The 50,587-nt window shown below is 34.7% G+C and overlaps 6 protein-coding genes, 2 long non-coding RNA genes and 1 other non-coding gene across 9 annotated transcripts; 6 read left to right on the top strand and 3 right to left on the bottom strand.

Moving 5' to 3' along the window:
* Positions 1-8,550: 8,550 nt before the first annotated feature.
* LOC110700823 (hevamine-A-like) lies at positions 8,551-9,840 on the top strand. The gene is made up of 2 exons (XM_021878409.1): positions 8,551-9,008; positions 9,353-9,840. Exons 1-2 carry the CDS (start codon positions 8,551-8,553, stop codon positions 9,777-9,779), a joined length of 885 nt encoding a protein of 294 aa, XP_021734101.1. The 3' UTR covers positions 9,780-9,840.
* Positions 9,841-14,296: 4,456 nt separating this feature from the next.
* Positions 14,297-14,699, top strand: LOC110700822. The gene is made up of 3 exons (XR_002507284.1): positions 14,297-14,357; positions 14,456-14,579; positions 14,681-14,699. It is a non-coding gene; the product is annotated as an uncharacterized LOC110700822 (long non-coding RNA).
* Positions 14,700-14,789: 90 nt separating this feature from the next.
* LOC110700764 lies at positions 14,790-16,944 on the top strand. Its single transcript, XM_021878363.1, has 3 exons — positions 14,790-14,974; positions 15,063-15,179; positions 16,744-16,944. Exons 1-3 carry the CDS (start codon positions 14,807-14,809, stop codon positions 16,942-16,944), a joined length of 486 nt encoding a protein of 161 aa, XP_021734055.1. The 5' UTR covers positions 14,790-14,806.
* A 2,223-nt stretch (positions 16,945-19,167) lies between these two features.
* Positions 19,168-23,123, top strand: LOC110700713 (F-box/kelch-repeat protein At3g23880-like). The gene is made up of 3 exons (XM_021878304.1): positions 19,168-20,791; positions 22,154-22,200; positions 22,310-23,123. The coding sequence occupies exons 1-3, from the start codon at positions 19,556-19,558 to the stop codon at positions 22,611-22,613; spliced, it is 1,587 nt and encodes a 528-aa protein (XP_021733996.1). The 5' UTR covers positions 19,168-19,555; the 3' UTR covers positions 22,614-23,123.
* Positions 23,124-24,497: 1,374 nt separating this feature from the next.
* LOC110700712 (B3 domain-containing protein Os12g0592300-like) lies at positions 24,498-27,310 on the bottom strand. The gene is made up of 5 exons (XM_021878303.1): positions 26,874-27,310; positions 26,073-26,191; positions 25,519-25,984; positions 25,203-25,385; positions 24,498-25,120 (listed from the first exon to the last, which is right to left on the bottom strand). Exons 2-5 carry the CDS (start codon positions 26,187-26,189, stop codon positions 24,933-24,935), a joined length of 954 nt encoding a protein of 317 aa, XP_021733995.1. The 5' UTR covers positions 26,190-26,191; positions 26,874-27,310; the 3' UTR covers positions 24,498-24,932.
* Positions 27,311-28,071: 761 nt separating this feature from the next.
* On the top strand, positions 28,072-28,144 carry TRNAK-CUU. Its single transcript has one exon. It is a non-coding gene; the product is annotated as a tRNA-Lys (tRNA).
* A 631-nt stretch (positions 28,145-28,775) lies between these two features.
* Positions 28,776-33,180, bottom strand: LOC110700711 (replication protein A 70 kDa DNA-binding subunit B-like). Its single transcript, XM_021878302.1, has 11 exons — positions 32,509-33,180; positions 31,683-31,829; positions 31,369-31,587; positions 30,981-31,158; positions 30,623-30,893; positions 30,424-30,526; positions 30,221-30,345; positions 29,905-30,128; positions 29,656-29,816; positions 29,425-29,545; positions 28,776-29,317 (listed from the first exon to the last, which is right to left on the bottom strand). The coding sequence occupies exons 1-11, from the start codon at positions 32,637-32,639 to the stop codon at positions 29,117-29,119; spliced, it is 1,881 nt and encodes a 626-aa protein (XP_021733994.1). The 5' UTR covers positions 32,640-33,180; the 3' UTR covers positions 28,776-29,116.
* Positions 33,181-44,277: 11,097 nt separating this feature from the next.
* On the bottom strand, positions 44,278-48,208 carry LOC110700710. Its single transcript, XR_002507259.1, has 3 exons — positions 48,025-48,208; positions 44,812-44,813; positions 44,278-44,353 (listed from the first exon to the last, which is right to left on the bottom strand). It is a non-coding gene; the product is annotated as an uncharacterized LOC110700710 (long non-coding RNA).
* LOC110700709 lies at positions 44,326-46,360 on the top strand. Its single transcript, XM_021878301.1, has one exon. It carries the CDS (start codon positions 45,307-45,309, stop codon positions 46,108-46,110), a length of 804 nt encoding a protein of 267 aa, XP_021733993.1. The 5' UTR covers positions 44,326-45,306; the 3' UTR covers positions 46,111-46,360.
* Positions 48,209-50,587: the final 2,379 nt, after the last annotated feature.

Genomic DNA, 50,587 nt, shown 5'->3' with positions numbered 1-50,587 from the left:
GTCTTGTTTTAAGGTGAAATGTCAAAAAAAAAAAGAAAAAAATAGTGGTTGGGAAGGTTATAGTAGCAAAAGCCATTGGAATTTTTATTTTATACATTGGAAAAATCCGTTTTGTTATTGATAGACCAGGAGAAAAAAGAATAACTCAAAGAAAGAAAATTAATAAGTTATTCATCAAAGTTACATTTATTCAATGACTAGAGTTAAACGAGGATATATAGCTCGAAGACGCAGAAACAAAATTCGTCTTTTTGGATCAAGCTTTCGAGGGGCTCATTCAAGACTTACTCGAACTATTGCTCAACAGAAAATAAGAGCTTTGGTTTCGTCTCATCGGGATAGAGATAGACAAAAGAGAGATTTTCGCCGTTTGTGGATCACTCGGATAAATGCAGCAATTCGCGAAAGAGGGGTATACTATAATTATAGTAAATTTATACATGATCTGTACAACAGACAGTTGCTTCTTAATCGTAAAATACTTGCACAAATAGCTATATTCAATCCAAATTGTATTTCTATTATTTACAATGAGATCATAAAAAAAGAAAATTGCAAAAAATACCTCGAAATGATTTAAATGAAGTTCCCCGGAGTTTATTCTCCGGGAGTATTAAAGTAGGAATTAGTCTGATAAAGTACGATAAATAAATAAAAATCAACAAATCCATTCAAAAAAAATTCCCAATTTTTATATTATCTTACGACGTGACAATCAAATTTCGATTTTTCTAGATTATCCGATTTTTTTAGAATAAAACCCCAATTTGCGCTTGAGTTCAGATTCAAATTTTGATTCAATTCCATTATCAATTAAATAAGGAATAAGTCTATTTTTTATTTATTTTTGGTTCTAAAACTCGCAGTTCTAGTAGTCGACTCGGTTCTTTCAAACTGTTTTTCATTATTAAGAAAAGGTAACAAAGATAAAATACGAGCTTGTTTTATAGCACTAGTAATTAATCGTTGTTGTTTCAAGGTCAATCTATTCACCCGCCTAGATAAAATTTTTCCTTGTTCACTAATAAATCGACTAATTAAACTCATGTTTCTATAATCAATTCGATCCCCCGATTGAATCGGGGGCAAACGCCTACGAAAAGATCGCTTGGATTTAATAAGGGGTCGCTTAGATTTATCCATAGTTTGTTTAGTTTATTACTTATACCAAAAATCCTATTTCTTAATTCGAATTTTTTTTTAGGTCCAGCCAAAATAGGATTTTCTTTGTTTATTTCTATTTTATATATTATATATAATAATTATGAAATATTGAATATGAAAATATATTTTCTAGTAAAAAAAAGAGTAAATAATATATATATTTCTTATATAATGAAAAATGAAAATTGTGCCTTTAATTTTGGAATTTTTAGACTTTTTTTCGCCCGGAAATAATAATTGTTGAAATGTTTACCATGGTCCCTAATACCATTCGTGAAATTAGGTGGGTGGAACCATCCAATTTGCCTTTAAACGACCTATTTATCGGTTAATAACTTGCACCGATTTCATTAACTCAAGCCTACCACGAATATTTGTGACAACAAATAATGATCATATATGGTTCCAAATGGCATTAAATGACTTCGAGATGTATACTCTAAAAATTCAATACTTTTCGACACCAGGCCCCGAATCCTCAAAAATTTCTCAAAAAGCGTGGATATTAAGCTTTCAATTTTGAAATTTTTGACCTTTTTTTTCGCCCGCAAATAAAAATTGCCGAATTTTTTTACCATGATCCCTAATATCGTCCATGAGTCTCATTGGTTGGGTGGAACCATCCAATTTGCCTTTAACGACCAATTTACCGGTTTACAACGTAAAATGGATCGATTTCATTAACTCAAGCCTACCACGAACATTTATGACAACAAATAGTGATCATATATGCATGGTTCCAAACATCATTATATGACCCCAAGATGTATCCCTTAAAATTTCAAGACTTTTCGACACTGGGCCCGAAACCTCCAAAATTTTTCAAAAAGCGTGGATATTAGTCTTCAATTTTAGAATTTTTTGACTTTTTTCCCCCGGAAATATAAATTGCCGAAATGTTTACCATGGTCCCTAATACCCTCCGGGAGTTCAATTAGGTTGGTGGAACCATCTAATTTGTCTTTAAACAGCCAATTTAATTACCGGTTTACAACTTACGCGGATTTCATTAACTCAAGCCTACTACGAACATTTATGACAACATATAATGATCATATATGGTTCAAAACGACACTATACCATAAAATATTATTACTTTTCTACACTGGGCCTCGAAATCTCCAAAATTTCACAAGAAGCGTTGATATTAGCCTTTAATTTTGATTTTTTTATTTTATTTTTTCGCCCGAAAATAAAAATTGCCGAAATTTTTACCATGGTCCCTAATACCCTCCGGGAGTTCAATTGGGTGGGTGGAATTATCTAATTTGCCTTTAAACGACCAATTTACCGGTTTACAACTTGCACCGATTTCATTAATTCAAGCTACCACGAACATTTTATGACAACAACTAATGATCATAAGTGGTTCCAAATGACATTATATGATCCCGATATGTATCCCATAGAATTTCAAGACTTTTCGACACCGGGTCCCGAAACCTCCAAAATCTGTCAAAAAAGCGTAGATATTAACCTTCATTTTTGGAATTTTTTGACTTTTTTTTTCGTCCGGAAATAAAAATTGCCGAAATGTTTACCATGGTCCCTAATACCCTCTGGAAGTCCAATTGGGTGTGTGGAACAATTCAATTTGCTTTTAAACGGTAATTTTACCGGTTTACATCTTGCACCGATTTACCGATTTACATCGGCCAATTTAATTAACTTGCTACGAACTCGACTTGAATCGAAATTGACTCAAACCTGTTTTAACTCGTCAAAACCCGAATTTAACCCGACTTGTTACTAACCTGACTTGAATTCAATCCGACCCGAATTTAACCCAACCTGTTACAAACCCGACCCGAAATCAACCCGACTTGTTATTGACCTGACCCAAATTAACCTGACTTGTTATTGACCCGACCCGAATTTTACCATACCTATTATTTACCCAGCCCAAAAATTCAACCCGATCTGTTACTAACCCGACTCAAAATTAACACGACTTGTTATTGACCCGACCTAAATTCAACCCAATTTGTTCCTGACCCGATTTCAAATCTCCTTAAATGCAAATTAGACCACATTATTATATATTGTTGATCAAAGAATTTTGTCTTGGGAGACCAAGTCGGTCCAGGCCAGCAAAAGAAAGGAGCATCATCCTCAAATTTAAGAGTTAAATATAGTATATATTTGTTGTATGGTCAAAGGAGATAATTTTCTTCCTAAATTATAGACTATAGTTCCCTAATATATTGCCATATATATTATAGTCAAAGGAAATAATTAGCTTGATAAAAATGATAATTATCTATTTATAGTTAGTTGAACCCGAATATGATGACCTGACTTGGAAATGACCCAACCTGATTGTAACCTGCAAATTATTGACTTGAACATAACCCGACTTGAATCCACTACTAGAAAACAGCCAAATTACGACGGAAATTTTTCGTCGGAAACACCTCATTTTCCGTCGGAACTGGTTGTCGCAATATACTTTGTCGGAAAAACGCACTTTTTCGACGGAATTTCCGACGGAAACCAGTCTGTCTGAAGAGGTTTTCGGACCTGGAAAATTTCGACGGAAATTCCGTCGGAAAATTCTCTAAAAAAACAAACAAAAAAAAAAGCCTACCCCCACTACCATTCACCACCGCACAACACCAGCCCCACACCAACCCACCTAACCCGTACCACCGCACAGCACCAACCCCACACCAGCCCACTGAAACCTCCACCAGAACCCTAAAAGATCCGACTAGAAATGGCAACGGATCGGATTCAGGTCGGATGTGGCTAAATCCGAATCCGATCCATATAGTAAACGGACCCTGGACTTGGATCCGAATCCGAGTCCGAATCCGAAAAATCCGAGTCCGAATCCGATCCGACTCGTAATTTTCGGATCCGAATCCGGTCCGTTATTCGGACCTCCGAAATGGTCCGAATATTTTTTTTTAGTTTTATTTTTTGTAATGTCATATACCTATAATTGCTTGTATTGTCATACCAATTAAAGTATAAACATAACATATTTAAATTATAAACTAAGTTACATAACAAATTTTTGCTACAAAACAAGCAAATAATTGTCCCAAGTTATAGAGCATATGCTTATACTCTCGGATTCGGACTCGGATCGGACTCTGTCGGACTTTGCATAGGGTCCAAGTCCGATCCACCTCCTATTCGGATTCGGATCTATTTTATCGGATTCGAACTAATTTTAAACGGATTCGAATCGGATTTTTTCCTTCGGATCGGATCGGATTCGAATCGAACTCGGATTAAACTGTCATCCCTAGATCCGACTCCTCACCTAACCCAAGCCCACCCAAACCAAACCCAGATCTACAACCCTAACCCTTACAAATTCGGCCAAACCCCCCAACCTAAGCAAACCACCCCACCACCCACCTAAAAACCACCACTGTCGTGGCTACTGAAAACCACCGTCACCACCAAAAATTAACAAAAAAAATTAAAGAAAAAAATTGATATCCCTAATCATTACCCACAAAACTCAAACTCCAACAACAACCACCTTCCACCACCAGAAATTTTAAAAAAAAAATCCAATAAAATAACAAAAAAAAAAATCAAAATTGAAAAAAAAAGATACATACCTTAATTCGACCACACATAACCTTCGAATTTGACCCGGAAACCTTTGTTTTAAGCATGAAGAGAGAGAATAAGGGCGAAAAGGATGAATATTGTTGTTGATGTTAATGTCGGTGATGGTGTTGTTGATGTCGGTGTTGCTGGTGTTGTTCGTTGTTGATGTCGGTGCAGTGGTTAGTGTTGGCTATGGTGGGAGATTTAAGGGGAAAGTAGAGTAGAGGAGAGATAGAGAAGGAAAACGAGATCGAAAGAAGAAGGAAAACGAGCAGGAGATTCAGAGAGGGGAGTGAAATTCAGAGAGAGGAGTGAGAACGAAAGAGAAGGGAAGGAGAGAGAAGAGGAAAGATAAGGAGACAGGGAGAAGAGGCGGAAATTGAACATGAGTGTTAGGGTTTCTAGGGGTTTATTTTAAAAAAATAATAAAAAAATATATTCCGACTGAAAATTTCGTCGGAAATTTCCGACAGACTAAAAATCCGTCGGAAAAAGTAATTTCCTACAGAAATATCCGTCGGAAATCACATATATTTCGACGGATTTTTATTCCGTCGGAAATTTCCGACGGATTTGTAGAATTCGTCGGAAATATCCGACGGAATTAAAATCCGTCGGAAAATTCGATTTTTCCGACGAAATATTTGGTCCGTTGGAAGTAGTCCGTCGCTATTTCCCTGTTTTCTAGTAGTGATCCGAGAATGACCCGACTTGGAAATGACCCAACCTGATTATAACCCGCAAATTATTGACTTGAACTGAACCCGACTTGAACCCGAGAATGATCCGACTTGAAAATGACCCAACCTGATTATAATCTGCAAATTATTGACTTGAATCGAACCCGCCTCAAACCCGAGAATGACCCGACCTGATTCTAACCCGCAAATTATTGACTTAAACCGAACCCGAGAATTACCCTAACCCATTTTAACCCGTGAAAACCCGAATTAAACCCGACCTATTGTTCACCCGATCTGAATGTAAACGACCTGTTATTAACCCGACCTAAACCTGACCAAAACCTGATAAGAAATATGACCCTACGTGACCCGACTCAAGCATGACCCAACCCAAACCCGACCCGCATAGGTTATGGAATTAATCTGAATTGACCCGACCCGAGTTGACTCGCCCACTACTCTTACCTGACCCGTTTACCCGAATTAACAACTCTACATACGAGTACAAAATATTTTATCATTTCTCTATTTTTCATGTTTCCTACTTTAATGATTAAAAGACTCACAATTTCACATACTATCTCTTTTATGATCTGCAATGTATTATTATCAAAATAAATTAATCATCACTTATCCCACTTACACAATATAAAATTAGAGGCTTAGAGCATATAAACACTCCTAAAACTCCATATAAATGCAAGTGATGCATTTAAAAAATGAGGAGGGACTATGTTTAATGATGTCCAAACGTTACCGGTCTTACGACCTCCATTACCAATTTACCATTAACTGCTACCTAAATAAATACCTCATTGAACATTTTTTTGTTTAATACACCATCCGTTTTAAAATGATGTTCCTATTAATCTAATCATCAAGACGAATCAAACTAGATCCCACATGACTATATTTGTTCTTATAAAATTAAGAGAAATTTAGAATAATTTTTTTTAAAAAAAAAAAGTCAAAGATTCCAAACAAAAACATCATTGTATAACGGAGGGAGTAATGCATGTATAAATACTAGAAATTCCTTGCTTTATCTAAGAAAAGGGGGAAACACGTTTATTTTTCTAAAGAATCAAAAAGAATTTCTGCAACTTGAAAAGTTAATTCAGTTGTAGAATGTCTTAGAACGAATTGGAAGATGACAGTCCTAACAATAAGATTAGCTGAGTAAAGGAAGAAGGAAAACATGGAAACCAAAGGAGGTTGAGATTTTGATCTTTGTTTAATGTTAGTGTTTCTTGGTTTTGACACCCCTTGAAAATATGCATTTCACAATTCCATTGAAAATGTTTTACATCAAATCAATAGGATTTTTGTTACACCTTTTGATCTTTAAGCTCTTTACACCTTAAGTTCTTTAATATTGTCAGTTATAAAGAAAACTTGCACGTCAAAGTGGAATCATAATGCAACTGAACCCTGTGGGCTTAAGTACTCCGTATGTGAATCTTTTTTTTTTTTGACAAAACTTATGTGAATCTTTTTAATGCAAATTCATGCAGAGTATTCAATATAAAGTCAACTACCCTTTCAAAATAATACTCCGCGATCCTACGACTAGTTTATTACAAGTGCAAGATTACAACTTTACATTATCAAATCTATGCCCCTACACATTGAATTTAATCTTTTCTACTTACTTTGGTGGAGCCTGGGAGTATGTATTAATTAAGCTAATAAGGGTCTATTCTCATACGTTTATTTTTAATTAAGTTCAATTCACTTCAGCTCTAATAAGTTCAATTCAGTTCAGCTCTAATAAGCTCCTAATTTCCTTCTCTTACAAAATATTCATTTCAGCTCAGTTCAACTCTAATAAATTCAGTTCATCAGTTCAGTTTAGTCAATGAGAACAGACCTAAGTCGTTAGGTATAGCCAACAAAACCCTGCTCTTATACACGTGGTATAATTCAATACGATCTAATGTCATCTTTACTATTTTATTAAAACCTAATTATGCAAGGTAAAAAAACTCTTGTTATAATTGGCCCAACATGTACAACACAATCATCTCCTTTTTAAACACAGTAAACATAAAGATCAAATAAAGTAGATTACTAAAGCTAAATATGAAGTATATACTGTATATTTGGTATTTAAATAAGCTGTAATAGCTACTCCGTACTAGCTAGCTTAGTATTATCAAAAAAAATTAGGGGTGTTCGCGGTGCGGTTTGGATCATAAACCACACCAAACTGCAAAAGTGCAGTTTGTAATTTTTTCAAACCGCACCAAATCGCACTGATAAAAAAAACCGCACCAAACCGTACCGTAAAATGCGGTTTGGTGTGGTGCGGTGCGGTTTGCGGTTTAACCGTATTTTATCAAAATTGTAATTATTCTTTTTAAAACAAAACTTTTATTTTATTTTATAATTATTAGTTTATAATTCTACTATTAAACTCTTTTTATTAACCTCTAATTAACTAATAGTCAAAGATTAGCTCATACATTTTAGTTCTTTTGTATAATTTTAATGAAAATTTAGCATGAAAATCGCAAACCGCATTAAAGTGCGGTTTGGTCTCAATATTTTTGGAAACCGCACCAAATTGCAAACCGCAGTTTGGTCATTTTCAAAAACCGCACCGCAATTTTCAAACCGCAAACCGCACCAAACCGCAAAATTACGGTTTGGTTTGCGGTTTGGTGCAATCTAAACCGGTACAGCCCTAAAAAAATTATTCCTCAGTTTATAGCCTAGCTAATCAATGGCTACTAGCCAATAGCCATTGATTATTGAATTCAAATTTCGGAAAGACATGAATAGTTTAACAATCACAACCAGTTTAATTTGCTGTATTTTGAAAATGCATGGTATTGAAATATCCGCTAAATTCCGTTGAACTTGAGCAATAGATTTCATAAACTGGCCTTTCTCAATCTATGTACATACACAAGTACTAAATTTTACAACATGAAGCCGTGTGTTTTATTATTACAAGCTATAATTGCACGTCGTTTAATATAATGTGTCTTGCTTAGAGTACGTACAAAGCCATGAATTGATCATAATTCTTGAACTCTATAAATATGATCGCTTATTGAGCTTAAAATGTACCAAGACACAGAAATATACACATATATATCTTACTAAAAACAAATTTTACGTACACAAAATGACTACAAAAGTCCTGTTTGTTTCTTTCCTTGTCCTAGTCCTAGCAACTGATGCCGCCTATGGGGGTAGCATTCCGATCTATTGGGGCCAAGGTCGTGAGAGTACTCTCAGCCAAGCATGCTCGACCAAATTATATTCACATGTTAACATAGCCTTTCTTAGTAAGTTTGGCAAAGGAAGAACTCCTATGCTAGATCTTGCTACACATTGCAATCCATCAACAGGTGGTTGCAGATTTCTAAGTAACGAAATCAAGTATTGTCAATCGATTGGGGTAAAGGTCTTACTCTCAATAGGTGGTAATGGCGCGGATTACACCTTGAACTCTCCAATTGAAGCTAAAGACCTAGCAAATTATTTGTGGAACAATTTCTTGGGCGGCTACTCTCGTACACGACCATTTGATAATGTTGTGCTTGATGGGATCGACTTTTATATCCAAAGTGGACCAACAAAGTAAGAATCATATATAGTAACGTGTTATTACTTTTTTTTAATTGATTGAATCAATTACGACTTATTAAAATTATTTCTTGTTTTTTATTTTTTTTTTATTACAACTAAATAATTTATACAATCTATTACATACAGTCATACACTATACATAGAAAGTGAGGGATAGCTAAAGTGATTAGAGCTTCCCTCCTGATCCCAAGAAACCTAGAATCGATTCTCATCACCCGCCCTTTGAGGCTCTCTAAACACCCAAAAAAAAAAAAAAAAACATACATCAAATAATACATATATTACCTTTACCCCTTTAGTCCTTTATTTCTAAAATATAGTTTGTATTGATGCAGATATTATGACCTATTGGCGCGTTATTTGGCTGCCTACAACACAAAATCTCCAAGAAAGGTGTACCTAAGTGCAGCTCCTCAATGCCTCATCCCAGACAAGCATCTAGATGCTGCCCTAAACACGGGCCTTTTCGACTACGTTTGGGTTCGATTCTTTAACAATCCTTCATGTGAGTACACTGCTTGGAATAAGAAAAACTTCTTTAAGACATGGAATTATTGGACATCAATCAAAGCAAGAAATGTGTTCTTAGGGTTGCCTGCATCCCCTAAAGCCGCCGACACCGGGTTTATTCCGGTAGATGTACTAAAGTCACAAGTGCTTCCTGTTATTAAGAAATCTCCTAAGTATGGAGGTGTGATGCTTTGGTCAAGGTATTCGGATCAAATTGAAAAATACAGTCCTTCCATTAAATACTACGTTTGATGAATTTGTGAATACTCACAAATTTATCAAGAAACTTTACGTTACTCATGAATAAGCTAAAAGGATGTGTGTACGTAATTTAATTACGTGCATTTTTATGTAATGTCGTTGTTTTCATTTTATGTATGCATGTAGTTTAACATAAATAAAGAATTAAAGAGGGTGTAATTATAAAATGGGAGGAGAGAATAGAAATACTTCTCAATTTCTCTTCTCTTCTCTTCGTATCAGTTTATATCAACATAAGCTTGGTAAAATAGCCGATATAAAATTATGTATGTATTTCAATTAACATTAATAAAACTTAATAGAAGTATTTCTCTTTTATATGGAGTGCACTTCATGATATACTGTATTAGAGTATACGTTATTGTGTAACTTTCCGTATTTATATCATTACACTTAATTATATTGGCAAATAGCAATAAAACTTTTAGGTCTTAACTAGCATAGTGTCCGTGCGATGCACGGTTTATAAATCAAATTATTAAACCCGTAGGAAAAATAAAAATAAAAACAAAGGTAATTCATTTACTATTAAAGGACTTGTACTAATGGTCAATAAAAAAATTAAAGGAACGTTATTTGAATAGTATTTTATGTTATTTGAATTTCTTTTAATTTTTTATAATGTTATTTTATTAATTGAAAAATAATTGAATAATACTCCACATAGCTATATAAGAAGTGGACTAATTTATTTATATCTCCGGTTGAGAAAAAACTAAAATTTTCTTATCATACCATCCGCATCAGTGGCTACAATCAATCTAATATATACATGTTTTATTTACCCGTTGCACTCATTAAATCTATAGACACAATAATAACCTTATATTTGACCTACCAGAACATATATTTTTCTAAGTTAAGCATTGTGCCAAAAACTATATATTATATAATAGTCATATATATAACCAACAGCTGATTAAATATAGTATACGACACAAATACCATGTATATAGGTATGGATACTGATAGTTTTATATAAATAAAATATTGGGAGTATATATTACTAAGATTTATCCCTAACTTAATTATAAAAAGGTTAACAAAACTCTTATAATAGTGCATGGACATTTATATATCTAAAAATGTTCTTTTTACATATATTTTCCCCCATTTAATTTTAAATTCCTTAAAATTGTCTCTTGAATTCGCTAAATTGATTTAAAAGGTTATGTTTATTTCAATATTTAAAGACATTTACTTTACTTTGTATATAGGTATGGATACTAATAGTTTTATATAAATAAAATATACGGAGTATATATTACTAAGATTTATCTCTAACTTAATTATAAAAAGGTTAACAAAACTCTTATAATAGTGCATGGACATTTATATATCTAAAAATGTTCTTTTTACATATATTTTCCACCATTTAATTTTAAATGCCTTAAAATTGTCTCTTGAATTCGCTAAATTGATTTAAAAGGTTATGTTTATTTCAATATTTAAAGCCATTTACTATTTTCATTTCCTTTTGTTTTAATTTTTCTATTTAGAATTTATTAGACTATTAGGTTTCAAGATCGAAGTCAATATCTTTTTACCGTACAATCACTAAATCAAAGTCGCTCAACTAAAGTTTTGGACATTGCATAGCTACACAACATCCAACACATTTAATGATTACATGCAAATAATTTTAATAAAACTACGCATTCGATATAAGTTATTAAACAATTTAACTATATATACATTTTCATAGGTTTATATCTTTCATATTAACAAAAATTTACAAATGTTATTATCATATTTTGAAAAAAAAAATTAGACTTTGGAGTTTTGTATAAGATAGATAAAGGATAAGTTAATTCCCGTCATATATGCATTGAGTGTTGGATGTTCAATCCGGTTCACCCTTTGGGCTAATCCAGATTTGAGGATCAGTTCTAGGTTATTAGGTTCCACTCCCCTTCCGATTGTTGTTGCAGGGGAGCACACAGGTCCTCCCTACCAAGTGTAGTCTCAATCACCACTACACCAACAACCAATTGGTGTAGTGGTGATTGGGACTACACTTGATATGGAGGACACGTGTTATAAAATATTACATTATATACATATATTATAAAAAATATTATATTATATACGCATACTATTATAGTTAAAAGTATTATTATGTATAAAACAACATAAATTATTGCACGTGATTGTTGTATATCTAGTATAGTACATGAGCAATGCACAATTTTTAAATCAAAATGTAAGTTTTTCTAAAAAAAAATTCATAAGTAATAGCATTGTTAATACGAATATTACAATTTAAAACATGATTAATAGTTATATATAATACATTTTATATCTATCCCTTTTCCGTCAATTGTCTAATTCAATTTAACTTTTATTCTTCTTGTTTAGATTGGTTATTGGTTCAGTTTTTTTTTTTTTTTTTTTTTTTTTTTGCAACAAAAACAAAAGGTCATTGTAAAAAACATTGTATAGAAAATGAAAGGCCGATTAAAATTAAATTTATGTTCAAGATTATGTATTTTTTTCCAAGACAACATTTCGGCTCAGCATTCAGTATTTGTCAAGAAGTACAACAAACGATAAAAGTAATTTTTACACTATTTTGTATCTTTATCAAAAACTTTTGTATTCATCCGATTACTTGAATTGAATTTAGGATAACTTGTAGACTATTCTGGGTAACCTTTATCAGTAAAGCATAAATCACTTTCATTCATTACAGGGTAGCTTTTATAATAGGTGCACAATATTTTATTGTACATCTGATTTTTTTTTTAAATGTTTGTATTGATTTCATAATTGACGTCAAACTAAATATTAAAAAGCAATCGGTTTGAAAATGCGGTAAGAAATGAAATGTCACCCCCAACCCCACGGGGGAGAGTTTTCCCATTATCGATTTTATTTAATTTTCATAAAAAATAATATTAGCCTTTCAAAATACGAAATATTTGTTTTCTTAATTATGCCACTTTAATCATATTGCTTTAAATTAGTTATCATTCTGTAACTTAACTATAAATAAAGATTGGAAAGATTTTATGGATTATTTGTAGTATTGGAAAGTATATATTTATTATAAAAAATTACAGAAGGTTTTGTATAAGTCTGTTTCACGTGAGTCCACCACCACCAGCGAAAGAGCCCAAACCCAGACCTTAATTTTAATTGCGGCATTAAGAGATCGAGAAGCTAAGCAGCAAGCCATTGATGAGTAAAACATTGAAGTTCGCCATTAACCTTCTGTTAATATAGTAAAAGCTCGAATTTCGAGTAAAACCATTAATGAGTAAAACATTGAACTCCGCCATTAACAGCTCGAATTTCGAACTCCGCCATTGAACTCTGCCATTGATGAGTAAAACAATTGAGTAATAGCTTGAATTTCGAGCTCGATTTGCTTTTGATGTAGAAATGTTTCTTGAACTCCGCCATTAACAGCGTCAACCACCTGCTTTTGTCGCTTCCTTCTTCGCTGTCTCTAATCAAAAAAATACTAATCGATTCAAATTACATGATTTCAGCAACTAATAATGTGAGTTGCAGAGAAAGATGATAGAGATGGTGGTTATTGAGGAGAGAGAAAGAGAAGAAGGAAGGAGGGGTTTCAATACCTGACCATTATACTCTAATTTCTAATATATTTAACCTATTTTCTGATATTTACAACATATTTTATGACAATTATAAATTTATAATATGGTATATGATATTTATAATTTAATAACTGACCATTATAATTTAATTTCTGATCATTATAATCTAATATCTGACTATTATTATCTAATTTATGACCTCAATTTATTTTTTTTCTGTTTGTATGACCGGACTCACGTGAGTCCGTTCAAAACAAAACTTTTACAAAAAATTAAATCAATATTTATGTTAGGAAATCATGAAAATCTTATGCATGTATAGAAACTTGCTTTTATTGTTTGTGAAGTTTAACAAAAATAACTATGCTTGAATATGTAAACAGTAATTATATAGATATATTTTATACATAAGATAAGCCAATGAGAGAGTGACATTTGTCATCCTCACATTGAGGCGCTTGTCTTTTAGTATAATATATAGATAAGGCCAAATTAATACTTATTGCTGATCTTAGTGCTGATGGGGAGGACGATTCAACTGAGATTTAGGAGATTGATTGTAACCTTGTTTTGACTTTTTAATTATGTAATCTTAATGGATTTCAATTTATTTTAAAACACCATCCTAGTTTCAATGTGATATACTGGTGTAAATATGTTATTATTTATATTTTGCAAAGCCAAGGTTATGTGTGACAATAGCTTATAGATCGTGATATAACATGGCTATATGATTTTTACCGATGTTCGTAATGTTTTTCTTATTGTAGGTTGTCATGGCCGGTGGTGGTCGTCGGAAGCTGGGACATGCCACCCCGAGAGATTTGTTTCCGTCGACAAGCCATGCAAATACGGAAACTTCTCAGGAAGTTACCCCATCCCCTAAGCCAGGTGTAGGTGGTTCTGGGACGTCTACTCAGGTTCTTGAGACGTACAGTAACTCTCCCATGGGTGAGGTTCCTACCCCCGTTGCGAGAAGGACTTTGCACCCGACGGGGTTATGGTAAGTTACTCATGGTTATCTTAATTTGCATTCCAACTTGAACAATCTTGGTTAGATTTGTATGTAATGACTTCATTTGTTTGCTTATTGGTACAAAGGTTCGATGATAACACCGTGAGCACCTCCATTACAAATATTTTTCAAGCACATTGGCGCGAACCATGGCTTAATTATGAAATGGTTGACAAGGATACTAAGACCCACTGGTGGAACTCGTTTACGGTATTATAAAACCCCCAAGTTTAGTTTACTCATCTAACTTTGTTGTTTTTTGGTTATTTATTACAATAAATTATTATACATTTTATTTTTCTTGTTTGCAGAAACAATACCTTTGGAATGTTGATCTTGATGCCCTCGTGAAGAAGGAGTATGAAAAAAAGGCACATAAGAGGCTGAAAGAGATTACATACAATGTTTCGGTTAGAAACAAGTCAGTTCCCAGATGGATGGGAGAGTGTATGTTTGAGCGAATTATGGAGAAAAGAAAGGATCCGGTATTTCTGGAGAGGTCAGAAAAAGCGAAGAAGAACAGGAGGGGTGGCTCCCTGTCTAATCCAATTGAGCCGTCACACTTCCAAGGTTCTATCTCTGCATCAAAGCATGCAAAGAAAATGGTAATACTTAATGGTATATAATGATACTGATATGTTTTATTAGTAGTTACATACACTAAGCATTTATGGAGTTATTTGATTTGTGCAGGCTCAGAAAGCCGGTGGAGTGCTTCCAACTGCTCCTGAGGTGTTCCTAAAGACACATTTCAAGGAAGTTCCAGGAAAAGGGAAAGTTGCGGCTAACAAGAGGGCACAACAAATCTCGGTAACACATCTAACTTTGGAAACTAATGAAATTATTTTTTAAGGAAGCATGCAAAACATAGGCACTTATACTTGTGATTTGAAATTTGAGGAACCTATAAACTTGTAAATGCTTGAAAATGTCTATGATTAACCAATTTGAACCTATAAACATGTTTACTATCCTAAATATGAGTTGTTTGATTGATAAAATCTTAGAATATAGCATAAACAAAGAAAATGGCTAAGTTAGAATGCCATTTAAGCCATTTTAGCCTAGTCATGAACCTATAGCCATGAATATGGTTCAAAATGTGTGAGTTTTTGCAATTTGAACCTATAAACATGTTTAATATGCTAAATATGAGTTATTTGATTGATAAAATCTTAGAATATAGCATAAACAAAGAAAATGGGTAAGTTAGAAGGTCATTTAAGCCATTTTATCCTACTCATGAACCTATAGCCTTGAATATGCATGAAAATGTGTAAGTTTTTGCAATTTGAACCTATAAACATGTTTACTATGCTAAATACGAGTTGTTTGATTGATAAATTCTTATAATATAGCAAAAACAAAGAAAATGGGTAAGTTAGAAGATCATTTATGCCATTTTAGCCTAGTCATGAACCTATAGCCATGAATATGCTTGAAAATGTGTAAGTTTTTGCAATTTTAACCTATAAACATGTTTAATATGCTAAATACGAGTTGATTGATTGATAAATTCTTATAATATAGCAAAAACAAAGAAAATGGGTAAGTTAGAAGGTCATTTAGGCCATTTTAGCCTAGTCATGAACCAATAGCCATGAATATACATGAAAATGTGTAAGTTTTTGCAATTAGAACCTATAAACATGTTTACTACGCTAAATATGAGTTGTTTGATTGATAAAATCTTAGAATATAGCATAAACAAAGAAAATGGCTAAGTTAGAATGTCATTTAAGCCATTTTAGCCTAGTCATGAACCTATAGCCATGAATATGGTTCAAAATGTGTGAGTTTTTGCAATTTGAACCTATAAACATGTTTAATATGCTAAATATGAGTTATTTGATTGATAAAATCTTAGAACATAGCATAAACAAAGAAAATGGGTAAGTTAGAAGGTCATTTAAGCCATTTTATCCTACTCATGAACCTATAGCCTTGAATATGCATGAAAATGTGTAAGTTTTTGCAATTTGAACCTATAAACATGTTTACTATGCTAAATACGAGTTGTTTGATTGATAAATTCTTATAATATAGAAAAAACAAAGAAAATAGGTAGGTTAGAAGGTCATTTATGCCATTTTAGCCTAGTCATGAACCTATTGTCATGAATATGCATGAAAATGTGTAAGTTTTTGCAATTTGAATCTATAAACATGTTTAATATGCTAAATATGAGTTGTTTGATTGATAAAATCTTAGAATATATCAAAAACAAAGAAAATGGGTAAGTAAGAAGGCCATTTAAGCCATTTTAGCCATGCTGTAAACCTATAGCCTTGTAAATACTTGAAAATGTGTATGTTTTCGCAATTTGAACCTATAAACATGTTTAATATGCATAATTTGTTTTGTTTGATTTCAGGAAGCCTACCAAAAGAAGCTTGACGAGTCTTCCACTCAAGAAGGGTCACAACCGGACCCTAACCAGCTATACTGGGAGGTCGTTGGTGGTAGGAAAAAGGGTGTAGTGAAGGGCCTAGGTGCAAGTGCTAGTTTGTTTTACACCCCCTCTTCCGAGAAAGGCTCGCAATCGTACAATCCTTCTATAGCTTCACAGTTGTAGGAAAGTGTGCAAGCCGAGGTTGTCGAGCGAATAGAGGAGGCAAAAGTGCAAATGCAGGCACAGATGGAGGCACGGTTTGTAACGCAATTGCAGGACGCATTGAAGAAGGAGCGGGAGGAGGCAGCAACTGAGAGTAAGCGAATGATGGAGACAATGTTGCAAAACTTGTTCTCTAACTGTTCAGGTGGTCCTCCATTTCAGTTTCGTAGGGAAGATGACCCGGACATGAGTGGTGGTGGGCTTGGTCACCAGACTCCGGTGTCGTAGTTTTTGTTCATAAAGCTCTTACATTAATATTGTTGATATAGGCCTTAGTATTTTTTGGGGGGAATATAGGCCTTAGGTTTTTTTTTGGGAATATAGGCCTTAGGTTTTTTTTGGGGGGGTTATAGGCCATTTCGTTATTTTTTGGGGAATATAGGCCTGAAATTGGTATTAATTATATTGTTACATGTTGGCCTTATCTATTTTTTGAAGGAACATAGGCCATTACTTATTCATATAGACCTAACTTAGTTTTAAAGTTAAGCTTATAAAACTATTACTAACTAATTACTATTACTATTAACTTGAACATTACTATTGTATGTATTGTTCGAAGTTGGAATTTTTAATTATTAATATTATTATTTTATATTAATTTTGAAATTAAATCACATGATAACAGGTTATAGGTTCAGGTTAGGATGGCATCGATAATGTAAATTGTAATTACTTGAAAATTGCATTATAACAATAAATTGCCCTGTTGCAATTCTATGAGGAATTGCGACCGTTTATCTAACCTGTCGCAGATCCCATGTTTTTGCGACCGTCAGGGCCTGTCGCAGATCACAGGAATTTGCGACCGTCAGGGCATGTCGCAGATCCCATGTTTTTGCGACCGTCAGGGCGTGTCGCAGATCACAGGAAATTGCGACCGTCACAGGCAGTCGTAATTTACTGAAAATTGCGACCGTCACTTCCTGTCGCAGATCTCCGAGTTTTGCGACCGTCTTAGGCGGTCGTAATTTTCAGCAATTGCGATCGCTTTGCCTGTCGCAAATTACAAATTACGTCAGTTTAAAAAACGGTCGTTGAAAATAAGAAAAACGGTCGCAATTTAATCTGCGACCGCCACGTGGCCGCAATTTTTTTTTTTTTGCGACCAGTTAAATAACGACCGTGCAGTTGCGACCGGTGACAGTCGCAATTGTGAATAGCGACCGTTTTCCTCAAAAATTGCGACCGGTGCTGGCGGTCGCAATTCACTGGTTTTTTTGTAGTGATATATATATATATATATATATATATATATATATTTTTTTTTTATATATATATATATATATAGCAACAAAATTACAAAATATTACTGAAAAAAGGTTTGATAAAAGATCGACATCATGTGGCCAGAGAAGGGTTTCTTGCTGGTGGGTGTGGGGTGGTTGGTGGGCGGAGAAAATGTACCCGCATTTAGAATTTTAGATCAACTTCATCAATCAGATAAGTATGTAGTCTTCTTCTTCATTGCATTGTTCATGAGTTAAAATTACTTGGAAAAAAAAATGAAAGCAATCGAATTAAAATTTCTAAAAATCAAGAATAATAAAACTACAACATACTTGGATAAAGAAGGAAGATTGCAAATTAAGAGAGAAAAAGCTTAGCTTGAATCACCGAAAAAACAAAAGGAAGAGAAAGAATGTCGAGGACAGAGAAAAGTAATGTTATAATTTTGGGTGAAAAATTTTTCGCACGTATGAAGGAGTGAAAATTTTCCTCTTTCATACTGTCATACAATAAATAGTGTACACCGGATTTTTTTTAAAACATTTGTGTTAACTTGGAGCATTTGAGGTTTTTTTAGGATATCCAATCTGAAAACAGATATCGGATACCAACTTGGATTTTTTTCGGATATCAAATAATTGAAGTATCCGATACGAAAAAAAATTTATATCATTTAAGGGCCAGTTCACTTCAGCTTAATTTCAGTTCAACTCAGTTCAATTCTATTCAGCTCCTAATTTCCTTCTTTCATAAAATATTCATTTTAGTTCAATTTAGTTCAGCTCCAATCAGTTTAGTTCAGTTCAGTAAGTGTGAACAAACTCTAGGAAACGTTTTTACAACACTTTCTCATAGCACTCAAAACCCCCAATTCTCAATTCTCATACATTCTCTTTTTTTTTTATATATATATATATATATATATATATATATATATATATATATATTTTAGAAAATAACTTCCAAATAACTCTCACAACCCTAAATATTCCAAATAATTCCAACAAGGCAACAACCCTAAATGATTAACTTAACAAAAATAACTTCCTTTAAAAAAAATCTATAAAATTTCCGTTTATGTAACTTTCACTTACACTAATTTTTTTCCTAAACATACATACTCGTATATCTCATGGATTAGCATAGATACATTCTAGTTTCGGCCCAATGGCAATAACTAGGTGACTCACTCAATTCCCGCCTTTTCTCATCAATTCGTGGATTTCGTGTCATTCAGTATGCAAACCAACTGCTCATTTGTTACCTCTCCAATTTCCAAACCAAAAAAAAAAAAAAATCTTTGAATTCCTTCTGAAAAAATCCAATCCAAATTTCGTGAAAAATGTCAAGGAAGATAGCAAAATCAGCAAGCATGTCCTCCGATAATCTCACGAAGAACAACTCCGACGAAACCCTAACTCTCGTAGAACATCTGATTATGGAGGAAATTCTTCCTCGATTACCGGTAAAATCCCTAATTCGCTTCAAATTAGTTTCAAAGAAATGGAATTCTACTATTTCTAGCCTTCAATTTGCTAAATTACACCTTAATTTCTCATCTCAAATCAACCGCTACTTTATCATGCTTCCTTACAATGATCAATTTTGTTCTACACAACAATGCGGCACCTACTGCCTGTTACCTGAGCGTGATAGCAGTGATGTCAAAGACTTAGTGAGTTTCGAGGATGGTGTCTGGGATGTTGGCTGGCATCATATGGTGGACTCCAGTAATGGTCTTGTGTGTCTGTATCAACGAGACGATGATGAGGATGACAGACATTGCTTTTTTACGATATGGAACCTGGCTACGCGTCAGTGCCGGGACATAGATAGCCCCAAGGGCGTCCATGTTTCGGTGGCTCATGGGTTTGGTTATGTGTCGTCGCTTGATGATTATGTCATTGTTGCTTCCTTTGGGTGTGGAACCGTTGATTTTAGTAGGTTTCGCGGTTTTTATATGTTTTCACTTAAAGCTGGACAATGGAAACGAGTGATAGGTAGTTATGCATACCTTCAGGTGAATCGGTGGTGTTGGAAGTGGAAAAGAGTAAGAGCTGGTATGGAGGAGGAGTCGATTGCAAGAAGATTGCGTGACCAGGCTGTCTTGGTTGGTGATGTTATGTATTGGGCTCCTGCTTTTTCTTTTAATGGTGAAATTGCTGGTTTTGATGTTGTGACCGAAAATCTGGTGAAGTACCCTGTGTTGGATTGGCAGAGTGGTTACCATGAGCTGGGATTGTATCAAGTGAATGGATGTTTATCTTTGAGTGGTAGCAAGAAAGAAGATGTGACTGATTTTTGGATGTTGAAGGACCCTAATGATTGGAGTTCTTGGCAGAAGATTTTGTCTGTTGATCTCACAAACATCTCTTTGATTACTTTTTCTGAGACGGGGAAGTTTTTGGTGCGAAAATCGAATGAGTTCAAACTGGTTGAACCTTGTAAGGAATCTCTAGAATGTTTCAAAGGGAAGCATACCAATTATGCTCATATGGTGATGACTAGGGATTATGTTGAGAGTCTCATTTCACCCTTTGGAGCAACTGAAGCCGATCAAGGGATAGATAACAGTGAGGTATGAATATGTTGCAAGTTTCTGTACCTTTGTATTTGTATCGTCAATCTTACTATTTCTAGTTAGCTACCCTATTAATGGTTCCAATTTCTGCGTTTTGTGATTAGATAATTGTTTGATTACCTCTGTCTTTCTTTTATTTTGACATAGTCATTCCATCTGTTAAAGTGTTGAGTGTCCAAGTCTACACTTTGAAATTTTTGTTGTGAATATGTGATACTTCTGTTGAAAACCCAAATATATGATGCTACATTGAAATTTGGTCTTATATTTCAGCCATAAGAAGTGGATTAAGTCGGAATTTTGTTCTGTTAGTACTAGACTTAGTGTCATCTTTGGAGCATTTGGTGGGGTACATGAAAATCGTTAGCCAATCTGTAGTTTTTGTTTGGAAAATTCTACGTGGTAGCCTTCAACTTTTGGTTTTTCTACTTGTGGCAGGAATAAAAAAAAATTATACCAAGATATAATTTTTTTTTGCCCTGCCACTATGTAGATAAATCCAAAGTTGAAGGCCACCATATAGAATTTACCTTTTTATTTTATTATCTAAGAAAGATTCATCCTTTGAAGTGGAATTCTTGAGTGAAATCCTTCTTAAGCTACTTTATCTTATAGTTTGGTACCTTGTGAGCAAAACTTACAGTAACACAGATGCAGTTGGTTTAGACCAATAGAAGATACAAGCCATATTTTTATGAAATCTGACTCCTTTTAATGGAGTTCTTAGGTTTCATGGATATCCACATGATTGTGACTCTTTTCTTTCGTGCTGAATGCTGATTGTGTTTTATAATTTTATTTGATAGGAGATTCGGAGATAGTTATCAAATCAGCAGTGTTTTAAAGCATTTTGTCTACAGTTGTTGTGTCATCTCTTCATCGAGATATGTGAACAGTTGAACACATGATATATTGCTGGCTTTTCAAGAGCTTGGACATGCTGTGCAATGTTTGGTATCTAATTAATCTCAATTATATACGTGTGTATATAAACGCAGGCACATATTCTTGGCAAAAACTTAGATACATCTAATGCACAATAAGTTTATTATTGTGCACCGAAGTATAGTAGCCCTTGTGGTCGATATAGTAAGGGTCACTAATCACTATATATATTGACTAAAAGGGTCACTATAATCTGATTTACTATAAACTTATTATGTACTAGATGCACCCATCAAGTTTTTGCGCATATTTTTTCTTTTAATGATCTGCATGTAAGGCCTTTTCTTCCCTTCTCCTCTGGAAGCTTCATTTTTTTTTTACCTCTGGTGGTTTGATTTGCTCTTTGGAATAAAGAAATTGCTTGTATTGATTATTACTTGAGTCTAATGAGTGTTGCTTCTTAAAATGTTGCAGGATAACAAGCATCTTTCCGCAGAGAGCATGCATCTAGAGAACAAGCGGTAGCTATGAGCATGACTATCAGTTGTTTTCTCATTTTCTTTTGTTGCTATTAGCCATTTTCTATATATTATGAGCAAGTGATGGTATTTTATCTGATATAAATGGCAGGCCTTCTTTGTCTCACAAATCAGAGAACAATTCTAGCATTGGAAGCAATGACTTCTGTGGACAGAGTAATGTTAGTTCTGGAGGTAGTGATGATGACGAAGATGATGAAGAAGATTATGACGACAGTGATGATGATGGAGGACTGTTTGGAGACTCTGAAAACCTAGAAGATTGGGATGAGGTATATAGTGATTGGGAATCTACCGAAGACGATGAAGATGATGACGTCGATGATGATGAAGATGATGACATCAGTGATGATGAAGATGAAGATTATAGCAACGATGAGGACGATGAATGGTAGTAATCGAAATAGGAGACTTTAACAATTAATTGATCACTAAGATGATGAAAACTAATTGCCTTCATTCATGCTTGGGGATCAGAGTAAAGACGATGATGTAGTTTCTACTTTATGCACCCCCTTCCCTTTTTTCTTGTAGGCTGTAGTGCTGTACTTTCATTTATGCTGTGAATTTTGAGTGATACTTGTTAGGGCTGTATGACTGTCCATATGGAAGTAGATGGCACCTTCTCTTTCATTGAGGGATGATATGATAAAAGTAGTAATTGGTACTTGGCTGAAGTTTTTTTCTTCTTTTTCTGTGGTTTATGTAGCAGGACATTCTCTTGTTAGCCATCTGTAAGGTGCAAGTACTAATGCGCTTTATTTCTTACTATGATGATTGTTGTGTTTTGCGAGGAATGTCAAGTATGTGCAAACATCTACTGATTTTATTGAAAGCAAATCCCTAGCTTCAATCCCATTGTAACAAATAAACCACTTCTCATATGCTGTGAAACTTATAAATAGCTGATGTTTTTATCATGTTCTGATTGAATTTTAGACGAATTACTGCAAAAGAAGCTTCTATTTTAAAATGTATGTTTGATTTCTTGAGTTTCAAAAAACATCAATTGGAGGGTGCAACTTTCCTAGGCATGAACATCATTTGATCATTATTGCTGATGTTATTATCTAAGCAGATCTGAGCAGAAAGGTGCTGGTGATTGGCTTGTATTGCGCGAGTATAGCATTGGGACTAAGAAAGTGATAGGAGAAAATGGCGTTAAAGAAGGAAGAGAAAATTGAAATTTTGGGTAATGAATATCTAGGAGGTGAAGGCATTGAAATAGTAGTAAGCAATTATTTGAATAGGTAGAGGTGCTGGCACAAGAGTTCTGATGACTGCAAGGGAAGAAGAGATAGCAGGGCAGGCTGTCATGAAACAGATTCTAGTAATTTTTAGAATCATCTCCTCTCTAAAAACTCGAGCTCACTTCTGCGATGGCATAGACCAATAACCATGCTTTGTATGTACGTAGCAGTCCTCATTGTAGATTTAACAAAGTAGTACTGACCAGTGATTTGTAATTGTTGTTATAAAGTTTGAAGTTCTGCCTTCCTGTAAAAGATGTGTAATGTGCTAAGTAGTACTGTCAATTTAGTATTCATGGTCTGTTGAAAATCTTGGAAAGGTAATTGATGATAAAACTTGCAGCTGATCAATGACGAGGACTGTCTCTTTTCATAGCATCCTGCTACATAATTTTACTGATTAATTCATAGTTTCACAATGTTAAGATCCATCCATGTACATATAGTCGTGTCTAGCTACTCTCATTGTGTGCATGCGCGTGTGTATGTTTGTGGTCGGAGAGAGGGTGTTTTGAAGGCCAGTTAGCTTGTGGCTTGTCAAACATGAATATATATTTGGTGTTATTAACATTGTCAATTTACAGAATGTCAGTATAAGTACAATAACCCTGGTTTTTTTTTATTGTTACAGTGGCAAATTGGCAAGGCTAGAAGAAAAAACAAAACCATCTAGTGTCTATTGAACATGTGCCGAGTTATACACCAGGTTAGTTCTTCATAATTGAAAGCATATACAAATATTAATCTTACTGTAAACTACAGAAATTTGAGTTGGATTGCTGTTAGAATTTGTTGGTGTTTTATTTTCGTACTTATAAATAGAATCATGATAGTGTTTTTTGGCTACACATTGAGCTACAGAGCTAGCATAGTTTAATCAAGGCTTCTGATAAAATAAGCAAACTGTTTTGATATTCTAACAAAAAAATAAACAGAGTACCATTCCTACAAGGCTATAATAGAGAGTCACAGCGAGTAAGGCTATAATAGAAGTACTTCTGTAAGGCTATAATAGAGAGTCACAGCGAGTACAACCAGCACAAAATAATAAACATACATGATGATAAAAGCAACTCATCAAGAAATATTTTACACAAGAACAGATATAAGTTGCATACATATTTGCCTTAAGTTCCACCCAAAGTGAAGATAAAATCAGTTAAAAGAGGAGGTATATATCCAAAGGTACCAGTAAGCTAAGGTTCTGAAACCCTTCATAAACACAACACTAGTAGAAATACTGAAATACACACAATTAGATAGAGTATTCATGAATACACTACTCTAAGTTTTAGCAGAACAAAGGGTGATAGGAGCTTGCATTGTTTTCCTTGGAGCTAGACCATACGCGTTGACACAGTCAGGGGAGCAATGTGGTCAACAGTGCGAAAGATGTGGACATTGAAGATGGGAGTTCTAACATTATCTAATTTCCCCTTCTGAATCAGCTCAAAGACACAAGTATCATGCTCCTCCAAGTTGTTTTCCAGCACAAATAACGGCCACTTTGATCTGAGTTGGCATTGTATAGATCCTCCTTTTGTCCATCTGCATCCGACTCTCCAACTTCCCTTTGTAGAACCTGGAACACGCAGCTCCACCTCGTGAGGCTCCTTGATCATATGCTTCTTTGCCCAATTCTTTGGGATTGTCTGCAAACAAAGAAATATCAACCCAAACTCATATTGAAACAACCAAAAAATTGTACAAATTTTGCATTTAAGGAAGGCAGACCAAAAATAAATCCCCTGTAAACATGTGTAGGCAGCATGGTTATCTGAAAAACAGGAAACACTGTCTTATTATACTTCATGCCACGGCTATAACAGTCAGCCATCTTGGAAGCTCTTTTTTTTTCTCCAGGTTTTAGAACCCGCCTATTCGATATGAAGTACTTTTGGCTTTGAGGAAGTTTTCCTGCACCATGGTCAATTGGAAATCAAATTATAAATTTATAATACAGCAATATGTTTATTAATTCATTTGTTACAGAATACAGTATGTACAGTATACAAATTTGAATGAGGAATGACTAGCTAGTTTGTATTACCTTCACTTGAGCTTCCTTCCCGCTCTTCTTCCATTACATGACTTACATCCTTAGTCTCTTCTTCGCCTTCCTCCAACAAAGAGCAATCCTCTGATGATGAATCACAAATCTCAATTTCTTCTTTAGCAACACTACCATAGTTGATGTGGAGAGTACTTGTACAAGAAGTTCTTCTTGAGCTATAATTGGAATTAGTGGTAAAGTGACAACCCTCTCTCTCGCAACCACTCTTGTCAAACACTGACACCTCAAACGAGGAGTCTTTAACAAAACGAAACACTAGGAAGTCAGCTTCTTCCACTCCATTATCAAGAACAAACTGTTCCCACCCATCTGAAAACATCAATGACATTTCATCACCTGTACTCGAGAGCCTAATTTTCCATTTGTTTTTACTCGGTCCTATAAGTGTACACCACGGTAAGAGTTTCACCTTGAAACACTCCATGAACTTCCGAGGAATTCTCTGCAAGAAAAGTTCACCAAATAAATTCAATCAAGTAAGCTGATATTAGTAATTTAAGTACAGTAGCTTTCAAAACAGTTTTTCCTACCAATTGGTGCTTGAAATCTCCAAGCATGACCTTGAAGAATTGGTGTTTTGTTGCAGGAAACTCAGACCAATACTTATAATTCTCCGTCATTTTACAGCCTTCACATTTCTTCTCCATAACTGCAGTAAAAAAACACAATGAACAATGCTAATATAGTGAAACATAACATAGAAATTTAGGCATTTATATTCATGTTTCCATTTTATATTTCAGAATCTAACTTAGACTCTACTGGAACACCCTCCATCAATACTGAGTCTGTTGGCCACTGCAAGAGTAGTCACGGATGGTCGTTGGTCTAATATCTCTATACCCTCTCTTGTGGAGACTCCTCCGCGCTTTTATGCTCACCAGGCCAATCTTCTGCCACCAGTTCAGGAACACAATTGGACCTACAACTTTCTTCTCTGACTCGAATCTCAACTCGATCTCCTACAGGACTAGTACCTGCAGAGTCTAGTTTCTTTGTTCTATCTGTCTCATGACTGTTATATTGTAAAAATATTCTCCTGCAGGACTTCTTGATGCAATTAAAAACCTTTAATTTACTTTAACATTGCAAAATTCTCCCTTTAATTTACTGTAAATCTAGTTAATAATTGTTGTTTACTATCGTTATAACATTATATATTTGTCTGACTATTAAGTAGTCAAGTATACACATAATAATCATCTTCCTTGTTTCAAATTCAAGCTATAAAGATCAAAACATTATACTACAATATGCAACCAAATTTATGGACAACTCACTAATTAAAATTACTAACAAAAAAAAAAAAAAAAAAAGTACTAATAGTATACCTTTTTCTTCTCTATGCAAGATCAGGGGATGGACCAAGGATGACTTCCAGTAACTTGGTCGACGGTTGCTCGTTCAACAAGGAAAATCAAATGGTCTGAGATGTATAGGGTTGAAGAAAGAATGCCTTTGAAAAAGTTGTGAAAGAAGATGGGTTAGGACTTAGGAGGAAAGCTAAGTTGAGAACATGGATAAAAATGAATTCTTGATTAAGAATATTGGGTCTACCACTTACTATATAAGGAAATTGTGCATTATTGATGTATCAAAGAAGAGAGCAATGCTAAATTAAAGCATCAAACTAATAACTTTGATGAAATTGACATGTAAAATTAAAAGGAGTGAAGCACATGCAATTATTAAAGTTAGGCAGAATTGTACTGCAAAATTCCTATAACTAGCAGCCATTAACATGCAGTATGGTTTGATTTTTCAGCTGCTATTTTGGTGAGGATATGATACAAACCATATACATGCAGCTAGGAGCTATGCTACTTCATGCCCGACACGGGTATATAAGGTGAAATGAAGAATCCGAGTAGCATAGGCTAGGAGAGATTTTTTTTTATAAAACAAAGAAGCTAACTAATGAGTAAAACCAATGGTATCAGATTCTATTTTAGATGGTTTTCATTATTGAAACTTGAAAATAGACCATTAGAAGTTAGAACCGAATATGGATCTTTATTCCGGGTCTAGGATCGAGTTTAAGTTTTTCCTATCTTTATACAATTTGTTTGAAATTAAGTTTTCGGAATCGGTTTAATGTAATATTACCCTAAACATTTCCGTAGTACCCTTTTATTTAACAAAGGATTATCCATAATATTGCCTTGAAAGTGTCTAAAAAACACTCTTACAAGTACCTTTGGGGAGATGACAAATGTATAAACGAGTATATTAAATGTTCTCAAAGTAATAATAGTCCACTTTAATTTTATTCTGTTTGGACCAAAAAATTTAAGTTTTATACTATGGAGTGTTAAGTTCACTCCAATCTGGTTTCAAAAAAAAAAAAAAACCGATAAGGCGATCAAACTGTATATCTTTGATATGTTTAAGAGATAATGTTGGAAAATGTTTAAACAGTTAGCCACTTTGGACTTTGGCTTTAAATTTTGAATCTAAGTCCAATATGGCAAACATTCTGATAAATATTAGTAAGAAAAAAGTGTATAATGGTAAGTTCGTAATCAGGAAGCCCGTCTAGCTCAGTTGGTAGAGCGCAAGGCTCTTAACCTTGTGGTCGTGGGTTCGAGCCCCACGGTGGGCGTTTCCTTTTTATTTTTTTTTTATTCCTCTTTCGTTTTGGTACAATGAATGGTGTAACAATTATAATTATTACCATGTATAGAGATACTACAACAGTTTATACTACCTCCGTTACAGATTATGTGCAACGATTAGACATTTTCCTTCTCTACTTTATGTCAAATCGTTTTCCTTGTGCTCTGATCAGGCATGTCCCCAAATTGGGGTTATACCTTTCGCAGTTAGCACAAGGCTTTCAAAAGATAATCAGCTTCGTGTCATGGTGTGTTTTGGAGGAGATACTACAACAATTTATACTACCTCCTTTACAGGTTATATGCAACGATTAGACATTTTCCTTCTCTACTTTATGTCAAATCGTTGCACATAACCTGTAACAAAACTACTAGTGTATTCAGTAAGCACTTTAGGGAGAATAACCGAAGAGCTATTGTAACAAAGCTTTCATTTGATGCCTTTGCATTTTAATTCAACTCTCAGATTAACAAGTACACTATGAGCAAAATAATAATGTTTAAAATCTGGCATTAGGAATACAAACTTCAGTAACCAGGAAAAGGTATGATTGTATACTTGGCACATTTCATAAGAGAAAATGAGAAATACTGCAATGCTCAAAATTATGACAGGAACTCAAATAGCATTGTATTAATACTTAAGTCCTTGTTTCAACTAGAATTCTTGTACCAATTACAATCAACAGCTCAAAATTATGGGAAAATTCAAGTCATTTTGCAATTCACAAGGCCAGAAAAGATACTACTCATGTTAGAGAAGAATTACTGCACACTATTCTCTAGCATTAAAGTTATAGAAAGAAGAAAACATGAAGTTTTAGGCTAATTTTGCAATGCATATATTACAATGAACAAAGTAGTTCTGTTTGATTGATCCAGATTCACAAAAATAACCAACCCATCCCCTAGTAGAATATAAATATCATAACCTACTGCTAAAATTTCAAGAAGGATTTCTACTGAGAGGCTTTCATTTTAGAGATCTCGCCTAGCAGATAACTTGTCTCAGCTACATAATCAAGCGGGGCAACAGCTCTTACGGTTACCCTCTGTCTCTTCTCATTATTGTACTCAGTTTGTGCCACGCTAACACGGAATGTTTGTGGTTCCCAAGCTGCTTCTTTTAGTTTAGTCTGGAAGAGATTATCTTCTCCCTCCTGAAGAAAAATAAAAGGGATTTGTATCAGTAAAAATTTTAAGACATCATCACTTTACATGTTTTCTACTATATTGACATTATTGAGTAACAATGTAGGTAACACACGTGTGATTTTAACTTCTCGAGCTCATCAGCAGGACACCCAATGATTTTTTCAGCTTGCTCATTGAATGTTGAAACCCATGTTTCACCACTTGCATCCGAAATTTTCGCCACCATAATATATCTGAATGATAAAACTTAGAAGGTTAGTATCATAAAGAATTCAAGATTGGGAAATGCCGAAATAAACCAATGACAGTACAAATAATCTCATTCTACTGCTTTTGATCAGACCTTAAGTTGCATTCTTCTTCATTCTTCTGGCATCCTTCACACCAGTATCCAGAACCAATAGCTTCAGTAACCTTCTTGTTGCATGTCTTACAAGCCCGATACCACATAGCCTGATCAGGCCTAATTACGCTTATGTATGCTTTCAGGCTAAAGAACACAGGCTGACAGAAAACAAAATAAGTGAGATTAACAATCTATGAACCAAGCTTTGATTTATATTAGAACCGCAAGTGATAGTCACTGCAATACCTTGTCATCACCCAAAGATGGATTGCTTGTGATGTGTGAAATGGGAACTCTATCAGTATACATTGATCTCCCTCCACCGTTAGGAGAAGGGGTCATACCGGCACCCACGGATGCCAATGAGGCCTCTTTGCCTTCAGAATCATACCAAGACCTCAGCTGTCTTGATTCAGGTAAATCAGGATTTATTTTAAGTACACTTTTGCTTATTGCTGACAATGATACACCTACAATCAGAGCAGAAAAAAATCAGTTTAGTCTCTATGTTGAAGCCTCCAAGTGTTTTCATTATGGTGTTTAGTTCTGTTCAAAATCATACCCTGGAAATCTCCAACTTTAACAGACTTAATGGCAATTACAGGAGATTGATCAGCCATATCCAGCAATTCTTGACCTAGTGTTGTGGCATGATCATTCCACAATGAAACTACAACAGTTTTTTTCCTGCAATTCGACAATATATTAAATTTTTGATAGACAACAAATGTTACCAATAAAGTAATGATCAAGTTATGTACTTACGATTCATCAGCAATAGTTATATCACGCTTTGGAATCATCTCATTGTTTATTTTCCTCCTAATACTCATTGTTGGGGACACATTCTGCACTACTCCAATAACATCTGTAACATAAAGCACATTGAGCAATCAATCATTAATAATGTACAATTCTTGCACTTGCAATCAACAACTGATGTTAAAGTCAGTGCATTTCTTACCTACAACATCCTTTCCATTTACATGTAGACCCAACTGATCAATTGGAACAAAGTTAAACTTTGTTTCAGGAATATACACTCCCTCATCACTGGCTTCCTCAACAACAGAATTCTCATTGATGGTCATCTCATAGTCATTGTGTACAGTACTGAACTTCTTATTAGCAACTTTTAAAGTTCCCTTCGAGATATAGTAAACCTTCCCAGCTTGGAAGGTGTCATAAAACTTCCTTGCAGCTGCATTGAACATTGTGGCTTGTATTTGAGTACCCTGCATTCATGAAAATGCTTATGAATAACCCAGCTCAAACATGAATCAAATTATCAAAAAGTTAAACTCATTGTAGCTTTTGCTTACATCTTCATCAGTTAGCTCGACATTGAAGACATTACCCTCTCCTCTAGCATTGTTGTACGTTCTCATGGTTGCTTTGCTAGTAACTCGGACCTTAATGGTCCAGTTCCCTTGGTAAGGGTTCAAAGAAGCAAGAGGGTACACCCTTCGAGTCATGCCCATTCTAGCAGCAGGCGCCGCACTGCGAACAGCAAAAATACTCACAATAAGCTAAGCTATAACATATGCAAATGAATAACCAAAACAAAACAAAGATATTAACTAAAACTAGCAGTTCTTATTAAAATTGAACCAAATATTAAAGTGTGATGCATATATATCATCAATTGCAAATCAAGCTCATATCTAAAACAAATTTAAATCATAAATCAGAGGGGATAGGATTACTCACTTTCCTCTTTGCTCATTCATGATTTGAGCAGCTGATTTAGCAACAATTTCCTGCTTAGGCTTTAGCATAATACCAGCAGCTTCCTTCGTATCCTCGGCCTTAACATCAACCTCTTGCTTTTGCCTTTTGGCAGCACTGCCATCCTCACTTTCCTCTTTAACCTTAATCTCTGCTTTGAGTGCAGGCGATACAGACTCACACTTAGTTACAAGCAGATACCTATTGACCATTCAGAAATTTCAATAACAGATCAGTAAAATGTTCACAATATAAGCCCATTAGTATACAATTGAGTATATTGTCAAAGGGCTTACTTTTCAGGTTTGTTCGGGATGTCGTTGAGGGTGTAATCAAGAACCCGAATAAGACCCAAATTCTGAATAGATCCAGAAGATACCATATCTGAAAAACTTGACTGCAGAATACCCTTTAACTTCTGTTTTCCATCACTAGCAGTAAACCTAACCATTTTTCATCACAATAAACTAAATCAATCCCTTGAAAAATTAAACTAAATCTCAAAAACTAACAAACAATTGAGCAAAGTTCAACTAAAACCCGAGCACCAATCTGTAAACAGATCCTTTTATTCAAGTCAACAAACATGAAATTAATCAACTGCATTACCAAGCAATTAGCAGATGGAGCATTCATCACAAAATCAAACCCTAAAAAATATCAGATTCAATTCAAGTATGCAAATTTAAAATTAACTATTAAATTGTGTAATAACTTAACTAAATCAATCCCTTGAAAATTAAACTAAATCTGAAAGCTAACAAACAATTGAGCAAAGTTCAACTAAAACCCTAACACCAATTTTTGAACAGATCATGACAATTAAGTCAAAAACATCAAAGTAATCAACTGGATTAACAAGCAATTAGCAGATGGAGTACTATTAAAAATATCAAACCTTCAAAACCCTAAAAATTCCAGATTCAATTCAAGTATGCAAATTAAAAATTAAACTTTTAAAATGTGTAATAATCATACCCATTAAAGCCTAAAATGAAAATTTGAACAAAAAGTTGGAAATTAACAATAAATCTCAAAAACCCTAATTGAAACAACAGATTAAATCACACCAAAACAACAAATCAAAAAAACTGAATAAAAGTAAGAGTTAAAAAGACGAACATAAAACGATTGCCGACGGCTTTCAAATCAATGACTTGAACAACAAGATCTGGAAGATCTTCAGAAGAATCAGGAGATGGGTTTGCAATAATCTTCGAAATCGCATCTGGGGTTACAGTATTCACCTCCATTTTTATCGAAAAAAGGGGGGAAATCAGATTAGAAATTAGGGTTTGATTTAGGAGAGATAAAGAGAGATGAGAGAAGTGAGAAATGAAGGAGGGAAATGAAGAAAGAGGAGAAAGTTGATTAAATATGAAGTGAATTCAGAAAATATGGCGCCATTTTTAGTGGATTTTGAGCTTCATTTTGAAATTTGGAAATGTGTTTTTGACCGCCATTAATATTGTTTCTCCCGGAATTTTAAGGTTTGGCGCCTAATTGCTATTTTAAGTTTTTTCACCCTTTGTTTCTATTTTTTTTGGAGGGGAATTGAATTACGAATTTTTTTACTGTACTTTGTAAATTGTGGGATTTTAGCCTAATTTATCAAGTTTGATTTTTGAAAGGTTAAACTTAAATATTTAGGATAGTCCGTTACAAACTTACAATTATCTAGAAAAAAAAAAAAAAAACATGAGTAACGCAATTACAAGTCTACAAGTGATCATATTTTATATCACTGATATAAGATTGGTTTGTATAAGTAATTGGATTGAATTTTAATAGGTTTTTCCGGTCCAACTTGATTGTTGATCCTAGCCAAGTATTTTTCAATCAAGAAACTAGTTGTGAAATCTATTTGTTGTTCATGTCTCTCACATTGCACAAATGTGTAATTTAGATTTCATTATCATTATAATTTTGTGCAAAAAAATTACACGAGTATTCAAATAACATTAAACTAATTACTACCTCCAATATTTTTTTTAAGATGCAAATTTAGGGTATTATTTGTGAGATATAAAGTATTCCATAGTTGCAACTAATTAAAAAAAAATCGGAGATAGTATATGTAATGAACAAATGAATTAATGTAAATCAAACTTCATTTCCCTCTTAGTTAAAGTATCTTTGTAATTGCTACCTACAAACATTATATTTGTCCTTTTTTTTTTATGACAAGAATTTATGACCTGACAGGCTGACATGTTTATGTTACGCTATATTGATACGAGAGCAATAGTCCAATATGCTATTGAAAAAAGTTCATCTTTTTTAAATCAAAGTGTGAACTAGAAAGTGGTGTCCTGAATAACATCTTAGATTCAATATCGTTTAATTTCATAGTGGTTGAGTATGGAGTAATGAAATTATAAAAAAGAAAGTCTCACTATGAGTTTTTTTTTTTACTTTTACAATAAGCAAGATCCAACTTATAACATCGATAAACATTTAATATAAGTAATAAATTACATTTAAATTTTTGCTTTTTTGTTAAATAAATATATTTTTACTGTTTGTGGGCTTTTGTGGCAAGGTGACAGAAGTTAGCACCGTTAACTTCTATTCATCTTCATCTTCCCCCGTTTTTCCCTTTGTCCTTCATGCTTATAATTATCTTCTTCTTCCCACCTTTTTCCCCACCTCTTTCATCTCACAGTCTCACCCACCTTCATAATTTCTCAAATCCACACCCACTTTCATCTTCGTTTTCAAGCTCACTCGACTCTACTAGCACCACCATTTCCGGTGGCTTCATCGCCAAAATTAAACAAAAATCCGAATAACAAACTAAGAAATAAAGAGTGTGGTCAGCCCTAAAAAGTAAGTAATTAATTAAGCCTTCATCCATCCATTAATTTTGCCTAGTTCGATGTTGTAGTGAAGTGACGTATTTTCCACCATTGAAATTAAAAGTTGAATGAGAAGAGAGAAAATCAAGGGGGAGTGGGAAAAGCAAGCTAAGGGGGTACATAAATATACCTTGATAAACCGAAATTGTTTATCAAGGTTATAAACTTGTATTCTCTCTCTAACAATGGTAATTTTAATCCATAATTATATATAAAGTGCATAGTGTCTTCTAAAATAGAGAAAGCTTTTTTGTGTTTTTGATTTTAATATCATTCACAATAATTCACCCCCCACCCCATCTCCTTGCACACTTTTTCTTTAAATTAATTTAAGAGGGTAGTTGTTCAAACAATATTCATAAAAGTTATTTTGAATTTTTAAAGGTAGAGATAAGGATTTAGTAGCCATTTCTGAACAATTTTATGTGAAGGTGCAGACTGTAGAGTGAACTTTAAAGGATAATTAAAAAGATTAAAGCATTATTGAATCAAATGCTTCAGTTTTTAACATGATTGGAGCCTTTAATAACTTGTCAAACTTCAATTTGCAATTTGGGCATTGGATTTTTATCTAATGTTCCTACAAAAATACAAAGCATTTAAAACAACCCCCCCCCTCCCAAAAAAAAAAATCTTAAGTTTTTTTTTTTTTTATTTTACTAGTGGAGTCAATATATGATTTAAATAGTAAGTTATTAGCTAGCTATTGGAGCTAAAATGACAATTATTAGCTTAAAAGCTTATGTGGCACGGTGCTAATTTGACAATTAGCTTGCCATTAAAATTGCACTCTAGTAATATAGACGAAATTCAATCCGCTTTGTCTTGTCACAAAAGCTAGATGATATGAAGTTATTAACATATTTTTAAATAAATATTGAAATGATAACTGTTTAAATTAGTACGTACTCTATATGTCGAACTATGACGACTATAAATCTTTTCTAGAATTGAAAACAAAAATTGGAGATAATGAAAAGAGATAGCAAGTCCAAATATAAACCATTAGAGTTATTTATATCAAACCAATTAGAGTAAAAACTAATAAATATATGAATCCTATGATACCTATATAACATACTAAAGTAGTATCTATATAAACATAATATTAAATCGAGAATAAATAACTCTATATATGACAAATTCTACAAGAGGATTAGTGAAATTGTGAAACATAGTTAAAATTAAAAGGGGAAAGGGTTTACTAGAGACACTATTGAGGAGTTTCCTTTGCTTGTTACTCTTATTTTTTTTTGTACAATCTTAAGCTTCTTTACAACGAGAACAACAAGAAAAGCAAGAAGATAACCATGTGTAATTTGAAGGAGGTGCAACTTCAGCAGCAGCAGTGGTGTTAGGAGGCTTCGTCGCCTCTTGATCCGCTGTTGAAGTGTTCTTTCGAAGATCATTTCGAGCATGGCTTTGCCCCGAATTTACTGATTTGTCTCTGCCAATATCAGCAAGCCTGAATTTCATCCGAATTATTATATATGTTCAACTTAATACGACCAACACAATGCAGGTTGATCCACACTCAAATATGACAATGATCAAATAAGTCTAAAGTCATTAGTACAATATGTAGATGCTAGAATATTATTATTCCTATATAATTCACTTCCTATATGATCATAACATACTTTGGCATGTTATTTGTGAGATATAAGATACTCCCTCCGTTTCAATATGATAGTCCTATATGGAATCAATCACATAAAATAAGAAAAGGATAATATTTGGAATCTAACATTAAATTAAAAAACAATTCATAAATTGTTTTGTCTTATTTAATTTATTTTTGATTTTGTAAGGAAAGTTTTAATCATATTTGCATAAATCAAGGGAGTAATTTCTTTACTTAGACTCATATCATTAATTCACAATCAATTAATCTAACCAATTAGAATTTAATATGAATAAAATAGGAAATAAAAACTAAGTTAAAAGTGGAATACATTTAATATGAGTATATCTTTTTGAAACGCCCAAAATAGTATATGGGACTAACAAATTGAAACGAGGGAGTATAAAAATATTTCAAAGTTGCAACTAATACTTAACTAGATAGTTAATAATTCGACTAAAGATATGCAATCAATGACAAATTTCGAATGAAGATAATGAGTATCTTACACTGGAAAGGCGAAAGACTGTCCACTTGTATCTGAATGGTGTGAAATACATGTAGTAAGAGGTACATCATCTGAAGCAGAAGCCGAAACAGAGGACACATTGTCTTTAATATCTACAATTTGATCATGTTTTTTCCTAGCAACTTCGGAATCATCATTGTTATCACTCATTTGGGACGGACTAGTAGCCCGAGAGTCAGTCTGTTCACTCATTTGAGACGGACTTGTTGCTGTATAATCTCCGTTGTCACTCATTTGAGACGAGCATGTCCCTTGTGAATAGTCGTTTTCACTCATTTGGCAAGAGCTTGTTCTCCTGTCAGTCGATGGGATTGAAATCGAAGATGATGTTTTTTTATGTGTTTGTATACTCCCTTCTCCGGAATTAATTGTTTCTTGGGATGAACACGGGGTTCTCTCTTCTTTATGTAAGTCCATAACTCTTTGATCGCCTAATCTTGGCATTGGCATTGGCATGTGTACTGGTGAAGGCGGAGGGAGTTCTCCTGATTTTCGTATATCACTAGGCCCTCCGTAAATGCCTAATTCACCAGACTTCAACAACCAACTAAACTGATCGCGTGTAAAACTCATGTTTCCTGTATGAATACTAAACAATGACTCATTCGAAGTGGTACTCCACTCTGGATGACTTGATTTGGTTGTGGCAAATACATAGGATGGAATTCTATAACCCGAGGTCTCAGCAGGCCGCTCCATCACCTGAACTGGTGGGCATTCTAACGTCGATGTATCATCACTGCTTGCTGTTGTCTGTGGAGCTGCATCGCTTTGCTCACTATCAACAGCAAAGCTACCTATGATCGATGTAAATTGTTAAAGATGCCACATTAGTCCTAAAGTGTTATTTTTCTATGAAATATGTCATGATCATACGTAACAACTATAACCATAACGTACCTTTGCCTAATTTATCTATATGGAATGTATCATCGAAGGAAAAATCAGTCATCGCGGACTTAATGTCTGATGCAGAGGAAACAGAGGAAGTGCTTATCCTTTCTTCTGTGGTAGAATGTTTGTCGTCTCCTTTGATGTTTTCGTCGCTTATCTCACTACCGTGTTGATGTTCCATCACTTGGCCTGGGCTAGCTAACAACTTGGCTCTTCTCCATAGTTCTTGATGTACATTATTGTATGAAACTAACAATGGCACACTAAAAAAAATGTTGTAAGCATTATAGGACTAATATGAGATGATCAATAATTCAAGTCTCTACTTTCTAAGCTACCATAAAATTCATGCTTTGTAATTGTGGACACATTTTTATAACTTGCACTTGTAGCTTAATGAATGATACATAAATTAAAGGCGTGTTTGAAATCATGGAGAAAATTCAAAATAAGCCATCATGTATGTTAAGTTTTAAATTCAATCAACAACTTGACCACAATTGAGTACAAATAAAATTTTACTCCCGTAGAATATAGAACATTAAAACCGAAAGGGTTTTGTAAGATTGACTTATGTTAACATTCATAACATCATTAATTACCTATATGTCTATTGAGAGATATTAATTCTTCCGTGTTAAATTATCATATAATATTTTTCTAACATCAAAATCACCCTTCGTAATATCAAATCAACATGTTGAGAAATATCAATACAAATTAAAACTACGCATGCATAAGATCGATCCTAAAAAATATAGGAAAAAAAATGCATGAAAAAAGAATACCCTTCCTAACCAAATGCAAGAACAACATTTTTATGCAATTATACGACAATATACGAAATCAAGATTTTTTTTTTTATTTTTTTAAAAAAGTGTATTTAGGGTTATGAACAAAATATTCATAAACATGAAGGCGTACCTAAAGTAATTGTGGGCGGTATTTAGCGGATCACAAACAAGTTATGAGTTTGATGATCCCAACACTAAGACAAGGAATAGAAAGAGTGAATCAACAATTCAATTAAGATGTATTGTTCTTTCCAGAATAATAATAAATTTCTGGGAAATTATGAAGAAGGTAAGAGAAAGGGGATGATCAAGTAGCTAAAAATAGGAGATGGGTTGGATAAAAATGTGAATAGAAATGATGTATTGAAAGCGTTGTAAAACAATTATTTGGCAAAAATTTCTCTCTCTTTTTAAACAATAAATAACAGCCAAAATAATCTTTTACTCTTTAACGAACTTTTGCATACGTGTTTTTACCCTTTATTTTTGTTGTGGTAATAGAAAATGTATGGGATTAAGACTATGGACTATTCAAAAATGTATTTTTAAGGCCCAAATTTCAATTCAGCCCCAAAAAAACCCGCTTTAAAAATGTATTTGGTCTGTTAATGAATTTCTGACCCACCCATCACCACTACTTCAAACGATTCATTTTGATGATTTGTTTTGGGTTCATTTCTACTTTTCTATTTTTTTTAGGAAGGGTTCATTTCTACTTAATTTTATTTGTGCATAAATTTTTATATGCGGCCTATTGTACCGTACGATAGTAAAATCGGTCGAAATCCTTGTTTTGTCTTGAGTTTCTCGGTCAGGGGTTACTTAAGTTTCTCGATCAAGGGTTACTCGAGTTTCCGGGGTTACTTGAGTTTCTCGGTCAGGGTTTACTTAAGTTTCTCGGTCAAGGGTTACTCGAGTTTTCGGGGTTACTTGAGTTTCTCGGTCAAGGGTTACTCGAGTTGCCGGGATTACTCGAGTCACAATTTTTTGTATGCAGCCTAACCGAGAAACTCAAGTAACCCTTGACTGAGAAACTCGAGTAACCCCGGAGTGAGTACCCTTAACTGAGTGAACCCCTCGAGAAACCCATGCCCGAACTCCTCAAGTAACCCCTGACTGAGTAACTCAAATAGCCCCTGGCTGAAAACTCAAGTAACCCCTAACTGAAAAACTCAGGTAACTCCTAGCAAAAAAATTCAGGTAACCCTGCCGCATGGTGTAGGGAATATTTCAAGCGTAAAACCCCTTAGCTTGAACCCCACTGTGATCATACATTAAAGTACGGTGGCATCCAAAAGAGAAGAAGATAGAGCAAAAGAGTCACCAACAAGTTTTAGGAACTTGTAAACCATTCACAGGGTGAAGGTTACACCCCTTAACGATCCAAGAGATCGTCAACTCCATAAGGTCTTGAACCAAATAAGGGTTCGGGGATGAAGGTACAAATCCAACCTAAAAGAGATTGAACCTGCCCTAATAATAGGCCTCTACTTTGTTCTGATCGTATTCATGTGCGCTTTCTGATTAACATGCAACCAATAGGATTAACCCTAAACCTGTTTATCTATGTTGGTTGAATTTAATGCACAAATAAAACTATTATTGGCGATCACTTGAATTATAATCAAATTAACCCTAAACAAGATTATTAATTATCTTATTAAGCGTGATTACAAGTACCAAATTCCCTTTAAACATGCATAAAAGGTGTGATCAAGCAATAACAATAAAAAACAAGCAACATAATAATCATAAATCATGATAATATTATTATTATTAATTAATAATAATAATAATAATAATAATAATAATAATAATAATAATAATAATAATAATAATAATAATAATAATAATAATAATAATAATAATAATAATAGCAAGATCCTAGGCATGATACTAACAAGATTAATAACAAACCCTAGCATGTCATTAAGCAATAAAAATCAAATCTTTAGCCCTAACATGATACTAACAATCATAAATATTAGGAAGAACATAAAAGGCATCATACTTTTAATCATGCTTGATATTAAAGTTACCCTAGACATGATACTATGAATCAATAACAATCTAAACATGATTTCTACATCATAATATCAATAAAACCATTAAAGTACTTACTTTGATGCCTCGTACCTCTTTCTAATAACAAAATACACACGTTAGTAACTTCAAGGAAAATAATAAAATAAAACAATTAAATTAAATAATTGAAAGAGAGATTTGGGACCAAAACCCTCAAAAATTAAACCTTTCACGTCTAGGGCGAAGGCAACTTCGAATATGGCTAGGTGTGTCTAGATCTAATGAATGCGAAATTTTGTATGTAAAAAGCTAGTTTAGAAAGGAGAGAGAGATGGTGAATGATTAAAGAGAATGAGAGAGAATTGAAAACTGGTTGTAGGAGAATGAAAACGGAGTTTTTACGACGTTATTTATAGAGAAAATCAGCCAAAAAGATAAAATTATCAAAATATAGCATTGGCGCACAAAAAAACGAACCAGCGCCAACACTAGTGCCAGGCGCCAAGCGTAGCGCCAGGCGCTACAGCTGCCGTTTGGCGTTGATTTCAGAAATTCACGCGTTTTCTAAAATCAGATAAAAATTACCGTACAGGAGGATAAAATCGTATCTTTCCTCAAAAATGCTCTTTGATTTTAATTAAAACTCTGAAAAGTCAACAAAAATCAATTTATCAATGCTAATTGAATTAGGAATGAAAAGAACCTTCTAGAAGAATCTAGATGACTAAAACTATTCCTAATTGCATTAGGAATGATAAATCATATTAGGCCCTCCCCTAGATCATTGGGCCGCACATAAGGCTCAAACCGGGCCCAGTTTGGTAAATTGGCCATAACTTCCTCAATATTCATCGGAATTAGGCTTATAATATATCGTTGGAAAGCTCTTGTCAAGTCCCATCCAACTACACTACTATTGGACCCATATCATGGACCAACCAAACTAGATGGGCTGTTTTCTTAAAATAAGTTTTCAAAAACAGAGAGAAGAGAAAATAAATTAAAACTATCCGCAACACTAGACTTTCTACACTTTCACTTCATTCGATTATGATTCGACGCGAAAGGTACTCATCACTGGGTTTGGTTTTGGGGAGACACAAATGGGTGTTTACACATGGTGAGGCCCGTTACACCAAATAATTGTTGTTATTTTTGACAAAATCATTTTACCATCTTATCTTTTCTACACCATAATGTTGACACATTTTCACTCACCCAAGTCACCTCTCTTATAAATTAGAGTTTACAAGTATTGGTTACATACATAATTGGAGAAAGTAAATAAGTTTTTTTAGCAATAATTTAAAGTTACTACAAGTATTTTTAATATATATAATGATTATTAATTCATTATTAAAGTTAAAAAAAAAGCGGATCGGAGGGAGTAAACGAATAGGACCCTGTTCACTCCACTTTGAAAAATACTCATAATATTTAGTATAAATAATTTAAGTTCAGTATAAATAACTTAAGTTCAGTAAAAATATATAACTTTAAAAAGAAATATAGTAGAGAATCAAAAATTTTATTTCAGCAAAATAAGGTGAAGTAAACAAGGACTAACTTCATTTATCCATTTGATTAATCCTGCATCCATGGAATAACCCCATTTACTCACATCTGTTGGGTAACATCACTTACTATTAGGAAAGATAATATTGTGATAATATTGTGAATATTTGGGAAATATATCTTGTGAATATCTTTAGGTTATTTGGTCTTGCCCTCCAAGTAACCTAGCCTATATATATTGTATGAGGCCGTTTATGAGGAATATAATTTACAGTGAACATTATTCAATATATTTTACATGGTATCAAGAGCCTTGTGAAGATCAATTTTTTTTCTTTAAACATTGTTTTTCATAAACATTGTTGGAGGGTGTGAGTTATTTCCGTGAGTTTTTCAACACAATCAATTTTTTTTCTTCTGTTCTTTGTGCGTGAGAGATGACAGGAGGGGATGGAGGAAAATCGAAGGTCGACTTGACCTTTCATCTAGGTTCGAGCGATGGACCAGGGAATGTTATTACTCCTATTCAATTAAGGGGTGATAATTATGATGAATGGGCTAGGGCTGTGAGAACAGCTTTGAAAGCAAAGAGAAAATTTGGTTTTATTGATGGTTCGGTTGCAAAGCCGAGTGAAGCTGAGAAGCTTGAGGATTGGGTGGCCGTGCACTCGATGTTGGTGTCTTGGTTGATGAATACCTTGGATCCAATTGTGCAGTCTACCCTTGGAGATTATGATGATGCTTGTTTGTTGTGGAACAATCTCACGAAGCGTTATTGTGTTGTGAGCGGCACTCGTGTGTGCCAATTGAAGAAGACCCTAGGTTACTGTAAACAAGCATCGGGTGAGACTATTGCTGCATATTTTGGGCGGTTGTCCAAGATTTGGGATGAATTAATTGCTTATGTGACGGTGCCTAATTGTTCCTGTGGTCAGTGCAAATGTAACATCGTCGCTCAAGTTGAGAAAATAAGGGAAGATGACTAAGTACACCACTTCCTAATCGGCTTAGATGATGCATATGCATCGATTCGTGGACAGCTTCTTGCACAAGAACCTCTTTCGGGTGTTGATAGGGCTTATCAAAAACTAGTTCAAGCCGAGCAGCTGCGTGGGGGGGGGGGGAGTTCCTCTACACAACATCGTGATAATGTTGTGGCCTTCAAATTGCAGTACGAACTGAAGGTCAAGCCGCGTGATAATTCTGATAAATTTTGCACTCAATGTAATCGTGAGGGACATGATGAGTCCACGTGTTTCCAGTTGCACGGGTTTCCAGATTGGTGGGGCGACAGACCTCGAGAAGTTCGTGGCCTAGGATGATTGTGTTCATAATAAAGATGGGCTACGTTTGGATTAAATACTTATTGACCCAGATATAAATACTTGCTTTATCTATAATTCAATAATTAAAATAGTTTGACCCAAAATATATTTTCACTACTACAAAACTTGGAAAAGATACCCTTGATAAAAGACCTGTTGTTTAAATAACTGGTCTGCTTGATATAAGAGATCCAACATAAGTTATAACGGGTCTCTTATGTGTATGAATTTTGGTGTAAGAAAAAAAAAGAGAGATAAGAGACCCGTTAGCAAACCTAACGGGTTTCTCCGTTATATTAGGTCACACATTTGAGAAAATTGGGGGTGATAAGAGACCCGTTCTCAAGTTTAACGGGTCTATTACCTTTGATCCTGCAGCAATACGTACGTGAACTCTATTTTAATTTTTTATCATTGTATGATTTGTATCCTTCAAAACTCACTCACCTTCTCTCTTCATAACCTCTGCCTAACCCAAATGCCAAATGAAAACCCTCATCCTCTCTTTTTTATGAATCCGCCGTCACTAGCTTCCTCTTCCTTCCTCCATAAACCAAAACTCTGCAAATACTCTAAAATATGATATAATGGGCACTCTAGGTCGAGCTTTTTCGATCTCTCCCCCTCAATATGCTTGCTTTTTCTCTTCTCATTTGACCAAATATGCGATTTTCAACAAACAACCAAGATGCTTGCTTTTGTACTAGAATCGAATTAAAAGACGGCGCGCGGCGTATTTCAGTTGCTTGAAGTTGATGGTGAATGGTCATGGTATCCCGAATTCAAGGTATACTTTAATTCTTCAAAGGCAGAGAGATACTGAACCTCTTATGATAATAGATCTGGAAAATATGAAGAATTGTTGTCCAATTAATGACCTAACTTCCGATCTAAATTGAGGTAATCTATCCATAATTTGATTTTTCCATTTCTGAATTTGTCTGGAAATTTATAATTTAATTGGATTGTTATTGAACTTTTGATTGATTTTATACTTTTTTCAACAAACTTATTAACCGAATGTTATGCAGAGTATGGCGTTTTGCAATTTTTTGTGCTATAAATTAGTACTAGTTACTTGTGATGTTATGATTTGTTTCAATTCAATATTCTGTAATGTATTTAATTTTTCTTTTTATTTATTTATTAATGTTACTAATTACTTGTGATGTTTATGATTTGTTTCAATTCAATAATCTGTGGTGTATTTAATTTTTCTTTTTTTATTTATTGAATGGGTTTTCAAATCAGTTTTTTAGTATAATTCTGACAATGATTCTTTACTTTTTGTTTTTGTTTTGTCAGGTTTATGTGACTTCAAACAAAGGAGGAAGAAAATTGAGTACTAAAGCCTTGTTTAGTTGTTCATGTAATATAATTGCAAATTTTAGTAAATTATAATACTACCTCCTATTCTTATTACTCGCAACAAAGTACAAGAATGCGAAGGCCGAGGTAAAAGATTGAAGGGGGATTAATTAAGGGGAGGGGTAAAGTATTAGGGGAGTTAAAAGGGAGGAAAAGGGAAGTGGAAAGTGAGGGAGGGAATCTTTTAGAGTGGGGATTTCTCACTCCTTTTTTCTGATTTATTCCAAAAGGCTCCAAATTTTTTGGCTCCTTATTTTTCCCTCCTTCCCCTTTCCACAAAAATTCAACCTTTTCTCCAAATTCAAATTTGTCATTGATTTCAAACAAAAAGACTTCATTATAAAGAGGTCTTCTATCCAACTTACCCTATTTTTTTTAAGCAAACTGTTTTGAGAATGGGATAAGTGGGTTGGGGGGGGGATAATTTCAGTATCACAGTATTGTTAAAACACCAACAATTAGTTAGCAAAATACAGGCAGCCCTACAAATTACATCTTCCTACATAATCAAATTAATCCTAATTTTCAAAAGCTGTGTTAATTCCATCAGCAGCATCATATGTACAGAAATCAGGCTCCATTGAAGACCGCAAAAAAAAGCCACAGTCACCATATCATCACCTTCACCTAATCTAAAAAAAAAGGACTCATGGATGATTTCTTTGATGATGATTTCTTTCACATGCATCATCTTTATGCACAAGAACAACAACAGACAGAGTTTTACAATGAGGGACTCCATGAATGCTTCTACTCAGTAGCAGATTCACAACAGCAACAAGGCAGCCCTTCATGTGTCCCCTTCAACCATTCATAGATTAAGGAAAAAGGGTAGGCTCAGAACACATACAACAAACAATCATCCAACACTATCAGAAAATCACAAAGTTGCCAGAATGAAGTGGGTTCTAAGCTGGGTGAACCCTGCTCCATCCTTAGGGGACCCTACTTTCATTGACATGCAATACACAATTCACATAGATAAGAAATGGTTTTTTTTAACCCTGAAACCAGAACGTTTTACTTGCTGCCTAATGAAGAGAACCCTTATAGAGCACAGCAGTCAAAGAGATTCAAACTCAAGGCAATGTTCATGGGCATGGTTGGAAAGCCTTTATATGATGAACACAAGAATATGTTGCATGATGGGAAATATGGGTTATTCCCTTTTGTGAAATATGAGATGGCAAAGAAGAAGAGCAAAAATAGGGACAAAGGCACATTGGAAACAAAGGCAATACGGTCTGTGAACATTCATGCTATAAGGGAAATGTTACTCAATCATGTACTGCCATCATTGTATGAAAAGTGGCCTGCACAACTACCTAAGAATGTTACAATTCAATGGGACAATGCAAGACCCCATCAAGTGCCTAATAATCCTGAGTTTCAAGAAGCATGTCAAGCATATGGGTTTAACATCCAATTTGTGTATCAACCAGCTCAGAGTCCAGATTTAAATGTTTTAGACTTAGGTTTATTTAGGGTGATTCAATCAATTCAATATCAGTCATTCCCTAAGAACCTAGATGAGCTAATTGCAAAGGTGGATGAGGCATGGAATTCATTTGATTTAACTGTCAACAAGTACACTTGGATAACACTACAAAGTTGCATGCTTAAAATTCTGGAGAAGATGGGAGGGAACAACTTTGTCCCTCCACATATGAAAAAAAGGCATTTGGATAGTCTAAGTCTACTACCAGACTTGTTAGAATTGGACAGGGATCTTCTAAACAGTGTAGTTAACTACTTGAACACAATTGAAGTTCAAACAACCAACAACCATTAACAAGAAGCTAACATGGAAGTGGATGCAGATTAAGCAACAGGGGACTCTTTACTCAAGCTTTTGGGACACAAAGACTGCCACACATAACCACTCATCCCTAAACTTTATTTTTTTTGTTTTAGTTTAAGTTTTGGTTATGTGTATTTTGGTAAATAGCAAGTCCATATTTAATGGCAGTCTTGTACTAAGGAAAACTTGATCAAAGTAAACTTTTGTAAGTAACAAAGACCATTTGTAATGATGAAAATCAAGATTACTTTTGTTTAAAGTCCATCAGATAGGATTTTATATCATCAAAGCATAGTAGATAATGGGTACCTCAACAACAACCTCTAAGAGAAGTCACTAGAGCTTCCACATGTATCAACTAGTTCTCAGCTGAGTCCCTTCATCATATGGATTTAAAAAATTGAATTGTACTGTATGTGGGGGGACTCATTGCATTATAGGGCCTTTATTTTTGGGACTCAGGTACTCAATGTAAGGGACAGCAAAATCAACCCACAAAGACAGTGCAATAACTAGTAAAACAGAGGCAGGAAAACAGAGGCAGCAGAATCAATGAAATGCAACAACTACAATTGAAGCCAACAACTCATTCACAATGCCAATACTCACAGCAACCAAGCAGACAAACACCATAGCAGCATAATGCATCCCAGTAATGTAACTCGACACAAAGAAACAAGTCATACATGCAACACAAACCCAAGGACTCAGTCATACATGAAAAAAGAACATAGCACCATCAGGGGACTCAATCTCAACAGCATCATGCTATAAACATAATACACAAAAAATAGGGTTTCAGAATTTACGCTGCCCCATTAGTTTGGGGGGGGGGTGTAGCACTGAGGATAGTAGATCTGGAGGTAGGCCGTGTACACATCATCTAGCTCCTGTCCTTTCGGAAGCCCAAATCTGACCCTCTTGACCCCGGAACTAGGGCCAGCCCCAGACCTACCCATCATAGAATGGGATGGAGGTGGCCTAAGGACCTCCTCAGCAGTCAGCTCCATAGATTTAGACTCTCCAGTCTCAGATCTAGCATCAGGAGCCACATCAGTAGGGGTAGGAAGTGCCGCAACCACGGGACGATGCCTTTTAGGGGGTGAATCAACCAGATCTATCACCGGAACACTGGGAGAAGAGGCTTTTGATGCAGAAGGCTTAGGTTTCTCCTCCTCGTCATCACTAGAAATGTACTCAACAAGCTTGGCTCCTCGAATCCTTCGTCTAGCAATTATAGAAGCACGGCGAACGGGCTTCAGCATCCCACATCCTCTCCTAGGAATGTATCGTGTCACACCAAGAGCAGGAGAAGAACCTTTGCTGTTTGAAGAAAGGGACTCGTTGCAGCGTAGATCTGGGGACTCAGCAGTCGAAGAACCCATTTTTGAAGGTCAAAACAGAGGATTAGGGATGCAAAGTCGAGGAAATGAAGAGAGAGAAAGAGTAAAACCAGAGAGTGAAGACAGAGGAGGAAGACGAGTGATGAGAGAGAGGAAGAGAGAGAGAGAGAGAGAGAGAGAGAGAGAGAGAGAGAGAGAGAGAATATGAACGAATATGGTTCATGGGGGGGATTTTTCTGGAAAATTCAAGAACCCCCATTCAATGCCTTCAACCACCTTCAACCTCAATTGAATGCAGATTCATTGAAGGTAGTTGGGTTGTGGGTTAATTTAAGATAATGGGGTTAAATTTGGTGGGAATTGTTAAGTTAAGTAAGTAGAGTTAAATTAAACAAATTTAGATTAGGAGTAGTAATGTTGTGAGTTATAAAATAAGTAAGGGTGAAATGGTAAATTTATAAGAAAAAACCTACCATAAAAGGAAAGAAAGTAAGTTGTTGCGAGTAATGTGAACCTTCCAAAAAAGGAATTTGTTGCGAGTAATAAGAAGCGGAGGTAGTACTTTTTTTTTCCAATTTTATATTGGATGATTTTTTTGTATCACATAAATTTTACTCATTGCTATTTCTATATTATCGAGTAACTTATAATTTATGATTTTTCAGCCATTTTTTTTAAGCATGAAAACAAAATTATCGAAATTTAAATGCAAACCTGCCAAAGCACATAAAAGTTAAAGAAGTAATTTTTTTAAAAAAAAATTAGAGAACAAAAAGACCCGTTATTTGACATGAGGGGTCTGTTTGATACCCATTAAACAGACCCCATATCTTGAATAACAGGTTTCTTTTTCTATTAAATTATTTATTTTATAACTAACATAACAGACCCACTATCACTTACAATGGGTCTTTTTGACCTTATAAACAGACCCTTCCTAATGAACGGGTCTCTTTATCAAACAGACCCCTGAGATAGAGACCCGTTATGAGGCGGTCTCTCAGGTATATTTTAACGGGTCTCTTTGCAAATTTTTGTAGTAGTGTTTATAATTAAATAAATAATTTATAAAATACATTAAAAATACGGGGTATTACAATTTAGATTTGTGGGGGCCTTACAAGACTTCATCGTCTTGTGGAGCTCATTATTTTTTAACTATTGTTGATGATTATTCTAGGGGTGTGTGGATTTATTTATTGAGAAATAAAACGGAGGTTGAATACATGTTTTATAATTTTGTGAATATTGTGAAACGTCAATTCTCTCAAGAAATTAAGATTGTGAGGAGCGATAATGGTACGGAGTTTAATTCTTTGAAAGATTATTTCTTTAAGAATGGGATATATTTTGAGACATCGTGTGTAGGCACACTTCAACAAAACGGGAGGGTTGAGAGAAAACACCAACACATTTTAAATGTAGCTAGAGCCTTGAGATTTCAAGCCAATCTACCTATCAAATTTTGGGGGGAGTGTGTGCAAGCGGCTTGTCATTTGATAAATCGAACTCCTTCTCGTTTGCTTGATTATAAAACACCTTTTTAAATTTTATTTGACAAACAACCTTCTTATGAGTATATTCGGGTGTTTGGGTGCTTATGTTTTGCATGCAATTTACGGAGTAAAGGGGATAAATCTGCTAGTAGAAGTAGAAAGTGTGTGTTTGTTGGGTACCCTTTCGGGAAAAGGGGTGGAATGTTTATGATTTGGAAACTAAGAAATTTTTTGTTTCGAGGGATGTGGAGTTTGTTGAGCACGAATTTCCGTTCATTAGCACTTCTACTACTACTAATTTGCCTAACATGTTGTCGTGTGGGGATGAGGAGGCAAGTGAGGTGAGGAGAGGTGTTTTGGAGATGAGGGGGGGCGGTTTAGTGAAGATGGCAGTAATACAGAGGCAGAGTCAGTAGACTCCGCGACCCCCCTGCGGCATGAACATGCTGCCCACAGCTAGGCCGCGGAGGGGACTGCCAAGCCACTTGATCAGGCTGCTGGCTCCTCCCGCAGGCACTGACGACGCTGCTCCTTGCAGCAGCTCGCAAGGGGGGTCAGGCCAGCACACATCCGCAGCTTCACAGCAGCAACCAGACCCTATGACTGCTGCCCAACAACAGCAAACTGACATGAATGGGCAGTGTGGGGATGAGGCCTTAGGTAAAGGCATGAGAACAAAAATTCCTTCGGTTAAATTTCGCGACTTTGTGACTCATACTATCCGAAATAAAAGTCCATCTACATCAAATCAGAGTTCACTCGTGACATCACTTCCCTCAGGTACTGTTTACCCTATAACACATTTTGTTGATTCTCACCGGTTTTCTGTGAAACATAGAACATATATTGCTGCTATTACAGGAGGAAATGAACCCAAAAGTTTTAGGGAGGCCATGAAACACGAGGGTTGGAGAAAGGTAATGGCGGATGAGATTCAGGTACTTGAAGAACAGGGTACTTGGGTGCTAGAGAAGCTACCACCGGGTAAAAAGGCACTTGGAAGCAAGTGGGTTTACAAAGAAAAATATGATGAGCATGGGAATTTACAGAGATTATAAGCGAGATTAGTCATCTTTGGCAATCATCAGATTGAAGGATTAGACTACAATGAGACGTTTGCTCCGGTAGCAAAAATGGTGACCGTTCGAACCTTTCTTGCGGTAGCGGCGGTGAAAAATTAGGAAGTTCATCAAATGGATGTTCATAATGCATTTCTTTATGGTGATTTGGAAGAAGAGGTATATATGAAAATTCCCCCTGGTTTTGAGAAAGATAATTCTGACAAAGTTTGCAGGATGCTGAAATCATTGTACGGGCTTAAACAAGCTCCTCGACGCTGGTTTGCAAAGCTTGCTACAGCCCCCTTGAAAAATTATGGCTTTAAACAGTCATATTATGATTACTCATTATTTACTCTGACAAAGGGTAAAATGCAGCTTAATGTGCTAGTATATGTTGATGATTTAATTGTTGCAGGAAACGATAAAAATGTTATGCTCAATTTTAAATTATATCTGGGAGATTGCTTCAGGATGAAAGATCTTAGAGTGTTGAAATATTTTTTGGGGCTAGAGGTAGCCCGGAATAAACAAGGAATCTTTATTTGCCAGAGGAAGTATGCCCTGGATA

The sequence above is a fragment of the Chenopodium quinoa genome, unplaced genomic scaffold (assembly GCF_001683475.1).
Source record: "Chenopodium quinoa cultivar QQ74 unplaced genomic scaffold, ASM168347v1, whole genome shotgun sequence".
Lineage (NCBI taxonomy): Eukaryota > Viridiplantae > Streptophyta > Magnoliopsida > Caryophyllales > Amaranthaceae > Chenopodium > Chenopodium quinoa.
This window is presented reverse-complemented; position numbering and strand designations above follow the sequence as displayed.

Bases quoted from the DNA above. Each gene is read 5' to 3' on its own strand.
- LOC110700764 (XM_021878363.1), top strand. From the start codon at position 14,807: ATGGGAGAGTGTATGTTTGAGCGAATTATGGAGAAAAGAAAGGATCCG. The intron at 14,975-15,062 runs GTAATACTTAAT...TGATTTGTGCAG, and splicing joins CAAAGCATGCAAAGAAAATG to GCTCAGAAAGCCGGTGGAGT. The intron at 15,180-16,743 runs GTAACACATCTA...GTTTGATTTCAG, and splicing joins AGAGGGCACAACAAATCTCG to GAAGCCTACCAAAAGAAGCT.
- LOC110700709 (XM_021878301.1), top strand. From the start codon at position 45,307: ATGGTTTTTTTTAACCCTGAAACCAGAACGTTTTACTTGCTGCCTAAT.
- LOC110700711 (XM_021878302.1), bottom strand. From the start codon at position 32,639: ATGGAGGTGAATACTGTAACCCCAGATGCGATTTCGAAGATTATTGCA. The intron at 31,830-32,508 runs GTTCGTCTTTTT...AAAAATGGTTAG, and splicing joins GCCGTCGGCAATCGTTTTAT to GTTTACTGCTAGTGATGGAA. The intron at 30,894-30,980 runs GTAAGCAAAAGC...TCATGAATGCAG, and splicing joins TCGAGCTAACTGATGAAGAT to GGTACTCAAATACAAGCCAC.
- LOC110700823 (XM_021878409.1), top strand. From the start codon at position 8,551: ATGACTACAAAAGTCCTGTTTGTTTCTTTCCTTGTCCTAGTCCTAGCA. The intron at 9,009-9,352 runs GTAAGAATCATA...GTATTGATGCAG, and splicing joins ATCCAAAGTGGACCAACAAA to ATATTATGACCTATTGGCGC.
- LOC110700712 (XM_021878303.1), bottom strand. From the start codon at position 26,189: ATGGAGAAGAAATGTGAAGGCTGTAAAATGACGGAGAATTATAAGTAT. The intron at 25,985-26,072 runs GTAGGAAAAACT...CTTTTCTTGCAG, and splicing joins GAGATTTCAAGCACCAATTG to AGAATTCCTCGGAAGTTCAT. The intron at 25,386-25,518 runs GTAATACAAACT...ACCATGGTGCAG, and splicing joins GGAAGGAAGCTCAAGTGAAG to GAAAACTTCCTCAAAGCCAA.
- LOC110700713 (XM_021878304.1), top strand. From the start codon at position 19,556: ATGTCAAGGAAGATAGCAAAATCAGCAAGCATGTCCTCCGATAATCTC. The intron at 20,792-22,153 runs GTATGAATATGT...AAAATGTTGCAG, and splicing joins AAGGGATAGATAACAGTGAG to GATAACAAGCATCTTTCCGC. The intron at 22,201-22,309 runs GTAGCTATGAGC...TATAAATGGCAG, and splicing joins ATGCATCTAGAGAACAAGCG to GCCTTCTTTGTCTCACAAAT.